We start from the raw sequence: 72089 nt of genomic DNA, 5'->3' as shown, positions 1-72089 counted from the left end.
CTCAGAATTGCCTGAAATAAACTCACAGTTGCAAGTTATAAAGTCAGAATTGCAAGATAAAAACTCACCATTCTGACTTTTTTCTTAGAATTGAGTGATATAAACTCACAATTGCAAGTTATAAAGTCAGAATTGCGAAATGTAAACTAACTATTCTGACCTTTTTAGCTAGAATTGCATAATATAAAGTAACATTTTTGACTTTTTCTCAGAATTGCATGAAATAAATTCACAGGTTCAAGTTCTAAAGTCAGAATTGCAACATAAAAACTCACAATTCTGACTTTTTCTCAGAATTGCGTGATATAAACTCAGTTGCGAGTTATAAAGTCAGAATTGCGATACGCAAACTAACCATTCTGACCTTTTTAGCTAGAATTTCATGATATAAAGTAACATTTCTGACTTTTTTTCTCAGAATTGCATGATATAATTTCAGTTGTGAGTTATAAAGTCAGAATAGTGAGATATAAACTAACAATTCTGACTTTTTTTCTCAATTGCGTGATATAAACTCAATTGTGAGTTATAAAGATAAAGATAAAAACTCTGTCTTTCGCAGTACTGACTTTTTTTGCAGAACTGTGGGATATAATCTCACAATTGCAAGTTACAAAGTCAAATTTTGAGAAGGGGGGGAAAATTTATCTCACAATCAGTAACCGCAAATTGCGTGTTAGAAACAAACTCGCAAGTCTGACTTTTTTCTTAGGACTGTGAGATAAACACGCTATTGCATTTTATAAAGTCAAAATTGTGTGATATAAACTCACAATTTTGATTTTTTTCCCCCAGAATTGCAAGTTTAAAAAGTCAGAATTTTGAGTTTATATCTTGCAATCCTGACTTTATTTCTCAGAATTGTGTGTTTATATCTCACAATTCTGAGAAAGATAATCTATAATCAGATCATATTTTAGCATTTTTCTGGAAGTTCATTTCAGTATGACTGCTCTGTCATTGACTCTCATTTTCTCATGACACTTCCAATGTAAACATGTCAGGTGTTGTTGTATGAAACAAGCTGAAAGTCTTTGCAGAAACAAGTTGTAATATTGTGAAATTTAGGTCAAGTGGAAAAATAATATAAACTGCTAGCTGGCCTGGTCTACATATCTCTCTGAATTCTGAGACTGGTGCAGTATGAAATAAAGCCACATATGACTGCCAACTATGTTTCCGCCACTACCAATTAAAATTATTATTATTCCAGCGCTACCTATTGTCATATAATACAACATCTGTGTTGCAAACCGCTTCATGTTTCTGCCATACCCAATACTAATGCAATGCCATTGCCATAAAACAGAAGAAGAAAGTGTGGACACTCAGTCATTTAGATCCAACTGAATACACAAATAGTCATATTTTGACTGACAGCATAAACAAGATAATTTGTAAGATCTTCTGTTCTTAGGCACTATGCCTGCTAATTAGTTCAGTAAATCAGAAATGACAATGGCATTTAAGGCAGCACACAAACATGTCTTTTTTGAAAGGGCTGCTGTTAAATTAATGTTCATTGTGGAATTTGTATTGTGGAGGCTGCTTTAAAACTGTATGGGCTTCCCCTAGAAATTGATCAGAATGCAGCAGTGTCATTTATCTGAAAGGATTCTGTAGTTCGTGTCATCATGTTGAGCAATGGTTATACAAGAGTTTATTACCATGGTGATCAAGGCAAATTTCAAAGCAGTGCATCTGTTTTAAATAAGTTTCATGTGGTTCAGCATGGAAGAGCTTGAGATGGCTTGTGGTCTTATTCCACACTGAAAACGAAGCTAATACAAGGCCGTATTAGATATTAGAATGCATACAGATTTGCAGAAGGAACAGTGTTGTTATGAAATGTGTTTATTGGCTCACAGCTTTGCAACAGGAGACCCTTGAGACATGAGGGAAGGGTTTGGCGTCCACGTCCAGCAGGGAACTCCGACACTGCCAACCCTGCTTCCAAACACAATGAGCTTGATTGTGGTTTTGTTATGCCCTGAACTTCTTGACGCTGATTTTCACCATTTATTGTAAGCATAATCTTATAGCATTTCATTTTCAAGTGTTGACAGTTTTATTCATGTTATGATGTTCGGCATCCTTGCAGCTCCATTAGTAAAGAGTAGCTTGCAGCAATTCTAAAGTAGTGGTCTTGAGCATATGATCTCTTCAAATATTTACTGTGGATGTACTTTAAGGCACTTCAGACAAAGGCACAGACAGTTATGTTGCATCATGACAACACTTAGTTGCTACAATCATATATTTTGCACTTACATACTGTATACGTAAGAGAATTCGCACATGTGTCTACATGCGTATGTGTTGGCGCTAGTTATTCTCTTGAGAAGCAATGTTAGTTCAGTGCATCCTCCCAGGCCAGCCTTGTTTGAGGAGAGTAGGCAGGGAGTCATAAACACATCTCACTCTGTTTAAACACAGATGACTTAGAATCTCCTATTACTCGAATGAGTGTTCTCTCTCTCTCTCTCTCTCTCTCCCCTCTCTCTATGTTGCAGAACAAAGAATGATTCAGGAATAGAGTGCAGCTTTGAAACTATAATTTGGAAAAAGTTAAGCAGAATATAATTGATAACAATGTCCGTCACAGTCTAGGGGGTGTGTGAGTTATCCAAAAACTTGTCCTGCAGGAAATGTACCCTGTAAAAGAGCATTAGTTCCTCTGACGTTCTGTCGTGGATCACTTAGTGACATCTTAATACATCCTCTTTTATGAGGGTCTGCATGTGTTATTAAGGGAACAACTGAGAACAGGGTCCTGGGCTGAATTGACACTTATTTGTATAGCTGGGTGGTCTGCCCTTCCAGGAGAGGATTGTTAAAATAGTGGTTTATCGCGCCATGATGTATTTGTAATGAGCACACTGTAGTGCTTGTGTTTTTATTCCATTGCTCACAAGTAGTGGGTGTCGCTCGCAAATTTCATTGTCTAATGGAGTCTCTGTTTATTTCTCTGACTCTGTTTACTGGGAGGATTTTAGCACGAGTTGCTTACACTATCTTTCAAATTTGGGGTCAGTAATATTTTTAAAATGTTTTTGAAAGATGTTTCTTATGTTGACCAAAGCTGCATTTACAGTTGAGGTCTTACATACACCTTGTTTACATACACCTTGCAGAATCTGCAAAATGCTAATTATTTTACCAATAAAAAGAGGTATCATACAAAATGCATGTTATTTTTTACTTAGTCCTCACTTAAATAAGATATTTTACTTAAAAGACATTTACATACAGTCCACAAGATAAAATAATAGTTGAATTTATAAAAATGACCCCATTCAAATGTTTACATACACTTGATTCTTAATACTGTGTTGTTACCTGAATGATCTACAGCTGTGTGTTTTTTTTTTGTTTAGTGATAGTTGTTAATGAGTCCCTTGTTTGTCCTGAACAGTTAAACTGCCTGCTGTTCTTCAGAAAAATCCTTCAGGTCCCACAAATTCTTCGGTTTTTCTGCATTTTTGTGTATTTGAACCCTTTCCAACAATGATTGTATGATTTTGAGATTCATCTTTTCACACTGAGGACAACTGAGGGACTCATATGCAACTATCACAGAAGGTTCAAACGCTCACTGATGCTTCAGAAGGAAAAATCATGCATTAAGAGTTGGGGAGTGAAAACTTTTTGAATTTTAAGATCAGGGTACATTTAACTTATTTTGTCTTCTGAGAAACATGTACGTATCTTCTGTAGCTTCTGAAGGGCAGTACTAAATGAAAAAAATATGATATTTAGGCAAAATAAGAAAAATTTACACATCTTCATTTTGTTCAAAAGTTTACACCCCTGGCTTTTAACATTTTAAATATAAATCTTTTTTAACATCACAATTGTCTTTACTGTAACTTTTCATCTATTTAATGCAACTTTGCTGAATTAATTTTTAATTTTTTTAATTTCTTAAAAAAAAAACAAAAAAAAAACAACCCCAGTCTGTTGAACGGTAGTGTATATGTTGTGCCATAATAAATCACTTTAAAACAGCCTTTTCCAAACATCACTGAGCTCTCACTCTTTTATTCGGCTGTACCTTACCTGCTAATGTACTGCAGTCAGTATATCAGGCTTATGTCATAGCACATGATCGTCACACAGCTGTGGATGAGAGGAGCGCAGAGGAAAAATCAGATGTCAAGTCTGTTTGGCCATTGAGAACGTGGGCCAAAAATGAGAGGTATTTAATGATGATGTGAAGCACTGAAGTGTTTATAATAATTATAATGGACCTACACACTGTACATGTAGACAATTTATCTTTTTAAATTTAAAAGTGTTCTAGAGGAATATTGAATTGGCATTCCATTGTAAAAGTTTAAATGGTTTGGTCCACTTGTTTCGTTTCCTACTTCATTTTCCTTTTTATCATTATTTGTAGGTCATTAGTTCTAGTCTTGGAATTTGATTTGCTGAGTGGCATGAATATGTTACAGTTTCTTATGTTTTTTTTAATGTCTTTTCAATTTTTGTAAATTATTCATTTGAAAGTTATGCTTACAGAATAATATTGGCTAATACTAGCATATGTAGTACATATGTAACAGCAACAGATCTTTAGCATTATGGGACACCATTTTAGCCAATTTTCTCTAAATAAGTGGTCCTCAACCAGGGGGCCAGGGCCCACTATAAGGGGCCTCAGCAAACTTCCAGGGGAGGCCCAAGTCTTAAAAGGATAGTTCACCTAAAATTGAAAATAACCTCATGATTTACTCACCCTCAAGCCATCCTATTTGTATATAATGTTCTTCTTTCAGATAAATACAATTGGAGTTATATTAAAAATGTCCAAGGTTTATAATGGCAGTGATGGCTATTAAGATTCAATAGTTCAAAAGAAGTCCAATAAAGTGCATCCATCCATCATATACAGTACTCCACATGGCTCTGGGGGGTGAATCGAAGCATTTGTGTTAGAAAAATATCCATATTTATAACTTTATAAACCGTAATCTCTAGCTTCCGCTAACAGTCATACATGCATTCATGAGGGAGTTGTTTCGCGAGAACTAAGTTGGCTTATATTGAAATCCTCTGTGAGGGAAATTTTATTATTATAGGTATTATTTGTTTTACTTTACCAAAACGTGTTCTTTAGACTGTCTAAATGCATTTTGATGTACTAAAAACCCAACAGGAAATGTGACTGTGTGTGTGCAGTCAAATGTGAGACAGAAAATGTTATTTTAGCCTCTTAGACATCTAAACCTCTTAGAAATTCATTTGCATTAAATACTTAGAAACACATTCAGGATACAGTAAGATAGTTAGATACCTTAAATGGACACACATGTTGAACGTGCCTTATGACTGGATAAAATAGGCGCATTCCTGATTTGATTAGGGTATAAATGCTGAGTCAATGTATTTCCTAGTCATCACACTCTGCAGGGCAACATGAATGACTGTATGACTGTAGACTATTTCTTGCAAGAAAATAATTCTTCAAAAGACTTTTGTCTCATACTGAAATTAAAAACTGCCACAAAATCCTCCAACAAGCTTTGTTTTACTATCTCCTGTGTGCTTCCGTGTTCAACACTTCCACGTTTCGACTACGTCCTACATCATCCACTGGAACGCCACTCTCTCGTGAACGTGTATGACAGTTACAAAAAGCTAAAGATTATGGTTTATAAAGTTTTAAATATGGATATTTTTCTTAGACAAACACATTGATTCACTTCAGAAGGCCTTAATTAACCCCCTGGAGCCATGTGGAATACTTTTATGATAGATACTTTGATGATAGGCTTTTCTTTTGGACTATTAAATCTCATCACCCATTCATTTCCATTATAAAGCTTGGAAGAGCCAGGAGATTTTTCAGTAATTTTCATTTTTTTAGTAAACTATCCCTTTAACGTTATTAACATTTAGTTAAAATAAAAAAGCTTAAAGGGGTCATCGGATGCTAAGTTCACTTTTTCATGTTGTTTGAACATTAATGTGTGTTGGCAGTGTATGTACAAATCTACCCTATAATGATAAAAATCCATGCAGCGGTTTTTAATTAATCTGTAAAAATAATATTCCCTTTTTCAAATGGAGCCATTCTCAGATGCCTGTCGGTGTGCCGTCACACCCACAGAGGCCACTCCCACGATAGTTGATTGACATGAGCGTTTTACCTCGGATCAGCTGTAACAGTCCGCCCTCTTTGTTTCAATGCCGGAGCAGGGATGTAAGTTGGACAAGAATATCTCAGATTGAGCGATTGAGGTGTTGTGTTGCTGGATGTAATAATGAACATAGTGGTCGTCATTTACTCCCGACATTTGAGCCGCTGAAGATGCGGTGGATTACGTTTGTTTGTGAAGGGAATGCACCTCCCGATCTACATATATCCGTCTATGTTCGCGCAAATTATTCATGATCCAGCTTCACTTACAGCAGAAGTGAGTATAAGGGGTTTTTGCGATCGCCTTTCCTTATAACGTGGTAGTTAAGAAGTTTAGCGGCTAAACACGGCTAAATGCGGCTAAAGTAAACAAGAATGTCATTCCACAGAGAGAAGAGAGGGGCGGGGTGAGCAGAGCTCATTTGCATTTAAAGGAACAACCCCTTAGAATGAGATGATTTTTGCAGAGCTCATTTTGACAAGGTAAAAAGGGTGTTGTTTTACAAAACCATTGAGAATTTTTAATCAAAGTATATTAGAGACTTTTCATTAAGACCCTAAAGAATCATATCAACTTGTGGAAAATGGGCATCCGATGACCCCTTTAAAACGCCAAATATATACTGTATAATAACTTGTATAGTAAGCAGTCACATTTTCATTGTAAATCTTTAGAGTCTCAGTATGTCTTCAGTTAACTTTAGCTCTTACTTTAGTGAACCTTTTCTGCATGTGCAGAAATGAGGCAGTGAAGTGACTAAGAAACGTCTCCCGCCCTGTGCTTACAAGCTGACTTCATTTCCCTATAAGCAGCTTTAGACCATGAGGTATTTTTGAGAGGTCCTAGTCCTGCCTAATGTCACTTCCCCAACACCCATGACATGACAGGTTGGTCAGTATGGCCACCAACTGTCTTGTAACACAAATTTCAAAGTTTAACATTGCGTACTAAACCTTCTTAAAATCTGGCTTGAGTATGGTGTTTGTATACGTGTCTGAGGCCGCATGGGGTCTTCTGTTTACATGGCAAGGGAATGGAAATATGTTTCTAAGCTGTCAAAGTTTAAAGGACAGGATTGCATGGATCAGCGAGAGAGAGACACAAACAAACAGATAAAAATAAGCTTAATTTAATTGAGTCAATCATCTCAGAACAAGCTTTATTTGTCACTTTAGGGTGTATGAGGGAGGGAGGAATAAGGCATGATATTAGCTTATTTTCCCACAACTTTTGCCACTGAATTATGATGAACTTAGTAAATGTCTTCATTTTATGGCATGTCTGAGTTTTAAAACACTAAAGCTTTTATTTGAAGCTGAGCTGGTAACTGAGACCACAGACGATGGGAATAACGACGTCATTTTTCAGTAGCGAGTAATCAAACAAATTACTTTTACCTTTGTTACAACGCCGTTACCGTTACTGCCTAGGGCACATCTGATTGACAAATAAACCTTGAGCTCTTATATCAGTGTTGTTCTTAATGTTCTGGTTATTTTGTTTGTATACAGTTTGTTAATTTTGTGCAAAGCATACTGTTGAAATTAACATCATTGAGCTGAACCTAGTTCAATTCATGCAATAAAGGCATGTCCACTGCTGGGCTGTGACTAATTTCATGGGCAATGCAGCAAAATTACAATTTAAAAGCAGAAATTTATCATAATTTTTAAAAAATAAAGCTTCATATTATGATAAGGCTACTTTCTAAGACATGTATATCCTACAGTCATGGTGGACAGGTTAGGTTCCTCCAATCTAAAAAAACAAGAATCGAAAAAGAATCGAAACCAAAAGTGAGGAATCGATTCCTGTAATTGATTCCAGAACCAGGATCTGGAATCGCACAGCCCTATTACTGACAATAAAATGTGGCGTTACTATAATTTATTATAATATTTTTATAATTTTATTTTTCAGTTAATCTGAATGGAATGCACAGAACCGTAAACTCTAGTGTGACTCTAGCCGTTGCTTTGTCTCACACGCACGCAAAGAAAGATACAGAGCGAAAGAGTCTTATACAGTAGTCAACATTTGAAGTGGATCAAAACCTTTCATCAAAATTGTCCTAAGACAAGAATGGGTATTGTTTTGGTTTTAGGACAGCTTTGATGGAAGGTTTTGATCCACTTCAAATGCTGACTACTGTATACCATGCAGAGTTGACGCGCCACATGCAAACGATATATGCTGTATTTTCCTGTCAAAATAACAAAGTTCCTTTGGAATTCTTCAGCAACTGCCGGTTTCTCCTGTAGTAGGAACTAATGGGCATACGGTAATCTCATTGGCTGGCGATCACCTAATATCACCCGTTTTGATTTCAGCAAATCAGCTTGAGTGAACGCAGACAACGTGATTAATATTCATGAACCCAGCAGCTCATTAATCCTTAGTGCGTTTTATATTGTTATTAGTAGTAGAGTTCATAGTAGTTTTGTTACCTTTTCAGTATTTTTTTTATAGAAACACTAAATTACAAACAATATCTTAAGTACCACCACCGCTCCTAAGTTCAATCAATATGACAAATATGCATTCATACGTGATTATTCTAACTACTAAAATTGTAATTACTAAAATTTAATGCTAAATTATCATAATGTCATATTATAATGTGTGTACATTCAGATATTTAAAAAACTGTGCCATTAAGCTTTACATATCTGGTGAGTGAACTAAAAATGTCATTCATTTCATTTATATTTCATTAATTTAACATATGTAATATTGGGGGCATCCAAGTTATTTGACACATTTTAACTTTTTTTTTTTTTAAATGACACAATAGTTACTTTCCCTGGTAATTAGTTACTTTTGTAATCATGTAACTTAGTTACCAACTCAGTTACTATTTGTGAGAAGTACCTAGTAACTATAACTAATTACTTTTTTAAAGTAACATGCCCAACACTGAAAAGAATAAAATTTAAACTGTTACAATCTACCTTCCAACGCCTGATTCATTCGTTGCATATTTTAAGGTAATGTTTCCAATGAAATTCTTCTTGCTCTAGTAACTTTTATAAAAATATATAGTATTTATTCCACTCTGAGTCATCTAAATAAGACCAGACCGTGAGTCTGTTGACAAGTTAATATATGCAGAGCATGTTTAGACCATCAAAGGACTCACAAATAAGAGTTTGTGATGGTCGTTCAAATGTTAATCAGACCAGAGCCCACACTAGGAAAGCCACTCTAATGAGTAGATCAACACAAACCTTTCATGGTAGCATTAAAGATGACGCGCCTAGTGCTGTTGCTAAGGACTTCTTGGAAATAGCGCAGTAAATAGACCACTGAGTCTTCAATAAATCAGCAATGAGGGCAAATTACATCCACAAGGCAACTTACAAACATTTCTTATTTTGGGAGGGGTGTTACTGATGAATTGTCTTTCTTATACGCACAATGGTGGTTGCTTTAAGACCGCATGGGCTTCCCCTGAAATTTCAAAATATCAAAAAATACGTCAGTGTCATTTATGAATATATAGTGTCACTGCGAACTTCTTGAGTGTTTTATGCATTGTTGACAGAACTTCATGTAATTTAAAAGCACCACTATACATGGAATGCTTTAGTAATAGACGAACAATCAATGGTCATCTGTGGTGGTTATTAAGGCATTTAAGTCATGTTATAAAAATATGCTTTACTGGTCAGTTTGAGAAGCCACTTTTAGGTGCAATACTGCAGATTTACATAGAAAAAATAAAATTGATCTTAATACCTATTTTACCATGATAACATCTGTGCTTCCCAACTCTTGAAAATCAATGTTTTTCTATATTCATTTCTTTTTTCTTTATTTTTACTTTAAGATTTTTTATGTTAGTTATATATTAGATTTTTTTCCCTAAAATGTTTTAGTTCAGAGAGAGATGAAGTGATGAACTAAATAAGACAACATATTTGGTATTAGTCATATTTGCGAGGGAATGTGAAGCTATTTCTGAGTCATTTTAGGTATCAGGGAGGAACTTTGTTTCTGTACTGGATTTCAGTGTCCTAGAAATTAGCTCCATGAGCTCAGTGAAACATCTTCATGTGAAATACTTGATGTAATGCTCAAAGTACATACACACAGCCCTGACAAAATACAACAATCTGATCTTTGTGCAGGTTAGGAAAAGAAAATGTGTTTATCATGTACTCACACCTTCAAAATAATTCATGCACACAGATGACTTTCGGAAAGATTCTCCTACAGTCTCATCACTTAAACTGTGTTTTAACCGTAATTGTCTGAATGGCGTGGTTCCCATAGACACCCTTGCATACAGTGGCTCCAAAACCAGTGAGTAATTGTTTTCCTCAGCCAAATTTCAATGAATGTAATTGGTTGTTACCCCTGCTTTTGTGGAATGTTAGATATACTGCTGCTCTGGAAGGGTGTCAAAGCCTGAATTGGAGGTCAAAGAAGCAGGCAGGATGGTGTCAGTGGAGTCACTTGGGTTATCTTTGGTCACCCTCCCCCTAAATCACAAAACGATATCCCTCACAGTACAAGCTGTTGTAATTTAGCTGAGGACACTAATTTGGCTAACCTTTGCTTCACCCCTTAGTTCTTGAATACTTCAAAGACTTTGAGTTGAAGTCTTTCAAAAATATATTTTGAAAATATATGCTTCTGCAAAATGTTTTTTATTAGTACTATGTGAAAATTATTTAACAATTTGTGGATTTAGAGATCATTTGAGAAAAAGATTACAAAAACATGGAATGAGTAATACATTATTTATTTAAATTACACATTTATTATATACACTAAACTTAATGTTTATTTTGGGCTAGAATACAAATTTATGTCTTGCCAGTGGGTTTAATCATTTCTATAGCTCTAGGCCTTGTTCACCCTTATTCTAGTCCACCCTTAAGAAAACCTCTTAATTACCCTTAATTGCTTTACAGCCACATTGACAGACGCAAACAGGACATTCCTGCAAGTGTGAGATGTGTGACAGACACGACCAGACAGAGACAATGAACACAGCTTCACAAGTACTTGTCAATGTAAGGACAAAGTTACTGTAGAAACACCCTATGTACTGTTGATTTGTAAAGGTCACTGTGGACTAATAGTGTTAAAAGTTTAGTTTACGCAAAAATGAAAATTCTGTCGTGAATTACTCTTCCTCATGTTGTTCCAAACTCGTAAGACCTTTGTTTATCTTCGGAACACAAAGAAAGATATTTTTGCTGAAAACATCGCGGGACTCTTGTGAACATGCATCAAAGACTGACACTGAAAAGCAGAAATTGTTGAATAAAGTCGTTGTTTTTTTTCTTTGTGCAGAAAAAGCTTCATAAAATTATGGTTTAACCACTGGTGTCACATGGACTGTTTTAACAATGTCCTTTCTTTCTTGAACGTGTCAGTTGCATTGCTGTCTATGCAGGGCCAGAAAGCTCTTGGAATTCATCAGAAATATCTTAATTTGTGTTCTGAAGGTGAACAAAGGTCTTACAGGTTTGGAATGACATGAGGGTGAGTAATTAATGACAGAATTTTCTATTTAGGGTGAACTATTCCTTTAATGTTGTTATTACTGTTTATAATGTTACAGCAGCTTTGATTATTCTCAGTACAAATATAATAAAACTTCATGTATGAGATTTAATAATTACCTCCAAGAGGTAAAGGATTGGTTGGTGTAACTTGCATTTGCATGTGTGGTTTTCAGTGTTTGCCTTTCCCTTTCTTTTAAATAATGTAATAGACTTTATGACCACTTTTTTTTTTCTTTCTTTCCACTAGCAAAACTCAGCATGTGAGCTTTCTTTGGTGTGAGTCCAACAAAAGCTTTCTTTGGTGTTGATCCAAAATAGCACTATACTGTATATAATTAAAGTATTATTCTAATTTTGACATTTTAAAATACATAAATGTATTAAACTATATATGTGATCCACATGTCAAATGGAGTGGTACATAAGCATTTTTAATCTGAACCAGGCTCAATGAAACTCCAGCTTAGCTGGCTTTCTGTTCAAGATCTCCGTTTTTTAACAACCCTGACCTATAGTGAAAGTATATTATTGTGAATTTTAAAGTTTGGTACGGGGGCTTTTGGCAAATTGAGGCCTTCCACACCAAGAATAGAAACTGTAATGATAAGTATAATCAAAACATTTAAAAAATCACTCTAACTGTAACAGAATAGCAAAATCCACACTGCGGCTATAACGTAATATTGACGGAATCAAAATGCTTTTTGTTTTCCAGCCGATGAATAATAAAAACATTGACAGCCAATCAAAACACTTCAGACTTCAACATATCGTCATCATTCTGTTGGTGTGGATGATAATATGGTTATCATTATAGTTAGATTTCCTTCTTGGTGTGAACGGGCCTTGGCTCCTAAAGATTCTATCACTTAGGGCCCAGTATATGCTCTTAAAATTGAATATGTGTTTGTATATATACAATAAAAGTCAAAGGTCACTCTTTAATATATACTGTATTTACAAAAGGAAATTCATTTGTTTTTGTATTTACGGTTTTGTCTCTTTAATGTTTAATGGGATTATGCAAGAGAAGCTGTTTGGTCATTAAAGAGACTGGTCACCCAAAAATGAAAAATCTGTCATTATTTTTGTTAACTCTCATGTTGCTCAAAACCCATAAGACTTTAGTTCATCTTCAAAATGCAAATTAAGATATTTTTAATGAAACCTGAGAGGTTTTACTGTGATTTTGCCAAGTAAGACCGACGTCTTTTGTTGATCCTGGAAAAAGGTTACTGTCCAAAAACATAGACCTGACCCTATCCCTACCCCTAAACCTCACCCTGCCCATAGTTTATCCATAAAATCAGAGGGAAACGATAGCTGAATAACAACAGTGTAGATTAGAGTGTTGGTTGATTGGAGTGTTGTTCCAGGTTCAACAAGGATGTTGATCCAGGAACGCGATTGGTAAAAAGATTACTTAAAAGATCCAAAAACGTTATAAAGGCATTGTAAAAGAATCCAAATTTAGGGATTACATATGATAACAACTAACACTTGATATAACTGCTTCAGTGATTTTTATCTGTTGTGGCTGCATGTGCTCATTGTGATGTAGTTCCTGCTTTCCACAGACGGGACGGTACAAATTAACTCCTCTGAATTAGTCCTCGCTTTCTATTGCTTTTAATGTGCTTGGAAAATGGTGAATGGAGCTAACAGAGCATTACTGACAGACCTGTTCAGAATATAGAGTCAAAGCTGACACAACGGCCACACTCTGTGAACCTTGAGCAGAATATTTAATAGTTAGACAGTATCAACATAGCCATAGCGTGTAATTAGAGTTGCATTATTGTGTTTGTATTGTATTGTGTTTGTATTTATGTCTTGAATTTATGTTTTTTCCAAAGACCATGTTTTCCCAACATAAGTCATGTGATTATGCAGCATGTCTGGACAAACACTGGTGAGGGTTATCGGGGAAAGTGACAAAACACTTGTTGCTTGCTGTAACATGCATACTGTGTCTTGTTATACATATAACTGTTCTACATAATCACAGCTGTGGATTTGTAAGAGGGTCTGTGGAAGTTTGCGAAGGTTCATTTAAAAGACAATTTCTAGCAGTAGCCCTTGGTTATCATCTGGTTTGAGATAATATTCAGTGCGTTTATGATTCACTGGTTGACTGAGTCACTGACTGAGAATTAATTGTATGGGTGATATGACATAAAGAGACTATGGTCCTTTGTGTCTTGAAATAATGACAAACCTGGAAGTTGCCATTTCAGTTTTTGCACAGTGTAATCAACAACTTACTATTCTGATCCAATGTAGCTCTTCTGGCTCTTCTTGTAGATATAGTTTCTTTGTATGTCTGTAATATTCAGTGAGTCTGGTACTTGGAAAATCCATAATATTTTTTACTTACTGTAGCAAGTGCTTTAGGGAAACATGCTCAAAAATAGACATTAAATGATTGACCAGTTTTAGGTGATGGGTAAACATCCAGTTTGATCTGTCAGAGAAGAGTGTAGAGATTCTTTCTGAGTTGCAACTGGATGACCATGTCCAATCATTTTGGTGTAAATGGAGGTGAGTTATGGTCAAAGCACTGACCTATGTGGTAAAAGGGTTTGGGTGAGGAGTGTGAGCTTTTCCAGCTGAACTTACAATTTGTTATCTTGGAAGGAAATAAGCCAGTAAAGCACTGACCTGGAAATGGACATCTTGGCCAGTTTAGATATTAACTGTCTGTGGTAAGGACTCATGCATTGCTGTCTGTAAAAACAGTGATTAGTATCTACACTCTCGTAAAAAAGCTTTCACTGTTGAGGTACCCTTTCAAACTATACACCTATGTATGTTATTTACTCCTGAAGGGTACATATTAATACTTAAAATATACATATTATTACCCAAATGGTACATATTAGCAACTTTTGAAAAGTCATCGCTACAGTCAACGTATTTTCATGTCTTCCTTTTTTTTTTTCCTCTGAAAGTGCATCTGCAATAAGTTATGCTGAATCTTCCATATTCTGTCTGTTGATGTATTGAATTTTTGTGTATAAAATTTTAAGTTCAGTTGCTGCCTTAAATGTAAGTACAAACAAACTGGCTGTCCAAACCATTTTTTAATTGTAATTTTTTTAATTAAATTTAAAATAACTTAAAAAATAAATTAACATGAAGTTTATTAATTTTTATGTTTCTAACACAATCTTATCATATTAAATTAGAATTAATTAGAACCATCTGTTGAACAGAATATAAACATGTCAGAATATATTCAGACAAGTAATGAAGTTGGATTTTTAGCTGCTTATTTCTTTCTTTGTTTGTTTTCATTTTTTGAAATTCATTATTTATAAATTCACTACTTACATTTAATTAGACTTAGTTAAATAATAAATAATAAATAAAAAAATAAAATAAAAAAAATAATACATATCAAAGTGATTTATGCATTGCAGCGTGAACTTGTTTTAAAGTTCACCCCGTCACTTTATAACCTTTTGAACATCCGGTTGCTCTTTCTTATCAGCTAGTGCTGTAAGCAGTGCGGTCTCTCCCCCGTGTGGAGGTGCAACTGTCTGGTGCATGTGAATAACTGTTTGAGATTAAAGTGTTGCAGGAATAATTCGCAACTTGAAATAAAGTGTTAACATGGAAATTGATGACTTTGAGAAACTGTCACGTGGATTTTTTTTTTGTTTCACTTGCCAGATTTAAGACTTTATCCTTTTATTCGACTCTAGTAAATTTGCTGTTTATGATCACGTGATCTATGCTAATTCGTCATTCATTATAAAACATGTCATTTGAGTTATTACCTGAGATTTAAAACAAATCTCGTTTGTTTGGAACCACAGTAATAGACCATTTAAAGGTTTAACTTGATCCAAAATAAATTAATATTTAATTACGCTATATTTGAGGATAAAGTATTATTGGCTACGACAGCATTACATAGCAGTTTGACTGCTATATAATCAAGGTTAACATTCACTTAAGTGCTCTGCACTTAAACATGTTTAGGGCAAAGTGACGCTCTTCTAAATGTAATTCGTTCCTATTTAGATGTAAATGCTGTGCGCTTGCATCGGACTCGTGTGTGTGTCCTTGTCTAGTCGGGGCACCTGTGACGTGTGTCCCAGTCACTTTCCCCGCGCCTCCCTTTTCCTTGGTGTCCACTCACTTTTTCGGGTGGGCAGTGAGCCCCTCCTCTAAATCCCTGACGAAGTTATTTAGGGTGTAAAATGGATTTGAATTTGCTGTTAGCGTTCACATTTTGTGTCCGGACCAGAGCAAGCAACATACGGTCTAGGAAGACCAAACTGAGGAGAAGGAGAAAACACGTTTTTTTCCTGATACAGGGAGACACGTATGAAGATTTCATGTGGACTCACTGTAAACTGGGATTAAGTAACAGTTATTTTCGTTTGGAATTATAACTTTCAGGAAAGGTACAGTATTTCATTCATTCATTATTTTGTACATTTCTGTGTACGTTATGACGCTGTCGTCAGTCAAAGTTATTCAGTAATTAATTGCTTAATGTATAAATGCATAATATCACGACATATTAAATTTATATAAATCAGAAAAGAATTTAAAATACTGTTGTTCTTAGCGACTGCTTTTCAGCCTTCCTCTTCAGTCATCTTATTGTTGTTGGCATTATTATTATTATAATTTGTTTTCTGTTGTCCGGTTATTATTTAATAGTATTTTTACAATATGGAATAGCACAAATACTTTACAGTACAATATTTTAACATGAGTCACACTAAAGTATTGAAAATTCCCATGACCTCACTCAATACACAAGTAGAAATATCCAAAGAGATCCACTGAATTAATAAAGCACTGCTAAAGACTCGTTAACAATCTTTCACATCTCTGATGCTGACCGTACACATCATGGGGCGTGACTAGTAATGTGTTCCAGCTCCGTTTAGGGCATCTTGCCTGGGGCAAGACACTTCTGAATCTGTTCACAGATAATAATTGACTATGAAACCTTAACTGTAGACTGGGGAATCTAATTATTACAGAGTGAGGAACTTCCAACAGCAATAGTAACAGGAGCAAAATAGTAGAGCGCGCACACATGCGTGAATGAAAAGTGATGATGTCGACTTCTTGAATGACAATGACAATTTTAATGCATGAATGTGTTCGATTTTTTTGTAAACGTTTGTAAGTAGATACAGTAAGTAGATATTCGTGCACTGTAACATCTGCTTCCATCTGTTTTTGTCACAAAGATTTCTGTCATTTCTACTTTTTTTTAATGAGATTTCAGTAATGAAATGAGTGGTCAAAAGTGATGTGACCTCATCACTGCACGTTTGCATCACTTAATTTTCCTTAAATGTTAAGGCGGCAATTAAACTTAAAATGGCACTTTTAAAGAGCTGACTTTGTCATACTGCATGAGGCAAGGAATAAACAATGGAAAATGTACAACTGCATGAAATAACATAAAGAAATCATTTTCGTGTACGTGTCACGTAGTTTCACAGTAGTGAAAGACCGCACATAAGTTTTGGGTTGTTTTACGTCACTTTTCATTCTCATATGGTCAGTGGGTTGTCTTCTAAACCCCACTTTTGTAGTGTGGCGGTGGCAAAAGTTTGTGCCTCACCCCCCGCAGGGGATTATAGCAACTGAATACTCAATTCCGCCACCCACCCTCTGAGAGGAAACACTTTGCACGACCACCACATCGCCTCAGATGAGCCGTGCTGCATACGAGTCTTAATAGATAGCAAATGTTATTCATCTCAGTATACAGCTAGATTTAAGTGACTTGTCATATCAATGATTCAATGATTTTTCTCTTTACCTTATATACAGGAAGATGTTGCTAAATATAAAACACATTTTGTGGTTGGTCTTCATATACCAAACAACGACTGAACCTGGTAAGCTTTTTATACTTTTCTTTTATTTAACATGTTTGTCAAAGTGTTTATACATCTCTACATGTTCAAGAGTTTCTAAATGTAGGGTAAAAATTTGATTAATTCATGTGAATACATACATGCTTTTTTTGGAGTCTGTATGATTTCATTTCATACAACAAAACTCAACTTGTAAAATTATTGTCAATGCTTCTCCTAAACTAGTTAAACTGTAGTGCAGCATATCTTAAACTCTCATTCCCACAAGCTATTGTCCCCCAGCTGCCTCTAATGGTTTACTTCCAGGCACCTATACCTTTTAATTAGGATCTTCTTGTAGTCTGGTGCAAACAGATGGCTTGACTTCATCACTCCGAGAGGCCATGCTCTCACACGGTGGTGTGCTACCCTGAGGGGTAATCCCACCTGTCCAAAACATTTCTCACATTGTTGGTCCGAGTATATGGTGATTTTCTGTCAGTTATGATCCTTTGAACGTCCTCCCTTCAAGGTTATCCGTCCTTCCACAGGAAAATAGTTTCTGGTGTGCTCACCCGTAGGCTTCACAGAGGCAGTAAAATAATTGTCAGCTCAATTATCATAAACACAGTAAGGCATGATTTCCTGTGCTTTGCAGTGGATGCAGCTGTGTGTATAACATCTCATGCCTTTCGTTCTCTCAGTCTCTAGCACGTTAATGGTGATGCGTCCTGTCAGCGGCTTGCTGTCCGGGAAAGTGACCCTGCCGTGTTACTTCTCCATCATCCCGACTGTTGGACCTAGAAACAGAAATGCCTCGGGAGCAGATTACCTGCGCATCAAATGGACCAAAATGGAGGGGGGTGTCGAGTCGACTGTACTTGTCACCCAAAAAGGTGTCATTAAGATTGGTTCGGGGTATAGAAGCCGTGTATCTGTGCAGAGCCATCCGGAAGACATCGGGGATGCTTCTCTGACTATGGTGAAGCTTCGGGCCAGCGATGCTGGGACATACCGCTGTGAAGTGATGTATGGGATTGAAGACACACAAGACACAGTCAGTTTGGATGTTGAGGGTGAGATTTTTTTCTGAACTTGTCTTTTAGAAACAGCATTGTTGCATCTAAAGCACATATGCTGCCAATATGCTAAATTCCATAAAGCTAATTGATCACTGACAGTCATAACCCAAGCAAATTATAGATAAATGTACATTCAGTCTGTTAAGTGGAACTGTTTATGGGAGAAAACCCACAAGCACAGATTATCTAAATTGTTGAGGGATTTTAAGGTTGTTTTGGACTCTCTTAGATTACAGTTACAGTGTAAAAAGTCAAATGCACTCCAATAAACTTTGCCTTTCCTAATGTCTTCCCTCTGCTTGGATATACTGTGATGCCGGGACACATCTTGTATGGGCTGATTTATGTGCAGGCCATGTGAAAGGATGGGATGGGTCAACCCTGAACTGCTTTGGCTCTGGAAATTGAGCACCACCCTGCTCTCAGCAAAGACACACTACCATTTTAATTAGACCCATTACTCATTTAATTTGAATTTGTTTCAAAGCGACAATTATGGGGGTGGATGGAATGTCCCCTCATTCAAATGAATGTCCCAACACTGCTTGCTTCATTAATTTGTTTATAAGCAACTTGCAGACATCATCAGGAATAAAGCAGTTTCTATTAGGCTTCATATTTATTGCGGTCACTGACAACAACGATAGTAATACAATATGCCCCCATTTAATGAAAATGTTAATGGATGGTCTTTGTTAGGACATGTTCATTTTTGTTTGTTTTATTTGTTCTTTTGAACAGGCGTGGTGTTTCACTACAGGTCAAAGGTCAGCAGATACGTTCTGAACTATGCACAAGCTGTGCAGACCTGCAGAGACGTTGGAGCCTCCATTGCTACAGCGGAGCAGCTGAGAGCTGCTTATGAGGATGGATTTGACCAGTGTGATGCTGGTTGGATAGCAGATCAAACAGTGAGGTTAGAAGCAACACGCACACAAACTGTTTGTACTTCTATATCCTCTACTGGCAACCTCAGTTTTAAACAATATGTCAACATGTTGATATAAAAAGGAAATTGCAAAGGCTGTACTAATCATGAGAAACTTTTCTCTCTGTGTGGATTGTTTCTATCTGTAGATATCCAATCACTAGACCAAGGCCTGGCTGCTTTGGAAATCTGCCTGGAAAACCTGGTGTCAGGTCATATGGCAAACGCAGGCCCACAGAGACCTACGATGTGTTCTGCTATGTTGATAAACTTGAGGGTACGGATTTTAGTATTCACGATGTTTCTTACATCTTCACTCATTTAAAAAAAAAAACCTTGTTGACAAGGCCAACAGTTCTGTGGTAATGTGAAAGAGCAGTAGTTTATCTATTATATTTGCTCGATGCTGACATATTTAATGTGGTTTTAAACTGTGGTTATGGCCAAAAATGAATATCAACCATTTTGGCAATGAACAGCTGTGGTATTAAACATTGAAGTGGAAGCTTTCAATATTTTATCTGCCACAAAAGAGAAGTTTTTTTAATACAACAAATCTGTGTCTCTTTTCAGTTCCTGTTTCAATGTGAACTAAAACACGTTTTGATGTAGATACGTTGGCTTATCAGAGCATAACAAAAATCACAAAAGTGTTGCATTTTGCATTTTCAGTCACTAGTTAGAATGAGAAAATGTTGATTGTGGCATATTCTAGTTCTTACAAAAGCATGGATCTTGTCAGGAGACTTGGTATTCTTAATATATGGTAAGCCTAGCTCAATGTTGTAACAAAGGCGTGAAAAACAACTAACATCAGAAACAAATGGAAAATGGATTCGTGAAATTAACACCCTTTTGTTTGTTGTGGTGTTTAATGTGTCTCATTCCCTCACGAAAGAAGATCTGGGTATGTCTTTACTGTTCTGCTGTAAATTACTTAGACGTCATAAAAACCTCAGTTCAAGCTTTTGACAGCAACACCCAAAGCTGGGCGAAAACAACTCCCCCTCATTTTTATTTTCATTTAATTCACCACAGTGTTTGCTAATGGAAAACAATTCTTTCTTTTTAAAAAACTGTTTAATGAATTTGCATTTGTCATTTTATTAGGGTATTCCTCATCCACCCAGAGCCAGTATCTGGGTTTTGATTCATTGACTGGCAGTTTGAAAATACACTACCAGTCCAAAGTATTTGAACAGTAAGATTTTTAATGTTTTTTCTTCTGCTCACCAAGCCTGTATTTTTTTTTGTCCAAAATACAGCAAAAGCAGTAATATTGTGAAATATTTTTACTGTTTAAAACAACTATCTATTTGAATATATTTTAAAATGTAATTTATTCCTGTGATCGAAGCTAAATTTTCAGCTAAATCATTACTTCAGTCTTCAGTGTCAAATGATCCTTCTGAAATGATTCTAATATGCTGATTTGCTGTTCAAGAAACATTTATTAGTAGTATTATTATCAGTATTCAAAACAGTTGAGTACATTTTTTTCAGCATCCTTTGATAAATAGAAAGATCCAAAGATCAGCATTTATCTGAAATAAAAAGCTTTTGTAACATTATCCACTAGAACACTCAAAAGCTTGGAAAAAAAATTATAGAAATTAATACTTTTATTTAGCAAGGATGCTTAAATTGATCAAAAGTGATGATAAAGGCATTTATAATGTTACAGAAGATGTATATTCATACAAATGCTGTTCTTCTGAAATTTCTATTCATCAAATAAACCTGAAAAAATACTCTGCTGTTTTCAACATAATAAATGCAAATCAGAATATTAGAATGATTTCTGAAGGATCACGTGACTGGGGTAATGATGCTAAACTTCAGCTTTGAATAAATTACATTTTAAAATATATTCAAACAGAAAATCTGTTTATTTTAAATAGTAAAAATATTTCAGAATTTTACTGTTTTTGCTGTACTTTGGATCAATTAAATGCAGGATTGATGAGCAGAAGAGACTTCTTTATGATAACATTAAAAATCTTATTGTTCAAAAACTTTTAATTGGTAGTGTACTTGTTAGCAAAACTTCAATAATTAAGCATATACTTATTATGTAGCTGTTTTTATGACAAACTCAAAATGCAGCTAATTTCAGATATTTCAGTTTTACAAAATGTTTCTTGTATGTGTTTTTTGTTCATTACTTCAGGTAGTGTTGACTTTGCGCCCACAATGCGTAAGATGACCTTCGATGAGGCCAAGGCTGAATGTGAAAGGATGAATGCAGCGCTGGCCTCACCTGGTCAGCTCCACGCTGCCTGGAGACGGGGCCTGGACCGCTGTGATTATGGATGGCTGTCTGATGGCAGCGCTCGCCACCCTGTCGCCATACCCCGAAGTCAGTGCGGAGGTGGTCTGCTGGGTGTCCGCACCATGTACCGCTACCAAAACCAAACAGGCTTCCCAGATCCCAATATGAGGCTAGGAGCATTCTGTTTCAAAGGTAAAAACTTTACCCTGAGCTCATGAATTGTTTACGGCATAATAAACGAACACCTGAGTGGCTGCGAGACCAGCCGCTTTACTAGCTGCTTTGACGTCAGTTCTCTCAGTATGCGTCTCATGGAGCCCTCACCCCATTACACACATAAACATGAGCTCCAGACTTACTGTGTAAGTAATGCCTCTTAGGGGGAATAAATCAAAGCAGAATATTAGTTAAGGCACACCACTTTTTGTTAATTGAGGTTCTTTTAAGTTGAGACGCCTGGTATGGAAAAGTTTACATGAGAGTTGCTCATTCTCCAGTGATTCACTGACCTCACTCTGCTGCGTTCTGGGTTGCCGCCCGTTTCTAAGGAAACCAAACTGGGCTTGGTTAACAAGAGGGTTTAAACATCCAGAGGTCCGTTCTGCCACTGTAGTGCTTTGTGGCTAAAATGACAGATGCTTGTCAGACTTTGCCTTGTGGTGTTGTAGGTACTCAGACTTCAGAACGACTTGATGTTCCCATTAGCTTGGATGACCTCATTAGAACAATATTGTGCAACCAGGGGGATTAGTCTCAAAAGATAAACACCACTGAGACACGTCCCTTTAAGGGAAAGTTAGTCTATGGCCGTTTTGGTAACGCCTTTGAGCAGATGTTTTCTATGCTAGTAATAGGCATATCAGTTAGGGATGCATATTGCTTATCAATATCAGAATGATAATGGCTGATATTAAAGTTTTTTAGCAGCCAATGTTAGGTATTTAAAGGGTTAGTTTACTCAAAAATGAAAATTCTGTCATTGATTACTCACTGTCATGTTGTTCAAAACCTGTAAGACTTTCATTCATCTTCGGAACATAGATTAAGATATTTTTGAAGAAATCCAAGAAAAGATAGTAAGAACATCGATAAAATAGTCCATATGACATCAGTGGTTCAAGTGTAATTTTATAAAGCTATGAGAAAACAAATGTAACAATTTCAGCTCTTCTGTGTCAGACACATTCACGATAGTACCGTAAAAATTTCGGCAATGCTTGATGTCACTCCATTCACTGATGCCCCATGTGAATGCACCGTTATGTGTGGAGAAAGATCCAAAGACACATAGTGAAATTTGACCTTTTTTAGGTTTTGATACCATATGAAAGCTGGGTTCAAGCCCTTTCCAAAACTGTTTTTGTCTATAGCTTGAATGTAACTAAAGTTATGGCTATCTTAAGCTGGCTGATAGCTAGAATTTTCAGCAATGGAATTTTGAGAAAAACGGGTTTAAAGTGAGACAACTTTCACTTTTAGCTCACGGGTTTAACGAGAGCTGTCTGTCAAATCAGGAGCGCTATACTGCATCTTTAAACAAACAAACTAACGTCTGTTTTCCGTTTATTATCATGAGCATAGTCTCCAAACTTTTTATCACCCCTCGTATGTTTAGATAGCACGAATAATGCAGCCTACCTTGTAGTTTACATTTAGAAAAGCGAGCGCAGCACAACTGTTTGTGCACTGTGCATAAAACAGACTGTCATCCGACTCCTCTTTAGTAACTAAATCATTCGATTCTTCATCTCTGGATGTGAAATAGTCCATTATAACATTGTTTAGGGCACTGACATCACCAAGACTAAGCAGATTGAAATGAGTAAGATTAAGTGAGCAGATACAGTACTTCAGACTGCATTGTTGCGATCCGCCATCTCACGATATTAAAAAATAAATAAATAAAAAACTTTGCGTGCCATAGTCTACACAGGACTGACAGAGAATGTGCATTAATACACCTTTATTAAATATATCTTGTGGTTTTTTGATAGGTTTAACACCACTTTTTGTGGTGTTAAGGGAAAGCACCTCAGCAGAGCGTTCTTAACATAAGAGAAATAAATGGCTATTTGTCTGCACTAAACAAGTGAATTTCGCCAAGATTTTTTCACAGTTAATAGACCGAGATGTTATAGAATAAAAATGTAATGAAAACCCAATTTTGACCAAAAAATTGACATTCGACCTATTTTATGAATTTCCTGAAAATGTTCCAGCGTGACATCCGACGGGTTTTCCCAGATCACATCACGTCTTGTCTCCCTTATGTTTCTGGATACGGCTTTTGCTGCTTAACACGCCTTTTTTTTATAACAAAGCACAGGCCTACAGCTAGCAACAAAGATGGAAAAGTGCTTAAGTGCTTAGGTGTTACCTGCTACTTTTCTTTTCCTGCCTCTTTCCCCTGTCAGTCTCTGTCCTTCCTGTCATTTGCACTAGCGCTTATCTGAACAGACATGTGAATAAAGGAGAACGCTACTACTAGAGCGCTAAAATCAGTGGGTCTCGCTAACCCCTGACCTGGGGGGTTTATCTTTTCAACTGAGGCTAATTTAGACAACCTACCCCATGCTAGGCAGGGCACTCGCCCAGAATGACAGCCACTGACTGCTGTGATAAGTAATGGACCTGGGGTTAACCCTAAACCTCGACTTTATGACCTGGTGTTTGTTTTGTCTGTTTCAGCTCTGTCATGCCTCTCTGATCCATGTTTTCTCATGTTTGTCTGCCCTGTGATGACTGTCAATGTTTGACATAGTGGCAGAGCAGCATAAAATCACATGCAACAAATATTGTGTTTTTGCCACACCTTTCTACATTAAAATATCCCATAAACCAGCAGACAATGCATCACGTGGATGACTGACATTTTTCTTAAGGGAAAAAAGTACCTCATGGCTGACATCAGACTGAATAGAAAGAGCCTGTATAATGGAGAACAGCTGGAGCCTTGGCTGCCGGCCTGTTTTATTTGAAGATGACGCCTTTTTTTGTGAACTCTGGGTAATTAAAAGCCATTAAGAGCTTGTAAGCTGTTTGTGTGAATGAAATTCAATTTGCAAAACAATTGTTAGGTTGTTGGAACCATTCTGACAGTATTCAGATAAAAGAAATCCACTGAATAGTTTAAACCCAAGTTAATCTGAGTTAATCTGATGTGCTGTTCACGCCAACCTTTGCATATTTAAAATCAAGCACTGCATACAATGAAATGTTTGAAGAGCTGTCTGTATCTAGAATGTTGTATAAAAATGACAATGCCCTTATTTTCCTTTTTATGGAGTTAAAGTGACAATCACTATCAGATTGCATAAATTGTAAAAGCTTTAACATCTAAACTCCCATTCAAAAGTTTGGGATCAGTAAGATTTTTAATTTTTATTTAAAGAAGTTTCTTATGCTCATTAAGGCTACATTTACTTGATCAAATATCCAGAAAAAAACAATAATATTGTGAAATATTATTTCAATGTAAGATAATTTTTTATGTGAATATATTTTAAAATGTAATTTATTCCTGTGATGCAATGCTGATTTTTCAGCATCATTACTCCAGTCTTCAGTATCACATGATTCTTTAGAAATGATTTTAATATGCTGTTCTTCTTATTTATCAAAGAATCCTGAAAAAAGAAACACAGGTTCCAAAAAAATATTAAGCAGCACAACTGTTTCCAACATTGATAATAAAAGTAATAAATCAGCATATTAGAATGATTTCTGAAGGATCGTGTAACACTGAAGACTGGAGTAATGGCTGATGAAAATTCAGTTTGGAATCACAGAAATAAGTTATATTTTAAAATATATTAAAATAAAAAATAAAAAAACATTATTTTATACTGTAATAGTATTTCACAGTATTACTGGTTTTTCTGTATATTTAATCAAGTAAATGCAGCTTTGGTGAGCATAAGAGAATTCCTTGAAAAAAACATTAACACTTTTGAACGGCAGTGTAAGTGTTTTTCAGCAATTGTTATTAATATAGGCCGCTCGGGGACTTGCCTTGTTTGAGCAATGCTGGGATGATGTTTCGTAATAATTTAATTATAATAATCATACAATCAAGCATAATGTCCCAAGGGATGGACTGACAGTTGTAAGCTGCTTTGAAAATTGAAATATTCCCATAGCAGAGATTTATTTAGAGTTTATGTTAATATTTTAGACACAGCAGCCTCAAAAACTGTTTGTCCAAATTTGTAAATGCAGTTCTGGATATCAAACCAAGACAACCATGTGACAAAAAGAAAATGTCATAATATCTGAATACCTCTATTATTCTTAAATAAAAGTAAATGAGATCTATATTTACACTACTGTTCAAAAGTTTGGTGGTAAGAGTTTTTATGTTTTTAGGGCTGTATTAATTTGATCAGAAATACAGTAAAAACAGAAATATTGTGCAATATTTTTGCAACTTAAAATATCTTACTGACCCCAGACTTTGGAACAGTAGTGTACATTTGTTTAACAAATAAATGTTTTTGCTTATATGTGTTATTTAAATATATAATAAATATAGGATGTAATGTGTTTTGCTTTTAAATTATAACTGAAGTGGTAATACTAGTAAAAGTGCTTTTTATGGTTCTATAGCCAAAAAGTTGCAATTTGATTACTTATTTATTTATTTATTTATTTTAGGGCTGGCAAATGATTAACGATTATTATGTATATATGAATACAAGCATATTCATGTATATATTTAAGAGAAATATGTTATTTATGTACAAAATATTTGTATTTATATATAATATAAATTCTGTAAAAATTATAATAAATACATATACTTGTAAATATTTCTTAAGTGTATACATGAATGTGCTTGTATTTATATATACATAATAATTACACACAGTACAAACACATATATTAGGCAAACTCAAACTTTTATTTTGTATGCGATTAATTGATTGCCAGCTCTTATTTATTTTATTTTATTTTATTTTGTGCTGTTCTATTTATCAGTATGGATAAAATGCACTCTATTATCTACCCTGTTGAAAAATCCAGCATATGCTGGTTAGGTATGTTTTGAAGCATGGCTACTGGTTTGAGCTGGTTTAAGCTGGTCCTTAGCTAGTCATGAGCTGGTTTGAGCTGGTTTAAGTTGGTCATGTGCTGGTCCTAAGCAGGAGCTAGTTGCTTAGGACCAGCTTAGGACCAGCATATGACCAGCTAAGAACCATCTTAAACCGGCTCAAAAAAAGCAGCCATGCTTCAAAACATACCTAACCAGCACCTGTTTTTTTCAACAGGGTATAATACAAAATACTGGGTAAACATCGCAATTTTTTTTTTTTTTTTAACTCTAGGTACTAAGCTTTTATTCAACCAGTCCTCCTGGGTGGACGTCACAGTTCAGAATGGTACAACTATGGAGCCCAGCACTGAATTCTTTACCACAGAGACCACCACAAGCCAGACTCTCTCTCCTGAGGCCAGTCCCTCTCATGCATCACAGGCCACCTTTGGTGATGGCCTGTCTCCAACAGACGCCCCTTCTATGTTTTCTACAAGCATGGCACCACCAAAGACAAGCCGTGTCCCTGAGAGACTAGAATCTGTCATCGCACCTTTAGCAGCAGCAGTCAGTGTGAAATCTGAGGAAGGCTTTCCCACAACAAAACTTCCAGATTTTGATATTAGTGATTTTGGCACTGAGAAGGCTGGTGAAGAAGCAAATGTTCGTGGAGATGTGATCCATGGAGAACTTAGTACTGCAGTTTCCAGAGCCATAGTGGAACCAATGGAGGAGACAGAGGACAAGAGTATCATTGAAGTGAGGACTGTTCTACCTGATATTTTACTCTCAGACTCTCTAAGCACAAAACCGATGTACGCAGTCGGAAAAACAGAGGAATCTTTCCTGGTTGGGGTTACGACAGATGGTGTTTTAGAATCAGAGGGCACTGTAGTGACATTAGTAAACACTGAAGAATCTGGACACAGAACTGAATTGTCCTCACTTAGTGAATCCGGCACAAAATTTCGAGCAGAGATTTTGACACAGACAGCTACTGAGACCAGTGCGGGTAAAGGCGAATCTGAATCACATGGTTCAACACAGTCGTCTTTTACACTGGCAACAGAGGCCACTTTTCTTGAGAGTGCCAAGTCTACTGTGTTCTCTGAGTATGAAGATACTGGCATTGATGTTGTTATGGCAGATCCCCCACCTCTGTCTACACAAAGATCCACCAGCTCAGAACCTGAACCTTCAGAGACCTCTAGTGGAGTTACCATCACTGATTCTAAAGTTACACCCGCTGTTTTTATGCAAAGCTCACAAACCGGAGAATCTACAGGAACCTCCATATCAACACAAAAGACATTCACCAGCTATTCAGAAAATGCAACTGTTGAACTGACTGATGGTGTTACGAAGTCACTGGGTTTGACTACACCTAGTTCAGCCACAGTAGCTGCAGAAGCAGCAACAACACCTTCACTTACTGACCACGAAACATCACATGAAGAAGCTACTTCAGGCCCTTCAGAATCCACGGACACGACCACTGATTCTGATCACTCACCAGGTACGATTTATCTGCTTTTCTTTCTTTGACGTTTCAACAAGAGATGTGTAAGGCAGGGCTACATCATATTTTGTTTAAACATTTTATGTAAATATGAACATGTAACATGAAAAGGAATAGTATATGTTCTCACCCTCTGTGGTTTTCATTCAATATCAATAACAGATTCTATATATAACTTGAAGTATGTATTATAGAAGCCCGTTTTTGCCTCTGAATAAAAAATGAAAAAGGTAATTTTGACTTTTCATCTCACAATTCTGTTTACATCTCACAATTTGACTTTTTTTTATACAAACTCACAATTCTGACTTTTTTCTCAAAATTGTGAGATATAAACTAGCAATTGTGAGTTAGAAAGTCAGAACTACAAGATATAAACATGCAATTCTGACTTTTATTAGAATTGCATGATATAAGCTTGCAATTGCAATTATAAAGTCAGAGCTGCAAAACATAAACTTGCATTAAACTCACAATTTAGTTTTTTTTTTCTAGCAATTGCAAAAGTCAGAATTGCGAGTTTTATATAATTTAATTGGTGAAAACAGGCTTCCATAGTTTGTTTTGTTTTTTATATTATTGAAACATTAAGATAACTAACAAAGGTTCTGTTTGGCTAACCTTGTGTTCGGAGAATTCAAGCTGCTAAATTCATGGTAAATTGTGCTTCATTGTCCACAAAATTATAATGTATTTTTTGGAATGAATAATTAGAATTAATAATGGTCATCATTTAGCATTATACAGTATACACATATCATATTATACATTATTTTTAAATGCAGCAACTGCTAAAAGTCTGTTCATACCAAGAACAACAACTGTAAAGATAGCAATAACTTTATTAGTGTCCACGCCACTGGAAGAGCATTCTGTTTATTATAATTAAATGCTCAAGCTCTATGAAGTCAGGTGGATTCTGAATGGTTGTTAATCTTTTAGTCATCTGTCAGTTGGAAGAAATAATTATGAAAGTATATTCCAATGATATTGTTACTTTGTGTTGTGTGGACTTCCTTATTCCCATTGAAGTAGAATGATTATTAATACTTTATCATTGTAGTTATTGTTATAATTATCATTCTAGGTATGAACATCCCTTAACAGTGCTGTCCAGGGTCCTGAAAAGTATTGTTCTATACATTTAAAAATGTACTTAGAAAGGCATTTGGCAGTACCCATGATCCCTATTTCTGTCAATCTCTAAAATGTCACTTTCTTGGCACTTTCAAAAACTTTTGTGTTCCAGCTTTCACATCCTGAAACAAAACTGCCTGCCCTATTTGCTGATTGTACAGAGCATATTGAAAGCCTTGTCAAATTTTGGATGGATACTACAGTACCATACAGCAGAGATTTAGCTTTGTGTTCTTTGTATTGCCTTTAGCAATCCTTTTTAATGGTGACAGGGGAACGCTGATTTTCAGCACTGCATTTCTTTGAGAAAGAAAGATTTACTTGATGGTTCAAACTGGTCGAAACTGTGTTCAGTAGGACTTCACTATTGAGAAATTTTGAAGCTCCAGGCCAGGGGTCTCCAATCTTGGTCCTGGAGCTCCAGTGTCCTGCAGAGTTTAGCTCCAACTTGCGTCAACACACCTTCCTGGAAGTCTCTATTATGCCTTGTAAGACCTTGATTAGCTGGTTCATGTGTGTTTAATTAAGGTTTGAGCTGTACTCGGCTGGACACCAGTCCTCCAGGACAAAGTTTGGAGACCACTGCTCCAGACAGTAACAATTACCTACACTACACCACAGGTGCAGCATAAGCTGGCAGGTCTGATCTGTTAATGAATGTTTTTTTGCCTCTATCTGGCAGAGATGGTGTCAACACAGATGATATGGATCCATTTAGTTTAGGGAGCTGTTTATTAGGGGATGCCCTAACAAATCTGTTCTTTCAAGGATTTCTGTCAGTGACTGCAGGCTTGCCAAAATAAGGCTTTGGACACATCACCAGTGTAAACACAGAGATCTGTTAATGCATTGATGTCTGGACGCTACAGCATGGCTGATGTCATCTCTACAGCAGAGTCTCCTCTGTATAGAGGCAGTTGAGAAAGTGGTAGGGGAGAGTGTTGCATTTCTATATTGGCCTGCTTGGTTGGTTGTAAGAGGAAAGTAAGGATGTAAAAATGTAATATTACGTATTTCATGTCAAAATGTTGTGACACAAAGATTAAACTAATGAGTTCAGGACATTACCCAGGTTGCTTAGGCCAGTGAGGTAATGATTTACAGACAAAAGCACATTTGTGCCTGCCGTCTGCCCTCTGCACTGCTCTCCATTTTGAGTTCGCTCCAACTTGTCTTTACCAGATGCATAAAATGACGCTGGGAACTTTGGGTTTGGCCATTCCCCTGTGTCTGAAAGTTGGACTATAGTCAAATGACTGAGAACGAGAGTTTTTTTTTTTTTTTTTTTTTTTTTTCTGTTTTGTCTGCCCAGACTTCTATTGGCTTAACCAGGTGTCTGCAGATGTTAACCTTTGTCCCTGCAGGTGTTCCCAACATCAGCTACTAATCTGGACAAGTTCAGCTTGTGGGAAATTTTGGTCTTCATATGACTTTGAAATGCATATCAATAGCTGTGTGGGATGTTTGCCTGATATGACTAATGCTGCTTTAAGATAAAATGGTAGATCTGGTAGATATGTAGTGCTTTAGTTTATGGCAGCTGGTCATGAGTCATGAGAAACAAGGACATTTAGTGGACAGGATCAGTTGTTGTGAGGTCTGTAAATATGTATGCAGTGAAAGGCCCAGTTGTGTAGTTGGTTGTAATAATGCAGTATAAAACTTGAGTTATTTTACTTAAAACAATTGCCATTTGTTTTTGTCTTCATTGACTAAAGACTTTTTTTAGCCTTTTTGTGCTTCATGTTTCAAATTAAGGAAGTAGAATTGAAATGAATGGAAATTCACAGAAATTCATGTCTATATAATGAAAAGTGAATGTTGGTTTAAGAAAGCTTTGACTGAAATATAAAAGATTATAACAGAAAAAAGTTTAGGATTGAAGATAATAGATTACCTGTGTTCAATTCAAATTCAATTCAGATTCACTTTAAATAAGTTTGACAGTTTATTCTAGGGGTCAATATGTGTTTTTCAGGGCTGATGCCAATAACGATTACAGATGAAGTAGACCGATAACTGATATTTTACACCGATATATATTTTTGGTGTAAAAAATAAAATTAATGTCAAAATTAAGATTAACATGCGCTCTGACAAAAGCTTTAAATGCTTTTAAATAATTTTATCTGCAAATTGTTTTTGAAAATGAACGATACTGTTATAAATAAAAATGCTTAATATTGGCGCCGATAATCGTACAACACCTAATTCATTTGATATCCATTAACTGACAGAAACAGGATTTTTCATTTATAATTTTTGGATGACTCTGCTACAAATGCATCCAGACAAAAAAAAGGGTAATTGAATTCAATTTCTTTGCTTTTTTCCATTTTTCAACAGTTAATCAAAGTCTGATGACTTTTGAAGAGCCACATTCTCACATTCCCCAGGTGGACAAGCCTGAGACACCTGATGATCTTCTTCCTGTGGATGGGGACACTGTTGTGGCAAGTGGAGATTTCTTGTCTTCACTACCTGTTATCATGACCCCAACGGTCAGCTTCATAAATGGCAAGATTGAGGTGACACTTCAGCCTAAAGATGTGGCAGAAGAAGTTAAAGGAGATACGTTTGGAAGTGATTCTCTTGGAGTACACGACTTAAGTGAACATGAAGACACAACATTTAAATTTGATAGTTCATTAGTGGAGGCTGGCAAAACACCATATGAATCACTGGTGTCAGGATCCTCAATAGTGTCCCCATTGTTTTCCACAACCCTTGATCCAGATATTAATTTTGGCCCAGGAGGAATAGTAGTAGAGTCCACTCCGCCATCACCTCCCATAACTACTAGCAAAGAGGAGGCACTCATATCTGAGGGAACTGTCATGTCAAGCATTTTAACCTCCACCACTGAAAAACAGTCTTCTGTAAAACCAGCAGTCCCAGTGGGATCAACAGATATTCCTTTGGATCATGATGACACTACTGTATCTTCTTCAGTGCACAGTACTAGCTTAGTAACAGAGGATAAAGTCAAAGATACAGCCGTTACAACACAGGTCATAGGAATGACAACTGAGACACATAGTAAAGAACCTGTTTCTACTCTTGACTCTATTGAAACTAGCACAGAACGTACATTTATATCATCGAGCACTGCAGCTCTAGATCTCACCGAAAGCACAGAAACAATCTCAGGGTCGAGCTCAACACATGTTGAGGCTACAGGAGAACAGATAACTGAGGCACATAGTGCAGAAACTGTTTCCTCCCTTGACACCACTGTAACTAGTACCGTCAACACTGGGGACTCAACAGAACAAATGGTCACAGGTCAAGATATATCACATACAGCTACTCTGATGGAGGACAAAGATCTGTCAGCGAGACCATCTGAATCCACCATCATTAATCTTACAGAGACTCTGTTCACCTCTGCTCAGACTGGACATTTAGATGAGACATTATCTGAAAACACTGTAACAAGCACAGTGACTATAGAGAAGACAACTGCCAAAGATGTGCTGTCATCATCACATTTTACGTTTGTTTTGGCATCTTCTGAGCCTGAAGCTTCAGGAGATGAGACCTCTGACATGTTTAGCAAGACATTCACAACAGGTCCTTTGTTGTACAAGACAACTGAATCAGAACTAGATGACACCAAAACCACAGCGACAATTTCAGTGTCTAGTTTAACAGATGTTGATGCTACAACTGGAAAAACTGATCGCTCAACAGTAAGAACAGACACAAGTCAAGACATTACATCCCACACAGCAACAACCACAGCCATGACCATTGATGTATCAGAGACTCTGTCCTTCTCCACTCAGACTGAACATTTAGAAGAGAAATTATCTGGAAGCACTGCCACAATGACTTCAGAGAAGACACCTGCCAAAGACATGCTGTCACCAAGCTCCTCATTGTACACCACAAGCAAATCAGACCAAGAACCCACCAAAACACCTTCTGACACAACAGAAACCATATCAATATACAGCTCAGCAGATGCTGATATCACAAGAGATCAGAAAACTGAGACACACCGTAGAGAACCTGTTTCCTCTCTTGGTTCCACTTCATTTAGCACAGTACATGCATTTTCATCACTGAGCACTGGTGACTCAACAGAGGAAACAGTTACAAGTAAAGATGTTACATCTTATACAGCAGCAACCACAGCTACTGTGATTGAGGACAAAGATCTGTCAGCAAAACCATCTGAATCCACCATCATTAATGTTTCAGAGACTCTGTTCTCCTCTGCTCAGACTGGACATTTAGATGAGATATTATCTGAAAGCACCGTTACAATGATCTCAGAGAAGACAACTACCAAAGATCAACTGTCACCATCAAGTTTTTCATCAAGTTTGCCACCTACAGAGTCTGAAGCTTCAGGAGATGAGACATCTGATATGTTTAGTAAAGAGTTCACAGTGACAAGTTCTTCAATTTATACTCCAACCAAATCAGATCATGAACTTACCAAAACATTGTCTGATATGACAGAAACAATCTCAGTGTCCAGCTCAACAGATGCTGAAGCTACAAGAGATCAGAAAACTGAGACACATAGTAGAGAACCTGTTTCCTCTCTGGACTCTACTTTAACTAGTGCTGTACATACATTTACATCGAGCACTAAAGACTCAACAGGGGAAACAGTTACAAGTAAAGGTGTTGCATCTCATACAGAAGCAACCACAGCTACTATTATGGAGGACAAAGATCTGTCAGCAAAACCATCTGAATCCACCATCATTAGTGTTTCAGAGACTCTATTCTCATCGACTCAGACTCGACATTTAGATGAGACATTTTCTGAAAGTGCTGTTACAATGATCTCAGAGAAGACAACAACCGAAGAGCTTCCACCTTTAAGTTTTTCTTCAATGTTGCCATTTGAAGAGCCTGAAGCTTCAGGAGATGACACCTCTGATATGTTTAGTAAAGAGTTCACAGTGACAAGTTCTTCAATTTATACTCCAACCAAATCAGACCATGAACTTACCAAAACATCATCTGATATGACAGAAATACTGTCAGTGTCCAGGTCAACAGATGTTGAAGCTACCAGAGATCAGACAACTGAGACACATAGTAGAGAACCTGTATCCTTTATTGCCTCTACTATAGGTAGTGTTTTACGTACGTTTACATATTTGAGTACTGGGGACTCAACAGGAGAAACAGTTACAAGTAAAGGCACATCACATACAGCAGCAACCACAGCTACTATGATGGAGGACAAAGACCTGTCAGCAAAACCATCTGAATCCACCATCATTAATGTTTCAGAGACTCTGTTCTCCTCTGCTCAGACTGGACATTTAGATGAGAAATTATCTAAAAGCACTGTTACAGTGATCTCAGAGAAGACAACTGCCAAAGATCAACTGTCATCATCTAGTTTTTCTTCAAGCTTGACGTCCATGGATTCTGAAGCTTCGGGAGATGAAACCACTGATATGTTCAGCAAAGAGTTCAGAGCAAGAAGTTCTTCTCTTTATACTTCAACTAAATCAGACCTAGAACTTACCAAAACGTCATCTGACACAACAGAAACAGTATCAGTGTCCAGCTCAACAGATGCTGAAGCTACAAGAGATCAGACAACTGAGACACATAGTAGAGAAACTATAACTAGTGCTGTACATACATTTTTATCACTGAGCACTGAGGACTCAACAGAAGAAACAGTTACAAGTAAATATGTAACATCTCATATAGCAACAACAATAGCTACTATGATGGAGGACAAAGATCTGTCAGCAAAACCATCTGAATCCACCATCATTGATGTTTCAGAGACTCTGTTCTCCTCTGCTCAGACTGGACATTTAGACAAGACATTATCTGAAAGCACTGTTACAATGATTTTGGACAAGACAACTTCCAAAGATATACTTTCACCATCAAGTGTTTCTTTAAGTTTTCCATCTACAGAGTCGGAGGCTTCAGGAGATGAAACCTCTGATATGTTTAGCAAAGAGTTCACAACAACAAGTTTTTCACTTTATGCTCCAACCAAATCAGACCATGAACTTACCAAAACATCATCTGACACAACAGAAACAATCTCAGTGTCCAGCTCAACGGATGCTGAAACTACAAGAGATCAGACAACTGGGACACATACTAGAGAAACTGTTTTCTCTCTTGACTCTACTGTAACTAGTGCTGTACATACATTTTCATCACTGAGCACTGGGGACTCAATAAGAGAAACATTCACAATTAAAGATGTTACATCACATACAGCAGCAACCACAGCTACTATGGTGGATGACAAAGATCTGTCAGCAAAACAATCTGAATCGACTATCATTAATGTTTCGGATACTCTGCCTTCAACTGCTCAGACTGGACATTTAGACAAGACATTATCTGAAAGCACTGTTACAACAATCTCAGAAAAGACAACTGCTAACGATGTGCCGTCACCGTTAAGTATTTCTTCAAGTTTGCCATCTACGGAGTTTGAAGCTTCAGGAGATGAGACCTCTGATTTGTTTAGCAAAGAGTTCACAACAAGTTCTTCACTTTATACTCCAACCAAATCAGATGAAAAAATTACCAAAACATCATCTGACACGACAGAAAAAATCTCAGTGTCCAGCTCCACAGATGCCGAAGCTACAAGGGATCAGACAACTGAGACACATACTAGAGAACTTACCTACTTAACTAGTGCTGAACATACATTTTCATCACTGAGCACTGGGGACTCAACAGGACAAACAGTTACAAGTAAAGATGCAACATCACATATAGCAGTAACCACAGTTACTGTGATGGAGGACAAAGTTCTGTCAGCAAAACCATCTGAATCCACCATCATTAACGTCTCAGAGACTCTGTTCTCCTCTGTTCAGACTGGACATTTAGGTGAGACATTATCTGAAAGCACTGTTACACTAATCTCAGAGAAGACAACTACCAAAGATGTGCTGTCACCTTCAAGTTTTTCATCAAGTTTGACATCCGTGGAGTCTGAAGCTTCAGGAGATGAGACCTCTGATACGTTTAGCAAAGAGTTCACAACAACAAGTTCTTCACTTTATACACCAACTAAATCAGATCATGAACTTACCAAAACACCATCTGACACAACAGAAACAATTCCAGTGTCCAGCTCAATGGATGCTGAAGCTACAAGGGATCGGACAACTGAGCCACATAGTAGAGAACCTGTTTCCTTTATTGACTCTACTGTAGATATGTTTTCATCTCTGACCACTGGTGATTCAACAGAGGAAACAGTTACAAGTAACAGTGTTACATCTCACACAGTAGCAACCACAGCTACTATGATGGAGGACAAAGATCTGTCAGTAAAACCATCTGAATCCACCTTTATTAATGTTTCAGAGACTCTGTTCTCCTCTGCTCAGACTGGACATTTAGATGAGACATTACCTGAAAGCACCGTTACAGTGATTTTGGACAAGACAACTGCCGAAGATGGGCTGTCACCATCAAGTTTTACTTCAAGCTTGACGTCCATGGATTCTGAAGCTTCAGGAGATGAAACCGCTGATATGTTCAGCAAAGAGTTCACAACAAGAAGTTTTTCCTCTGCTCACACTGGACATTTAGATGAGAAATTATCTGAAAGCACTGTTACAATGATCTCAGAGAAGACAACTGTCAAAGATCAACGGTCACCATCAAGCTTTTCTTCAAGTTTGCCATCTACAGAGTTCGAAGCTTCAGGAGATGAGACCTCTGATATGTTTAGCAAAGTGTTCACAACAAGTTCTTCAATTTATACTCCAACCAAATCAGACCATGAATTTACCAAAACATCATCTGACACAACAGAAACAACCTCACAACAAACTGTAACTAGTGCTGTACATACATTTTCATCATTGAGCACTAAAGACTCAACAGGAGAAACTGTTACAAGTAAAGATGTAACACCTCATACAGCAATGACCACAGCTACTATAATGGAGGAGAAGACAACTGCCAAAGATCTACAGTCACCAACAAATATTTCTTCAAGTTTGCCATCTACAGAGTCTGAGGGTTCAGGAGATGAGACCTCTGATATGTTTAGCAAAGAGTTCACAACAACAAGTTCTTCACTTTATACTCCAACGAAATCAGACCAAGAACTTGCCAAAACATCATCTTACACAACAGAAGCAACTTCAGTTTCCAGGTCAACAGACGTTGAAGCTACAAGAGATCAGACAACTGTTTCTCATAGTACAGAAACAATAACTAGTGATGTACATACATTTTTATCACTGAGCACTGGGGAGTCAACCGGAGAAACTGTTACAAGTAAAAATGTAACACCTCATACAGCAATGACCCCAGCTACTATGATTGAGGACAAAGATCTGTCAGCAAAACCATCTGAGTCTACCATCATTAATGTTTCAGAGACTCTGTTATCCTCTGCTCAGACTGGACATTTAGATGAGACATTTTCTGAAAGCACTGCTACAATGATCTCAGAAAAGACAACTACCAAAGATCAACGGTCACCATCAAGTTTTTCTTTACATTTTCCATTTGCAGAATCTGAAGCTTCAGGAGATGAAACCTCTGATATGTTTAGCAAAGGGTTCACAACAACAAGTTCTCTAGTTTATACTACAACTAAGTCAGACCATGAACTTTCCAAAACATCATCTGACACAACAGAAACAATCTCAGTGTCCAGCGCAACAGATGCTGAAGCTACAAGTGATCAGACAACTGAGACACACAGTAGAGAACCTGTTTCTTCTTTTGACTCTACTGTAACTAGTGCTGTACATACATTTTCATCCACGGTCACTGGGGGCTCTACAGCAGAAACAGTTACAAGTAAAGATGTTACATCACATACTGTAGCAACCACAGCTACTATGGTGGAGGTCAAAGATCTGTCAGCAAAACCATCTGAATCCACCATCATTAACGTTTCAGAAGCTCTGTTCTCCTCTGCTCAGACTAGAGACTTAGATGAGACATTATCTGAAAGCACTGTTACAATGATCTCGGAGAAGACAACTGCCAAAGATGTGCTGTCACCTTCAAGTTTTTCTTCAAGCTTAATGTCATTGGTCTCTGAAGCTTCAGGAGATGACACCTCTGATATGTTTAGCAAAGAGTTCACAACAACAAGTTCTCCAGTTTCTACTACAACTAAATCAGACCATGAACTTTCCAAAACATCATCTGACACAACAGAAACAGTCTCAGCGTCTAGCGCAACAGATGCTAAGGCTACAACAGATCAGACCACTGAGACACACAGTAGAGAACCAGTTTCTTCTTTTGACTCTACTGTAACTAGTGATGTGCATACATTTTCATCCATGAGCACTGGGGACTCCAAAAGAGAAACAGCTACAAGTGAAAATGTTACGTCACATATAGCAACAATTACAGCTACACTAATGGAGGACAAAGATCTGTTAGCAAAACCATCTGAATCCACCATCATGAATGTTTCAGAGACTCTGTTCTCCTCTGCTCAGACTGGACGTTTAGATGAGATGTTATCTGAAAGCACTGTTACAATGATCTCAGAAAAGACAACTACTAAAGATCATCTGTCACCTTCAAGTTTTTCTTCAAGTTTGCCATATACAGAGGCTGAAGCTTCAGGAGATGAGACCTCTGATATGTTTAGCAAAGGGTTCACAACAGGTTCTTCACTTTATACTCCAACCAAATCAGACCATGAACTTACCAAAACACCATCTGAGACAACAGAAATAATCCCAGTGTCCAGTTCAACAGATGCCGAAGCTACAAGAGATCAGACAACTGAGACACGTAGTAATGAAACTTTAACTAGTGCTGTACATACATTTTCATCACAGAGCACTGGGGACTCAACACGGCAACAAGGTGTTACATCACATACAGCAGCAACCACAGTTACAATAATGGAAGAGAAAGATCTGTCAGCAAAACCATCTGAATCCACCATCATTAATGTTTCAGAGACTTTGTTTTCCTCTGCTCACACTGGATATTTAGATGAGAAATTATCTGAAAGCATTGTTGCAATGATCTCAGAGAAGACAACTACCAAAGATGTGCTGTCACCTTCAAGTTTTTCTTCAAGTTTGACATTCATGGAGTCTGAAGCTTCAGGAGATGAGACTACTGATGTGTTTAGCAAAGAGTTTACAACAAGTTCTTCACTTAATACTTCAGCCAGATCAGACAAAGAACTTACCAAAACATCATCTGACACAATAGATACCATCTCCGTGTCCAAATCAACAGTTGCTGAAGGTACAAGTGATCAGACAACTGAGACACATAGTAGAGGAACTGTCTCCTCTCTTGACTCTACTGTACATACATTTTCATCACTGAGCACTGGGTACTCCACAAGAGAAACGGTTACAAGTAAAGGTATTACATCTCATACAGCAGCAACCACAGCTACTATGATTGATGACAAAGATCTGTCAGCTAAACCATCTGAATCCACAATCATTAATGTTTCAGAGACTCTGTTCTCCTCTGCTCAGACTGGACATTTAGACGAGACATTATCTGAAAGCACTGTTACAATGGCATCTTTGGCTGTTACAACTGCCAAAGATGTACCATCATCAAGTTTTCCTTTAAGTTTGCCATCTACAGAGTCTGAAGCTTCAGGAGATGAGACCTCTGATATCTTTAGCAAAGAGTTCACAACAACAATTTCTTTATTTTATACTCCAACCAAATCTGACCATGAACTTACCAAAACATCATCTGACTCAACAGAAACCATCTCAATGTCCAGGTCAACAGATGCTAAAGCTACAAGAGATCAGACAACTGAGACACATACTAGAGAAACTATTTCCTCTCTTGACTCTACTGTACATACATTTTCATCACTGAGCACAGTGGACTTCTCAGGAGAAACAGTTTCAAGTAAAGATGCAACATCTCATACAGCAGCAACCACGGCTACTGTGATTGAGGACAAAGATCTGTCAGCAAAACCATCTGAATCCACCATCATTAATATTTCAGAGACTCTGTTCTCCTCTGCTCAGACTGGACATTTAGATGAGACATTATCTGAAAGCACTGTTACACTGATCTCAGAGAAGACAACTACCAAAGATGTGCTGTCACCTTCAAGCTTTTCTTCAAGTTTGACGTCCGTGGAGTCTGAAGCTTCAGGAGATGAGATTACTGAAATATTTAGCAGAGAGTTCACAACAACAAGTTCTTCACTTTATACTTCAGCCAAATCAGACCAAGAACTTACCAAAACATCATCTGACACAATAGATACCATCTCCGCGTCAAAGTCAACAGATGCTGAAGCTACAAGTGGTCAGACAACTGAGACACATAGTAGTGAAACTGTCTCCTCTCTTGACTCTACTGTACATACATTTTCATCACTGAGCACTGTGGACTCCACAGGACAAACAGTTACAAGTAAAGTTGTTACATCATATACAGCAGCAGCCACAGATACTATGATGGAGGACAAAGATCTGTCAGCAAAACCATCTGAACCCACCCTCATTAACGCTTCGGAGACTCAGTTCTCCTCTGCCCAAACAGTACATTTAGACAAGACATTATCTGAAAGCACTGTTACAATGGTCTCAGAGAAGACAACTGCCAAAGATGTGCTGTCACCTTCAAGTTTTACTTCAATCTTGACGTCCATGGATTCTGAAGCTTCAGGAGATGAGACCACTCCTATGTTTAGCAAAGAGTTCACAACAAGTTCTTCACTGTATACTCCAACAAAATCAGACGAAGAACTTACCAAAACATCATTTGACTCAACAGAAACCATCTCAGTGTCCAGGTCAACAGATGCTGAAGCAACAAGAGATCAGACAACTGAGACGCATAGTACAGAAACTGTTTCCTCTCTCGACTCTACTGTACATATGTTTTCATCACTGAGCACAGGGGACTCCACAGGACAAACAGTTACAAGTAAAGGTGTTGCATCACAAACTGCCACACAAACCCTTTCTACAGTACCTGCTGAAGATCTGACCAATGCAAGCTCAGTGTGGACCTCCACTGATGCAGATATCCCAAGAATTAAGCCAACAGAGAGACATCAAACAGTAACTGTTTCCACTTTTGTCTCTAAGATCTCAGATGAAGCAGTTCAGCAAGAAGTTTCCAGTGATAAAGATAGAGACACACTGACAACTAAAACATATGATCATTACATTGTAGCCACTGATGAGGCAGAAATTCATGAGACTGACCACACATCAGAGCCTGTGAGACCTGCAAGTTCTTCACATTCCGCTTCATCAATAAATGAGTTGTTTTCAAGCACAGTCCAAACAGTAGTTACAGACTCAACTTCTGATCAAGGAAGTGGAGACATTACAGAAAATGAAGTGGCGGAAGATGACGGCTCTGGTGAAATATCCTCTTCTGTTGTAGTATCAGTACCTCACCATGTTACACCATCAGATGACAAGACAACTGCTGCTGGCATTGAGTCAACTCCTGCTTTTGGAGTGCAGCCGTCAGAGAACATGACAGCAACAATAGACGTTACAACAACTGTGAGTGAAGGAGCTATACCAAGCTCATTTTTTACTCTCACAGAGGTAGAAGTCTCTGGTCAGCAGACACCAAAGATGTTCACCACAGGTCCCTCATCTATGATCAGAACAGTCACAAGTCAAGAGGTCATAACATCTCAAAAAGAGATTGTCTCTTCAATAACTGAATTTTCCATGATTAGAACTTCTCATGCTATTACCGAATCAGAGTTGACTAAACACACCACAGAAACAATGCCTACATTTTCTAGCAAAATCCATAGCAAGCATACAACAGTTTTATCTGATGCAGAGGATGACACAACAGATGATGAAGGATCAGGGGTGTCCCCTGTCACGCATGTTTCATCAGCAGCCAACAAAACTCAAACTGGTTCTCCTACAGTTCATATAACTGGCACTGCCTTCACAGAACGTGACAGAGACATCACTGTAACACAAAATCCAAGCCGTATCACATCTGTCTTTGTAGAGAGGGAAGGCTCAGGTATTGTAGAAGATGACCAAGAAACTACTCAACCAGAAGGATCTGGTGAAGAGGACACAGTGAGTCCAACAGAGGAAATGAATGACAATTATACTGTGGCCACTGATGAGGCAGAACTCAGTGAGGCTAACCGCACATCAGAGCCAGCAAGTTCTTCCCATTCCACGTCCTTCACAACTAAATCAACATTGTTGCCTAGCACGGCCCAAACAGCACTGAGATCTTTATCTACTGAAGGTAGTGACAAGACAGCTGAAAGTAAAGTGGATGAAGATGATGACTCTAGAGGTGAAATATCCCCAGCAGCTCTTGAGTCAGTTTCTCCTCAAGAAACATCCTCTGAGGACAAATCAACTTCTACTACAATCACACAACCACAGAGAACTGAAGCTACAACACCTGCTACAGTACTGTCAAGCACATCTAAGGCTTTATCAGTTTTAGAAACACAAAAGAGTACCTTACAGCCAAGCACTCCAGAAACTGACCTAAATGGGTTTGCATTATCAACCACAGAGGATTACAAGGACTTTACTTCACCAGGAGATCCTACTGATGAGATATCCAAAACACCAACAACTGAGGCATATGAGGATCTCACTGTAAGAACTGATGAGGCAGAAGTTGATGAGACTGAGGAGAAAACAGGTTTCTCAAGTGTTACATCTGTCACTGGCAGTACAGATTTCATATATCAGTCAACTTCATTCCCTCAGTTTCTGAGTTCCACCCAGTCAACTGCAACATTTACAACTTCACTTTCAGAGGATGGCAGTGGGGAAGACTCAACCGAGGGGGATGGAGCAGAAGATGATGGATCAGGTGATGATACAACTCCTGTGACATCTTCACCTTTGCTATCAAGCTCAAAGATAACAGAAACAACCATTAGCATGACACCCTTTAGCTCAGTCAACAGTGGACAGTACAGTACAGCCAGAGTTGTTTCACAGGGTGCTGAAAGTTTCTCTCTGGTCTCAGTGACGGCACCAACAGAGCAGGAACATACTGGTGTTTCTGTCTCAGATATAGCAGCCACTAGCTTTACAGCTCCTGGAACACCATCTGGTGTGATAACCAGCCACACTAAATTGCCTTCTTTCGTGACACCTCAAGATCCTGTGTCCACCTCTACTCCATTCGTCTTCTCGAAGGGAAGTGCTGATCAGCAAGTCACTCCAACAAGCACAGTCTTAATATTCACAGAAGAGGAGGAAGACGAAGATAAGCTGTTTTCAACTGTAACTGAGAGTATGACAGATCATAGCATCAAACAAGAAGATTTCACTAAGGATGACATGATTATTGATGCAGATACTATGTCTGTTTTAGAGCAGTCTTCAGCCTTCGCCCCTACAATTGCTACAGAAGAAGCAGCTGGGGTAACCCCAATTGTCATGACTGCACAACCCTCAAGCTTTATGACGAAGGAACCAGAGGGATCTGGAATGGATGGCTCTGAGTTACCTCAGTTACATGTGTCATTTGAAACCACAACAGACAGGTTAATAGTTACACAAACCCAGTCAACCCCAGACATTCTGCAGAGCAGTTCAACATATTTAGAAGAGGAAACACAAGAGGCTACTGATGCTGATGTACCTGAACACACACAAGATGTTCAAACCGCCACAGTATCTACAATGGAGACACTGACTGATGACTTCTCAGGAGACACTTTGTCTACTGATGATGATATTCTGGAAGCATCCACTTTAACTCCCATGACATCTCAAGTTTCCACAGAAGAAATTGTCTCAACCGAAGAGGACCTATCTGAAGATGTATCAACACAAGCTTCTTTGCCGTTGCATACAATATCTTCTAAGGTGGAAGCTTCAAGTGAATCATCTGACCAATATGAACCTAGTCAAACAACTATGTCCAGTCACCTTTTCAGTTCATCCATTGCTGTTACAAGTAGTTCTCTTTATGTTGATACTGTTTCACCTGAAGAGGAAATTAACTCTACTCAAGATGAGGTAACAGATTCTGGAGAAACTGTTTCTTCACAACATTCAGATGAGATCACAGACTCTGAACAGTCAGTTTCTCCAGTATCGGATTTAACAAGCACTGCATCTTTCCATACTGCATCAAGTGCTAGCATGACTAAAACTGCCAAAGCCACTACAAGTACATACACCAAAACAGCAGCAACAGATGATAATGACCTAACAGCTGACACAGAGGAAACATACATGACAAGTGTTGATGGCACTGAGGAAACCACAAGTCCATTATTTTTTTCAACAGATGATGGCTCAGGTGATCAAACAATTGAAATGGTTACAAGACTGTCTGATTCAACAGACTCTCCTTTAATAACTAAAGATGATTCAGTGTTATCATCTAGAGAGAGTGATATTAAGTTTCACTTTGGAACAATGCCTTTGCCTGAAGCAATTACAGTAACTGATGAGGAACTACATCACCAAGCTTTGTCTGAGATGACAGTGACACATAAGCCCAGTACAGACATCGGGATTGATGAAGGCCTGCCATTGCCATCAACAGTCATTCCCACACTTCTTATATCTGCATCAAAGTTTAATATGACTACGAACGTAGTAACATTAGTAGGATCTCCTTCATCTACAAACATGCCAGGGCTGAGTGACAAAACAGAAGCTCCACTTTCCTCTGAGGCAGAGACAGATGACGTGATGGATTATGATACAAAAACGGAACCCTACAATGTATATTCCATGCCAGATTTCATGAACAGCACAAACATCGAAGATGAGACTGGCTTAGACATTAGCTCAGGAATTGTAACTAGCATTGATGACATCACCCAACCTGAAGGTGAAAAGAGCTTCACCACCTCACCACCTGATGTTGAGACAAGCTTTGAGATCACCTCACAGCTTGATGTGGAGACTGATTTTGAGACCACCTCACAGCCTGATGTTGAGACTACCTTTGAGACCACCTCAGAATCAAAAATTGACACTGTCACGGAGACATCAAAACCTGAAGAGGACAGTGCAACAAATGCTGATGAAATCACACATGCAGAAGTTTTGAATACTGAGACCACATCACAGCCTGATGTTGAGACTGATTTTGAGACCACCTCACAGCTTGATGTGGAGACAGATTTTGAGACCACTTCAGAATCAAAAATTGACGCTGGCACTGAGACATCAAAACCTGAGGAGGACAGTGCAACAAATGCTGATGAAATCACACAAGTAGAAGTTTTGAATACTGAGACCACCTCACAGCCTGATGTCGAGACTGGTTTTGACACCACCTCAGAGCTTGATGTGTCGACTGGTTTTGAGACCACCTCACAGTCTGATGTTGAGACTAGTTTTGAGACCACCTCACAGCTTGAAGCTGAAACCAGCTATGAGACCATTGACACTGGCTTTGAAACCTCAAAACCTGAGGAGGACAGTGTAACAGGTGCTGATGAAAACACACAAGCAGAAGTTTTAAATAGTGAGACCACCACTCAGCTTGACACTGAAAGTTTTGAGACAACCATGCAACCAGACATTGAAAATAAAACTACTTTTGAGAGTAATGCTTCAGTCACCAGCTCACTAAGCAGTGGAACAAGTAATACAGAGAGCAGCACATCTGGAGAGGTACATCACAACACCACATCATCCAGTAAGCCTCACATCACAACAAGACTTTCTGATGTCACAGATAAACCAAGTTCCACTGCTATAAGTGAAGAAAAACTGTTGGAAGAAAGAGTTGAGCTTACAGCCCAATCTGAACAAACTGACACAGGATTCAGGACCATCACGCAACCTCAATATGATGGTTCTGTAACTTCCAGTAGTTTGAAGAGCAGCTTAGAGGAAGATTCAGTTATCATCCCATCATCTGCTGAGGTTCAGGCAGTAATTCTGTCTACTGCAACAACTTCACCTTTACTTCTGACACCTGAGTCTGATATAAAGATTGTCAGTAAGGAAACTTCCTCAAGGAAACAAGAGGCAGCTGGTCAGATTGAGGAAGCTGTAACTCTTCCAACTGAGACTCCAATTCAGGAAGATCAGGTGACATCATCAGTACCTACAACCACAACCCAGAGTGAGACTGCAACACCATTTTCCTCTCATGAACACATTTCTGAGGCCACTTTGGTTAAAAGCTCATCTTCAAGTGCACAAAATGAAAGCACAACACAGAGTACAGCAGACCTTCCATACACAATGATCGGGCAGACATTTGATATTCCAGGTAGGATGTAAACACTGTTTTAAAGACCAGTTTAACAAAATGCATATACTATTTCTATACCTATACCAGTATTCTTGTGCACAATATCATGCCTATATCCTCCCTTTCTTACTGCAGACGTTCACTCCTGTTCTGATGATGTTTGCTTGAATGGCGGTACTTGTGTAAAAATAGGCGGTACTCGGACCTGCAGCTGTCTGCCTGGATACGGTGGTGAACAGTGTGAAATAGGTATGTTGTGTCAGTGTTTCTTTATTTTATTAAAGGTGCAGAACTTTGGGCGTCTGTAGTGAAACATAAAATTACAAGTTTCTTTACATATTTTACATCAGCTATGCTTTGCACTGCTGTTCAGTGTGGATGAATGTGATAGCAGTTTACCAGTAAAGTGGCATATCAGTCACTATAGTACAAAAACTTCTTTGTTCATAGAAATGATGTAACTACACCAAGGCAAATGAACCAAACCAGAATTTCTCTCCAAATTCAACATGACTGCTCAAAATAGAAATTATTATTGTATACTTAACTGCTTATGTCTTACCAAGTTAGTTATGTTAGTTATCAAACACTTATTTTTATTTCTTGCTCAATAATGGGATTTTGCTATTTTTTACACCCAAAAAAAATCACCTTTAAATTCTCATTAAGTCCAAATTGTAATGCACTTAGGTACATTCTTTACTCACCTTATTTATTTGTTTTATAGACATTGATGAATGTCACACAAACCCTTGTCGTAATGGAGGAACATGTATTGACGGGCTGAACTCATTCACCTGTGTATGTCTTCCAAGTTATGCAGGAGCACTGTGTGAGCAAGGTAAGATTATATTTAACATATAATCACTTGTTCAGTTTCTTTAGGTGTAAGTCGTGAAGCAACTGTAGCCACAGATGTACCATGTGAACCTCTAAACTTTTAAATGAGGTCATCGTTAATAAAAAACACTTAGACATGCTTGGCAGATAAAAGTTTGGTAAGTGTGACTCATGGTTTGGTAGATCCTGATAGATAGTAGATTTTTGCTTGATGTAAGAAACTGGGTTTGCTCCAAAACCGTTGTATGCTAGTGGACAGACATAATTATGCTGTACTTTCCACTATTTAAGATGGTAGTTTTTTCATTTGAGCACAGCTGGTAAGACTATCACTTTTTCACTTTTTCTAAAGATGTTAATTTACACTTTACATGAGTGAGATTACTTTATTGGGAATTTTATTCCCTTTAAAGTATTGTAAGGGCTTGTACACATTAAAATGCTATCAGCAAAATCTTCAGTTCAGCTTACATCTGGCTTTTGTCAGAATTAAAACAAATGAAAGCTGACGTCATGTGGGCATTACCATCTTGAGTACTCAGAACATGATTTTCATTTCAAACTTGAGATAGTATCAACATTAGAGACACAAAGAAGTGTCTCCTGCACAGAAACTGCCTCAGTGATTCAGCAGTGACTCACATTATAAGTGCAAGTAGTTCAGAGTGTAAGTGTTCAGACATAGCTGCTCACAGAGAAAGCAGAAATGCAGATAATGCTGCTAAATGCAATGTATGCTAAATTAAGTAATATGCAGTTTTAAAAACCATAAGCCAAAACTGCTACATGCATTGTCACATGTACACAGTCAAAAGTTTTTGAGCATAAGATTTTTAATGTTTTTTAAAGTCTCTTCTGCTCACCAAGCTCGCATTTTTTTTAATCCAAAGTACAGCAAAATCAGTAAAATTTTGAAATATTTCTACGGTTTCAAATAACTAAAGTTTAAAGTTTTCTATTTGAATATATTTTACAGTGTAATTTATTCCTGTGATCAAAGCTAATTTTTCAGCATCATTACTGCAGTCTTGTGTCACATGATCCTGCAGAAATCATGTAATATGCTGATTTGCTATTCAAGAAACATTATTATTATTATTATTATTATTATTATTATTATTATTATTATTATTATTATTATTATTATCAATATTTAAAACAGTTGAATATATATATATTTTTGTAAAGAAATTATAGAAATTAATATATTTTTTAGTAAGGATGCTTCAAACGCTGTTCTTCTAAACTTAATTTCATCAAAGAACTGAAAAAAAATATACTCTTGTTTTCAACATAATAATAATAATAATAATAATAATAATAATAAATAATAACAGTAATTTTAAATTTTCAAAATTTTACTGTTTTTGCTGTACTTCAGATCAAATAAATGCAGGCTTGGTGATAAGAAGAGACTTATTAAAAATGTTACAAATCAAAAATCATCAAAACTTTTGACTGGTAGTATACTTGTACTGATACTGTATGTTATGGATGATTTAAAGCTTAATGATGTTAATGAGAGTTTAGTAGATTTGTCCTTGATATCCTGACATTTTCCCTCAGGCATGTTAATTTACAGAAGGTTTAAAGACCCCCCGCCCCCAATTAGTGGTTCTGTCAGGGCAAGTCTGCCATAATCACAGTGATTTCAAATAAAGAATCAAAGCTTTCAGCTTGACGTAGAACAGCCCTGGGTTGGTCCACAAACAGTCTGTAAGTGCGTTTACAAGCACTTTAAAAGTTTGCTTTCAGTTAGACTCAAACAATAATTTGTCTTTTTAAAATATCATGCGAGTCTGACTGAAATTGTACCAGCAGACTGTAGCTCAAAAACCAGCTTTAGCCTGATTGTAACGGCACATAAACATACTAACGCAGACTGATTAGACTTTATTTGCAATTCAAAGTGATCATAGTATCAAATGCTGCTCTAGGTACTTTAAAATATTTGTCAACAAGACTAATAAATTGCTGGGCCTAATAATATGCTTTAGAGTTTCCTAAATGGTTACAGCCATGTAAGTGGCTGTTTGTTTTACAGGTCTGGTTTGCTCAAATACCTCTTTCTTGAACAATGCCTCAGAGCATTCACCATGGCACTGTAGACATTCTTATGCAGAAATGAATTGGCTTCCTGATATGATAGACACATAGGTATAGCTCTTGCTCTAAGTGATCTCGTTCAACTGACATGTAATTTAAAATAAGGATGAAAGGGAGTTATACCATTCCCTCAGGTCTAGTGTGAGTGGGAAATCATTCTCACTTGAAATGAGTGCCACTGAACAGAAAAAGCTTTGATTTATTGTACTGATAACAGCCTCACAGTTTAAGCCCAAAGGTAAAGGACTAATAAAAAGAAATTGACGCTAGACACTATCAAGCACCTTTTTTACCTTCCAACAGTTTCACTGTTTACATGTTAAGTTTATGTGTAGTGCATTAACAATAACTCGCACGTGATTTTCTGCAGACACTGAAACATGCAGCTACGGATGGCACAAGTTCCAAGGCCACTGCTACAAATTCTTTCCTCATCGGCGTAACTGGGACACAGCGGAGCGTGAATGTCGTCTCCAGGGAGCACACCTTGCTAGTGTCCTGTCCCACGAGGAGCAGCAGTACATCAACCGTGAGTATACATAAACCAAGTTCTGGTCAGTCTGTCTAATATCATCAGCTCTAACTTGTGCCATCAGATACATTTGCATGCAAACTAACAGCTGTTGATACTTTTTTGTTTTACTTCTCACTACAAAAGTGATCAGAGTTCTGAAATATTTCACTGGTTCAGGAATTTTTAGCCAACAAGGACTTTAGAGTTTAAAGGAAGGTTGGTTTATCACCAATAAAAAGGGGCCAAATGCTGCTCCAGCCCTAGATGCAGGAAGTGTGATGTATAAGAACAAAAATGCTCTTTATTTTTAACCACTGACAAAGAGCTCCTAATATGGCTGGTGAATTGACCTTTGTTTCTGTCTCCTCTTGTAGGCCTTGGCCATGACTACCAGTGGATCGGCCTGAATGATAAAATGTTTGAGAATGATTTCCGGTGGACGGATGGTAGTGTTGTGGTAAGAACATTCTTCAAAACTTGCTTATTAGTTTGTCAGAGTATGTTTTGGAAAGATGGTATTGATAGTGGACAAAGATGTAATCGTGGACAAAGATGTAATCTTAATAATGTTTATTTATAAAGTTTCCTTGTTTTATCCATGATAAAAAAGCTATTCTTTTAAATAACATTGATAACACTTTACTTAAAGCCTTTAATGCATTGTAAATGGTTATGAAAGGGTATATGGCATTATATCTTGTCGTAAATAATTGTAACCGAATTTAAAATGCATAGCATAACAATTAATTGATAAGTGTTAGAATGTATTCACTTATTCACAATGCATTATAAGATGCATTACAAGGCATAATTAATGTTTTAAAACTACTTTTATAATGCATTATACAGGCTTTAAGTAAAGTGTAACTAGCAAGATTTTGTAGATGTGAAAAAAGACATATGCAACCATCACCTTGGTTCTAGAGGTGTTCCTCCATTGAACAGGAAAGTGGCTAATTACAGTCGTTTAGTCCTGACTGGGTTCTCACTTCAAAGATAACAGAGGCATTTTGTGGGCCAGAAAGCCAGAAAGCCCTGGAGGGCAGGAGATAGGAGTTTTCATCTGTGGAAGTCCTCTCAGGACTGGAGGATCAAAATAAAATTAGGGTAGAGGAAGCTTACAGGTGTGGACAGGTAATGGAGGTGTGAAGGATGAACAGCACCTGGAACAGGCTGCACTAGATATAATCCAGACCTAGAATGTGAGTGTGTGACAGTTCAGTCCAGTTGGCACCAGTGAGGGGCTATAAACATGTCCAATAGAGTTCACGAGCACTCTTATTGTATTCTATATACGGAAATAGTTACTATATTGAGAGTTTATGTTTGGTAATGTATTTAACTTTGTGCCAGTGGAGTTATCCAGAGAGTCAAAAATTGCATTACATCAATTTTCAAGCAGGAAGCACACATTCCTTTTGTAAGAGGATAATAACAGGCCGATTTGTGTTTGAAGACTAGGTAATATTCAAAGAGCTGTTGAAAGACCAGAGCTCCAGTCTGTCTCGATTGGGTTTAATTACGTAATGTTTCATAAATGTGCAAACTTCACAGTTTTAATTTAAGATAAATGTTAGATATAGAAAAGTGCCAATATACATTGGACAGTGAAAGCAGTGAATAAACTGTCCATGATAGTTAAATATAGATGTATCACTATAACTATATTTACACTATACACTATGTAACTACTACCACCAAATGCATAACACCACTCCCTACTGCTCAATACAGTTTAGTATTGATGTATGTACTTAGCGCCCCCTACTGGAGTGTGTCTCTATCATTATTTTATTGGCTTTCTATGTGCTAATTACATAAAAAGTCATACTCTGCTTGAAAGCTTTTGATTGCTTTCACACTGTATATCACAAATGTTAAATTCTTTATCTTAACCCTTTATGTTGTAGATCTGTCATTTTGACCCAGAAAGGATTTTCTTTTCTCCCAAAAATTCTAGTATGTTACGTCCCAGGACTTCCTTTTTTTTTTTAATAACAATAATAATTTTAGTACCTCCCTTTTGCCTCCCACCTTGTTACACTTGTGGTGTTCCAGATCGAAAATGACTGGCCTACAAAATATTGCTTATAATTTTCTTTTCTTTTTTTTTCAGTTAGCATAGGTTCTGTATTTCTTTTTGGAACTGATTGACTGAATGATTGTAGGCCTCACTGATCTGAGCTTATGCACAGTTTTTGAGTAAACATTGCCAAAATTCTGCACAAATAATGTTTTTTTTACTCAGAAACTGAGCTGCAAGGTCCACGAAGAATTTCAAATCCTGTGCGAACTGAAAGAAAACAAATTGCCAAAAAAACAAAACAAAAAACAGGAAAAATTAAGGAAAAAATTGATCATTATAAACATCATTAAGAACAACAAATTAGGTAAAGGATTTTTAGGAAAAATGTGGAATACACTGCTTTCATAAATGTAGATGAGCTATAATAGTGCAACTGTCATAAATACAGAATTCAGTATGATTTTTCAGCCGTCATGTTTACAAGAACCACAGATGTATGTAGGCATGCTGTTGCTTACTGAACAAATGAGAATCCATACATATGGATGTAAAATGAAGAATATATATAGCACAAGCAGTATATTGCTGTTTTGAGCCAGGTTGTCTATTCTAAGTAGTGCAGGTGTGTTGAGTACAGTTTCTTTTAAACACTCCAAAAATAGACTGTCATAACAAAGTGTATCGTTATCATATAATTATTCGAATATATCTAAAACGTATTTCTTATAGGATTATTGTCTCCCTTATTGTCATCCTCCCTCATCTCTATGCATATTCTTCCCCTGCAGCAATATGAAAACTGGAGACCGAACCAGCCGGACAGTTTCTTTTCCTCTGGGGAGGATTGTGTGGTAATGATCTGGCATGAGGACGGCCAGTGGAATGATGTTCCCTGCAATTACCACCTCACCTTTACCTGCAAGAAAGGCACAGGTGAGCTTTTAACACCTGGATGAGGGACATTTATAGAATAATAGGGCATGCGTAGGTAGTCAGTTTATTATCAGTGATTTAAACAAAAATGTTGTATAGTAGGGAATCTGGTTGTTTATAGACAGGAATCTAAGAAGATAGCGTTTTTTGTCTGGAGTGGTTTGAAGCTGTTTCTATTTTAAAATCACATCTTACATTCAGTCCTCCATTACTGATGGTTACTCTATTATGTACCGTAGTGTCCTGCAGTCAGCCTCCTCTTGTCCATAACGCCCGCACATTTGGCCAGCTGCGCCCACGCTATGAGATCAACTCCTTGATCAGGTACCAGTGCATGGACGGCTTCATCCAAAGACATGTTCCCACCATTCGCTGCAGAGGAGACGGCTCATGGGATTTGCCAAAGATTTCCTGCATGAATCGTAAGTATTCTGTATGACCTTTTCACAACAACCATCCCTATAGAGCCTGAATGATCATTGTGACCTAGATACTATAAACAATACTCTAGTTTGAGCTTGTATATATGGAGTTTATATATGGGCCATTCTACAGAACTGGTGCAGTTTTTGTAGGTACACAAATTTTGTATGTATGCAAATTATATAATATTATATAATATTATATAATATCCAAGGTACACATTGTTAGCAGTTAATTCTTATATTGTATTTCAGGAACATTTTGGAGTATTTTTCCTCTCCCCAAATTTGTCACTACAGAAATATAATAATATATAATTTAATAAGAATGTTATATTGACCTATTTAGAATTTGCTTACATCTTTCTTGTAAATATATATTTTTCTATTTTATTAAAAAAGTTTTCAGAGGTAAATCAGTAACAATTACAATTTTAACAATATTTCAAGTGTGATTTGAGATTTTGAGATTTTTCTTTAAAAGGAAAAAATTGATTTCAAACTTAAGGATTCATTAGTTTAAATATACATTGAACCAAACACTATCATAACATCTTAGCTGATATTTCAGTGTACTTTATTTTTGACAAAACATCCCATATCCCAGCACATTTTTGGTAGTGACAGTACTATTTTGGTAGTGACTGCATCACATTACAGAATTTTAACCCACATACTAAAACACTGCTAAAAACTAACTAAAAATTTGCATAACTGTACAAAAAGTTTATTTCAAATAAAGGATTATGTATTCGCTTTTGTCACAACCGTAACAATGATGACATGTTTTGGTCGTGATTGTTACAGTGACAATTTTAGATACTTTTGAGCCTAGCTAAAGATGCTAATCAGCACGTGGTTAGCTAGCACAGATCTGACCAGTTGTACACACATAAAACCAACATTTTATGAAATAACAAAAAACAATGATGTCACTACTGAAATTTCACCAAATGTTTCGGTCGTGACTGTTACGGGTAGGACAATCTTAGATGTTTTTGAAGCTAGCTCAAAGATACTAATCAGCACATGGTTAGCTAGCACAGTTCTGAATGGTTGTACACACAGAAAAACTAAATGTTATGGAATAACTCCCAAAAAGGGTTTAATTACAGGAAAAGGTGTTCGGTAATGACGTTCTTTAAAGTTACACACAGATTTTTCAGACTTTTGAACACTTTTACCTCAAAATGATGAGGCCACTACAGTCACTCTAATCTCATTTGATTAGAAAACAGTAAAATTGTGAAAAAGGTTTTCTGTTTTAATATTTTGAAATTTATTTCTGTGATGGCCAAGCTGAATAACTCCAGTTTTCAGTGGCACATAATCCTTAAGAAATCATTCTAAAATGCTGATTTAGTGCTCAAGAAACTTATTTTTATCAGTGTTGAAAACTGTTGTGCTGCTAAATATTTTTTTAGAGGGGAAAAAAAAAAAAACGTTCTGATCCCAAACTTTAAAACAGTAGTGTACATATATATTTTTATATATTAAAATGTATCTATAGTTCTAATTTAATGTACTTGTGTTTTCTTTCCAGCCTCCAACTACCAAAGGTCATATGCAAGGTATCAGACATACAGAGTGTTTCGCAGTCATCGGAAGAGATCAGCTGAAAATTCTGTTGATGTACCCCGACGACACTACCGCCATGGTGTAAAACACAATCGGACACAACAATAGTTGCAATGGCAACACAACCCTATCGCGAGGGGCCTTTTAATGTATTTTGATAGCATATGACGGATCTGCCTGCTGGCTGAAAGAAAAGATTAAAAAAGAAAAGATTATTAAAAGGACCAGAAAGGGGTCAACACAGAGTGCGAATCACTGGAATAAAACAGTGGATTTTTATCTTTTGAGAGCGATGGCTTTTAGGAACTACATAAAGGACACATATTCAGCTGGCCTCTGAAAACACAAAGAGATGATCTGACCTGCCCTCCATCTGTTCTGCTTTGTTTCGGGAATACACAGTGCCTTCATAAATTATAACTCACAATCCAGATGTAAGTGAGTTATAATAGTGCAACCTACATAAGAAGTATAGTTCATGGAAGTTTAGCCTGTAAACATAATGGTACATTTTGATAAACACTTTGCCGTATGATTCTTTCAATCTTTCTTCAAGTTTACAAGAACCACAGGTGTATGCAGACATCCTGCTGCTTACTGAACAAATGAGAAATCATACATAAGAATGTGAAAGAATTTATATTTATGTATAGAAAGTGAGCAATGGCTCACATGGAGTCAGTGTTTTTTTGTGGTACAAAAAGGCCAAAACTATCATAAAAAAACTGCATCCAATGCAGTGGATGATTTTGTTATCTTAAAGTCAACACAATATGTTTTAATACTTTTAATACTTTGACTTTAAGCTATGTACTATTGAAAAGCCATGTAGGTTTTAGATTATTTATATTCCTCTGATGTCTCTTTCAAGTGTTTACAATGCAAATCCTGTTTCACATACATTTAATTCCGCCGTCACTCATCTATAAACCAAAGAAACTCACAGTATGTACTTCACATCATTTTTCATGCCAACTTACACGTCAGCTTTCATGTTTTTTCTCAGACAGTTTAAAACTACTTTAAAGAGAATGTACTTTGTGAGATGCTTAAAAGACTTGAACGAATGAGTTTTTAACAAATGCCTATAATTTATTTCCTGAGCTGCTCCTTGTTTTCTTGTTGTTGTAACGAAATACAACACACTGAGGATTTCACGTGGCCAAACTGCACGTTGACAGAATTCAGTATGTTAGTGTAGAGGACAGTGTGTCAATGACGAATAGACGACATTTGGAGCTTACAGAATTTAGATGGATTTCATGATGACATTTGGGGTGTATCAATGGACCAAAAGAAGAGGATTCATAACAACAGTAATTTTTGTTGATCTGGCCATCCATTTGTTTATTCCCAAGCATTTTTTTTCTTTAAAATCTTTTCTTTTGTGTGTTTACTTCTTGTGTCTGTTTTTATTTTTGAGTTAATTTTTTTTTTTTTTTTTAATCCCGAAAGTGCACATATCTTTTTTATATTTATAGTATAACTTGTTCATTGTCAAATGTGATTGTCTGGAATGTTGTGAAATGAAAAAATTGTAAGGAACGTTTTTTTTATGCCTTTTATGTAAACAAAGTTTATTATATTCTACTTGCATTCCTGGTCTTTTTCTGTTCTGATATAAAGTGAATTTTTGCCATTTGGAAGAGTTTATAGTAGACATAGTTAATAATATGGGACGTAATTTGATTCAGTTTTAAAATTGAGAAGTCTAATATTTAATATGGCATTAATTTAGGTAACATCATATTAAAATACACTGACAGGAGTAAGTGAACTTTTCAGTGTTTAGTGCAACTGAAATATGTGGTCCATCAGCAGTGCCTAATTTTGACCACCAGATGGTATCGGTTCAACATAAGAACACTTCAACATTGAAGAATTCTACCAGATGGGTTAATGTAAATCATGTTTTGAGAAACTGAATTTCACTTAAACATTGATGATACCATGTCAGTTTTAAAACAAAAACATAAAATTGTATTTAGACTATTTTTGGTTGCTTTTATTTAGTTATAGATGAAAAAAAAAAAAAAAAAAAAAAAAAAACTGAAAAGGGCACTTGTTCTCTCTATGTTTAATGGTTTCATTGGTCAAGTTAAACTTTGAACATAAATTTGGGACATAATTCTAAATAAAGATAAATATTTTCTAGGCTCACGCTTCACACACACACAAAGTATAAAATAACGGTAAAAATATGTTTAAAAATGAAATGAGTTTAAAATGAAAACTAAGACTAACAGCCAGAAACTAATATGAAGGCCTACAATCAGAATTTATTCTGCAAATTGACCACATCCACCATGACCTTGAGATTAGCTGCTTAAAATGTATTGGAAAATGTCCATTAGTTCTGAAGAAAATAAGCAGCACAAATTGTTGGAAGATACCATTTGATTTAATTGTTTGTTTTTTTTTATTGTAATTGACATTCAGATATTGCACTACGTGTACAACGTGGGATTTCTTGTCAAGTTATACCTTCGTGGAGTGCAGTTTTGTAAATACACCCCTGGTGAAAAAAACAGCATATGCCGGTTAGGTAGGTTTTGATGCTGGTTTAAGATGGTCCTTTGCTGGTTTATGCTGGTCCTTAGCTGGTTTATGCTGGTCCTTTGCTGGTTCATGCTGGTCCTTGACCAGCAACATGACCAGCAAAAACCAGCAAAAACCAGCAAAGGACCAGCTTAAACCAGCATAAACCAGCAAAGGACCATCTTAAACCAGCATCAAAACCTACCTAACTGGCATTCCAGCATCAAAACATATCTACCAGCATATGCTGTTTTTTCACCAGGGACTACGCAACGTAATGTAGAAGGACAAGCAGAGACACTTTTGATGTGCCTTTTGTTTTTGAAGTCCTAGCCAAATTTGGAATTTGACATGAAAGTATTTCCCCGCTAGTACCGCTGTGTTATTGTTAGTTAATGCTCATGGTTTTCTTATTTAAGACTTGGAAGACACGTTGCCATTTTCCATTGCAAAAAGCACTTATTTATTTTTTTTACACAACTGGAATTAATTTACGTTTTAAATAACAAAGTCTGAATTAGTCACAGAACATTGTATAATTGTAGCAAGCTCTCTCTGCAAATGCTTCTCATAGATCTAACGTTGAGATAGCGCTATTCTAAATAATTTCATAAATAGCCTCCCACATAAACAGGTAGGCAGGGATATAAGGGAATTATCATTTATTCATCATATAGTACAGATATGTGTAATAGCTTAGATAGATGGAGAGCAAAAAATACCTGTAACATGATAATAACTCGTCTCAAAACCATCAGAATATTACATACTACGCAATCTATTTTTTTCAAGTTTTTAAAACAAAAAATTGTTAGGAAATGTAGGCCATGTCTAAACATTGTGTTCTCAGCATCTGGGCCTTCAAAATCCATTGTTATAGGAACTGTAGAATTATCTCAGTTTGGAGAATAAAACAAAAGCCATTCATTTTTGTTATGGGTTTTATTGTTTCATTTAAAATTTGATTTGATTCATAAACCGTACAATGCATTTTGATTGTTCAAAAAAGAAAAGATATTTTGTGCATGAAGACAAAATCAACAAAATGTCACTTATGTGCACTGTGGCTTCTGCAGTTCAAAGCTGAGTTATAGATGGAGAATATTTTCCCCCTCACATAAACAATATATCAATACAAAGTGGCAAGTAACAGATGTTACATACATCACAGATCTCATCATCTGAAGTCGTCCACACTATGCCTGTCAGATCATTTCAATGTTACTGTTCAACCTTAGACATGATTTTGTACATGGCTTTTGGTGCTGGTCCTCTTTTCTTAGAGAACAGTGGCATTGCAATATTCTTCATTTGAGACTTATTCATATCTACACTCAAGCAGCTAGGCTCAAGCTAGTCTTGAAACGTTAAAAAATCTAAGTGTAAATTCTGTTTACAGACATCTGTCGCTGTCTGTGATGAAATACTTGTCAAAATCTATGCAGGGAAAACATTTAAACAGGTTTTTAATTTGAATAAAAATAAGAAAATACATATTTAAAATGAGGAATGAGTGTTACAATGAAACACAGGATGAATATAAAGTATATCCATAAACTACAGACCAAACACATACATTTGATATTTCAAACACATAAAAGATCACAGTTCAGAGCATTGGATAATACACCAACACATGAAATACAAAAAAATACATAGTTTTAAAGAAATTAGCATTCGAGTAAGATCACAAAAGTATTTTAGGAAAAAAAAGGTCCATTTTGCATTTCTGTTTGGGCAAGTTTCAAAAACTTTTTGTCAGGTTTATACTGTTCAATAATATTTAAATATTTTATTGCAATATCACAATGGAGATTCTTGACAAACTCACACTTTAAATGGGGTTTTTGATCAAAAATGTTGTGACTTCATCTTTCCTACCAGCTGAATATCCTTCTTGTATGCAATTTGCGTTATTATTGTTGCTCATACATATGGTGTACAAATCTATATAAATTGTAAATGATAGATAAAATAACTGTTACATTAATATTGAACATGTTGCAGTATGAAAATGGTCTTGACAGTATCCTTTCTATAATTGTCACAGTTGTGGCTAGTTCATGCAAAAAGTCCTTCATAAGTTTGGATGTGGAAACCTGTGTATTGCAGCTCTTTGGTTGGTGACGTGACGTGAAACGCTTCACGGCTGAGGCTTGTAGCAGTAGACTCCGTACAGCTTCTGCTTTTTGTCGGGGAAGCCAACAAAGCGAACCGCAGGCTCGTTGGGACTGCAGTTCTTCCTGGGCCTGGAGATAGGGTAGCGAACGCTACCGTCGGCCAGCCAACCGGCATCACAACGGTCGTATCCCTGCAACTTCCAAGCAGCGTATATATGGCCCACCTTTGCGATCTCAGCTCCGTCTCTCTTACATGCGTCAACAGCCTCATCAAAGTTCAGCTTCTTGGGCTGGATCAGGTAGTAAAAGCGTCCTGTGATGTAAAACAAAGAGTTTCAGGGTTTTGAAAACAATCAATTCAATTTGAGTACTTGATTTTAAGAAACCCTCAATTTCGAGTGTCGAGTAACTGGCAAAATACCGGAAGTGGCACGTTCCACCGACGAGAATCAATGAAACACATTATTAAACCATTTTCCAAGGCTGCATGATATATTAAAACAATTTACAAATCATAATAAAGCATAATGTTATTGTGAATTCACAAACGCTATCAGAGTGTGTGTCAGAGTGGCTCCTTTCAGAGTAAATAATGCTCCACACAAACTGTTATCATTTACATGCCTCTCAAACTCCATTTCTGCATTTTGTTGTGAGCTTGGGTTTATTATAATGTTCATCTGGGAACGCAGAAGAATACATCAATATCTTTCTCAATATACTGACTGCTCATTGCGATTTCAAAATAAAAGCTCAAACCCTCACTCTGAGTTTACACATTTTTATGTCCACATAGAAATTACAGTGGCTGTAGCATTTCTGTTATAAAAAATGCCAAATATTAAAGGTTAAGTGACATTTGAATTAAATGTTGTTTAGTCAATATTAAACAAGGATTATATTGCACGGTAAAGTGTAAAAAAAACAACAACAACAACAACAACAACAACAACCGTCAGACCACTGGCGCCCTTTGCAGGCATTTGACATAACGTGCAATGTATATTAGCTCTTTTGTTTATAATACGTTATGTATTTTAACCATTTTGTTCAATAAAACCATATGATTATTTGCTTTTGACACTTTATTTTAAGTATTTTTTATAGTCCCATTGCTATTATATATGTATTTTAAATAATTTTAAAAGCTATTGTTCGCTTAAGTCTATTTTTATTACCACAATAAATTAACAATTAACCAATTACTGGATTACCAAAAAAATCATTAGTGACAGCCCTAAATGTTATGCTCCATTTTATACTAGAATTCCAAGCTATTGTTAGCTTAGGTCTATTTTTATCCCCCTCCCCCAAAGAACAATTATCCAATTACTCGATTAATCGTCAGAATAATTGACAGATTACTCAATTACCACAATAATAGTTTGTGACAGCCCTAAATGTTATGCTCCATTTTATACTAGAATTCTAGGCTATTGTTAGGTTAAGTCTATTTTTATTAACAAAAAAAAAAGGAAAAAAGAAAAAAGAACAATTATCCAATTACTTGATTAATTATCAGAATAATCGACCGAGTACTCTATTACCAAAATAATCGTTATTGACAGCCCTATGTTATGCTTCATTTTATACTAGAATTCTAGGCTATTGTAAGCTTAAGTATATTTTTATTACCACAAAAAAAGAGAACATTTATCTAATTACTCAATTAATCATCAGAATAATTGACCAATTACTCGATTACCCCAATAATTGTTAGTGAAAGCTCTAAATGTTATGCTCCATTTTATCCTAGAATTATAGGCTATTGTTAGCTTAAGTCTATTTTTATTACCACAAAAAAGAAAAAGAAAAAAAAGGAACAATTATCCAATTACTCGATTAATCGTCAGAATAATCGACCGATTACTCGATTACCTAAATAATCGTTAGTGACAGCCCTAAATGTTATACTCCATTTTATCCTAGAATTATAGGCTATTGTTAGCTTAACTCTATTTTTATTACCACAAAAAAAGAAAAAAAAAAGGAACACTTATCCAATTAATCGATTACCAAAATAATCGTTATTGACAGCCCTAAACGTTATGCTCCATTTTATACTAGAATTCTAGGCTATTGTTAGTTTAAATCTATTTTATTACCACAAAAAAAGAGAACATTTATCCAATTACTCGATTAATCATCAGAATAATTGACCATTACTCAATTACCACAATAATCGTTAGTGACAGCCCTAAATGTTATGCTCCATTTTGTACTGGAATTGAATTGTTTAGCTCACCTGTAAGGCTGGCTGTGAAGCAGAATACGTCATAGCGGCTGTTAGACTTGTCCCGTCTGCCATAGTTTCTCAGTCCGGCTGTTGTCCTCGCACCTCCGCAGGGCTCCCTGGGTTTGGTGATGGGATACTGCACGGTTCCATCATTGAGCCAGCCGGCGTTGCACCAATCCATACCATTTCTCCATTCGCTATAGAGCTGCTCAAACGAGGCGACCACAGAGTCCTGCTCCAGACATGCAGTCTCTGCATCTTGGAAGTTGAAGTTGTAGCGCCCCAGTCGAGGAGAGTATGGAAAAACAACCCCTGTGAAAGAAAGTGAATTTTCCCCTGAGGAAAAGTTCAACTGAGTTTAACATTAGGCTGTTTACATGAGAATATTTATGGCCACCCCAATAAACGAATAAGAGCGATATTAGTAAAAGCCTTAGTATTGGTGTTCTAAGAGCGTCCCTGCTTAGTTGAAACAATTTATGTGATACCTTGTTAGAAAAAAACTATTCAAAGAGAGAGAAAATTACTTGCAGGGTTTAGGCTTTTCATTCTTAGACTCCATTGTTCCAAGGTCAACAGTGGCTAGTTGTGCCAGCCTGTTTCATTATGCTCATGCACCTCACTTCTCTGTGTAAAGATCCCCATTGTTTCACTGGAGCCAAGTTTGCAATGGTGGTCTTGGCCAAGAGCAAGAACTACAAGATATTACTGGAGAATGGGCAAAAGATAAGTGGCAAAAACAAGTGTTGAAAGAAGAGTAAGAGAGTGTCTTCCCTGTTGATAAAACCAGCATATGGACCAGCTTAGGACCAGCTTAGGACCAGCACACGGCCACCTTAAACCAGCTCATGACCAGCACATGACCAGATTAACCTAGCTCAAACTAGCAGCCATGCTTCAAACCATACCTCGTTTTTTCAACAGGGTTCTTATTTAAGTGTTAAGGTTGAATACTATTGAAATGAACAGCTCAAATGCGACTTATGAACTGTAGAGCATGAATCAAATGGCAATGTGTTGCAGATTACATCTATGGAAAATCACTACGTTTAATTTTCATTAGTAAATAACTTTGGATGAGAACAGCCTGCTAAATGAAAAAATATTATATACTAATATGAAATAATAAAGTTACCTTGCAATTCAAGGTCCACTTCAACAACCTTGTCATTCATGCCGTTGATGATCTCACACTTGTATGTGCCATAGTCTTTCAGATCTAGGTCTGTAATAACTAAGGTAGCATCACTGTCATCTGTCTCCAAAAGGTAAACACGGTCCTGGTAATTTCCGTAGGTCTTCTTGTGGAACCCCATGGACATGAGCACATCGGTTTCTGTAGAGTCATCCTCAATTTTGGTCCACTTGATTCTGTTTCCAAACATCGAGGACAGACGTTCCAGTCCGCAGGGCAGAGTAATATTGTCACCTCTGTTGGCGTAGACCTTGATCCTTGATTCACTATCTGAAATATAACAAAAGGAGATTTCTATAACAATGGTTTCTTTGCATTAAAACTGAAGTATAGGTCTACTTTTAGATTTACAAGGACAGGATACAAGACTTTAGAGTTTAGTGGGTTTTTTTTTTTTTTTTTTTTTTATTACTTAGGATGTAATTTCACTGAATTATATTAAACTAATTTTCCTACCATTCTTCTGTTGGTTTGATTTAATGGCTATCCATATATTTTGTTTTAAGGTTTTGAAAAAGCATGCCGCCTTTGCAAAAGAAAGAAATACAGTGCACACAAATCTTAGCTGAAGACATAATCGAATTATGATTCACTGAAATCAGATGGTGTGCTTGCACTCACACTGTGGAACCACAGACATCATTCTTCCATTTTATGTCAATGAATGAAGACAAATGTTCCCCCCATAAAGCTTTTCCCCCCAACTTTTTGCTCGAAGATGCTGTGTCTCTATCTCTGGTAGTAGTTGCTATGTCTGCTTGTGGTTAGGGGCATAATTGTCTCATTCAGCTCCTTAAGATGTTTCCTGATCTCTGTTTGAGTCTTGGAGGCCCCAATCCATCACAGCTCTAGATGGAACAAGTAAACTAAAACCGACCCAAGACTTCTCCTGGGTGGCTATACTCCACCATCAAAGTGTTGATTGCACAGCTGATTAGATTTAACTTAAGGCACCATTCAGTCTCTCATTTTCCTGATGGTTTAAACTGTCTACAAATGCACATTTCTGCATAGTAATTAGTAAAAAAAAAAGTTGTTTTGGAAAAGATATTAATGGCAAGTTCTGTCATGAAACTCTAGATGGCACAGGGTGATGGGTCCTTACCAAAAACTGATTCTATTCACAGCGTTAAACTACTTGCCACAAGCCGATTGGTTCATGTTGCATACACAGCCAATGAGCTTGCTGCTTTACATTTAAATGGTGGTTAGCATTCACTAGAACATTTCGCAGCATGCTTTCAGAGTTCCTCTGAAACCCTCCACCTCCCCAGCTCCACCTGTTTATATCTGCTATGGGTTATTATATAGTAGTTAATATTTGAAGTGGATCAAAAAAGTTAATCAAAGTTGTCCTATAAGACAAGAATAGTTATTGTTTTGGTTTTAGGACAACTTAAAAAAAATTAATTTAGCTTTGCCATCCCATTAATAAATTGCATTTTAAATATATTTAAAATAGACAACACTTATTTTGAACTGCAACAATATTTCACAATATTACTGTTTTTATTGCATTTTTGATGAAAAATGCAGCCTTGGTCAGCATGATATCTAATGGTTCATGATATCTAATGCATTAATGTTTATGTATTGAACCTTTATTTAAAAAGAAAAAAAAAAAAAAAAAAAAACATTACAACCTCCAAAGAATCCCATCATTCTGATTCACAATTTCTTTAGAAAATCTTTAATTTATGTTAAAGTGTTTGTATCTTCAACCACATCATTGTCTTCCAGGCTGTGACTTTTTAGTTCTGACAGCCTCAGGGTTTTGTACTTCTGACCCGCATGTTCTAGCATTCAACTAACATTAACATTCAGATGCAGTGTATCCGCAGGAAAACCTTCCCCACAAATATGGGACTCATTAGCAGGCACTAAAGACTTTCTGCCCTCTGCTTCAAACCACTTACTTACCTTAGTCTGCTATTACTCCTCACTCAGCTGAGCTGGAGCCTTTCCAGATATAGTAACGTGCCTGTGCTCAAAATGAACATTTGCTTAACATCTGATTGTTTTATGGATCAGAAGCTATGTTAAACTCTACAGTATCCACTTTTAATTATACAGCACATCATTCACATTATGACCAACTGATGAGAGATTCTCCTCTTTTTCTAGAAGTAATTAAAACTGAGCCCTAAAGTCCTTACACTCATTAACACCACACATCTGATCCCTTTTTACACTTCACTGTGAGTCACACACTCTCTCTCTCACTTTCTTTCTAATAAACTCTCACTTTCGAGACAGTGTGCCAGAGTTACAAGCTGGAACCAGAAAGAACAGATGAAAAATCTCTCATTAAATGATAAAGTACACCTTTCAGTGACAGCAGCTACCAATTTTGCAAATTTATAACTAGGCTTCTCGGATTTGGGCTTTTTGGCAGAATACATGTGCAGCATTGCTGGTGAGATTTTGTACCAATTTTGCACAATGCTCAAATATCATTCCAAACCCACTAATCGATAATGTTCTCCATATACCCGACTCCCACCAGTCCCCATGACACCCCCATCCCCCATCTCCACCCACCCTGCTCATGTAAGCAAACACAAGAAAAGCGTTTACTCTTGAACGTCAGAATAAATGTGCTGTGGTGGTTTAAATATTTAAACGTACCTTTTTCCCACCCAAGAAGTGAGCAATTTGGTTTAAGAGAGGATAGATAATTAAACTTTAATAGACTTTAATTACATTTTAATTACATTTTAAAAAAACAAAAACTGAAAAAAAAAAAAAATAAAAATAGAAATAAAAATATTAGGCTGATGATATATATATATATAAAAATTGGAAATTGCTAGAAATTTACATTAAACATTCATCCAACATGGCCATTTAATACGCATGTTTAGTCTCCACTTGCATCTTGAACACATCTGCTGCATAAACTGTGGGGTTGAAGCCTTTATAGTAGAAAATGATGCTCTGTATGAGGTACAAAACTCTAAATGCATGAAAACACACTGATTAGGGCTCCACATCTGTGTATACAAGTGTCATATGGAATCGTTCCCTCACAGTCAGTCTTGATGGCTAAACATCACTTCCTTCACTATGCTGAGCAAGCAAAGGTCAGTACGGACATGAATTATTGCACACAGCTGGATGGGGCTCCCTCTGTCATAACCATCCTACTTGTGCATTGACAGTGTGGAGACACTTAGTGTGTCTCTTTCTTCCTCTCCCTCTTTGTATGTATTATAGTCCGTTTATTTGAATGTCTCTCCTTCACTATCTCCCCTTTTCTCTCAGCCGTCACACACAAAGCCATCCTCTTTCTTTTACACACACCCCCCTACTCATCCATGCCTGACTAATGGCTGCATTATGTCTTGAACAGAGCCTCTGTGAATCAGGCCCATCTTGAGCAGTCTGTAAGAACCCAAAACCACCCTCACTCTTTTCTCCAGTCCCCACCTCTTCTCCATCAGCTCCAGCCCAGCCCAATCCATGCAAACCCATCACTTTACAGACCATTACCTCAGGAGAAAAAGAACAGCATTCAGCAAGGGGCTCTTTACATTTTCAGGGGCAGTTAATCTTACTGCAGCTCCTGTCAGATGCACACATCCAGTAGCATCTGTGTAAATTCAGAGGACTTGGCAACGCCCATACAGCAACGTACCGGGAATATAAAGGTCCACTGTGTGGCCATCAGAAGCCAATCTTGCATTTACCCTCAAGGAAAGGTATTAGATCTGCACTCAGATGTGATCAGCTGAGCTACTTTTCACATTCAGCTCGGTGACGGCTCACATTCCCCACTATCTGTCAACAATTGTTAAACAACTGCTAAATTACCTGCAGCAGATGGTTTAGAGCTTATGAAAGACTGTGGTGAGCTGAATCCTTCTGGGTGTGTGTGTGCATGTCTATGGTGGGAGGAGTCTTTTAGAGATGAATGGTGAAATATTACAATTCAGTTCTGGTTTATTGTGTCTGCATCAAGTGATAGCATTGAAGAAATTATGTACATTATCCATTTTTCTGTCTGTTTTATTAGCATCTGCTGATTTAATAAATAACCTACTTTTTACAATTCACGCTGTGCAGTTTTTCAGTATTACATTAATATACCACACTCTTACATGCACACAGAAACGTGCATGCTTTATCATAATTTCATTCATGCACAAAGGGATCAGAAGTGGGTCTTACCTTGTGCTTCGACATGTAGACTGCTTGCAAAAAGCACCAGTACCAAGGTAAAAAAAGCAATCATTTTGTCTTTTTTGTTCTTTGTCTAAAGGCCTAGAAAAGCAAATGAACAAAAAAACAGGGGAAAAGGGAAAAAAATGCAATCGGGTAATAAATCTGGAACAAGTGTAGAAAAATACTTTCTTCCCGTTGTTGTCGATGAAGAGGTATAGGTGTTGGTAGTTGTGCCACAAGAAAGATTGGGCTTCTCATAGGTTCATACAAAAGGCTTATATTGAAACCTTGGCCAATTGTGGCCACTCCCCCTCCCCTTAGAGAGAGATGAAGCCCATCACCCTACGTTTTTTGTGTGTTTGTGTGTGTGTGTGTGCCTCCCTCATTTAAGAACAGCTTCCCTTTCTGTCATGCATGGCTTTCCGTTTAGATTTAAGGGGAGACGTGTGGTCTACAATGTGTTGTTTGTGCTAGCTGCATTATGGTTAGCAGTTACTATATAAAGGCCTTCACGATGCCTTTAAAAAATGCAAATATTATTTGTTAACCACAATAAAGGTCTGTGTGACACACATTGGTTTAAAAACAGTATAGGTTCTCCAAATGAAAGAATCTGGATTACCTTTGTATAGTTATTTAAACAAATTATCTAATAGTGAAGTTGAACCAAAAAGCCACTTGAAATATTTCTTTATTGACATTGATGGCTCCATGAAGAACTTTGGAACCTTTTAAATGCAGAAAAGCTTCTTTATAGTCAAAGTAGGTTCTTTCGTTTATTAAAACGTTCTTCAAAATGGTTCATTTAAGAGCAGTTCACTGAAAGGTTGTTTGGGGAACCAAAAATGGTTCTTCTATAGCGTCACTGCAAAAACACCCTTTTGGAACCTTTATTTTTAAGAGTGTAGGCTCTTCAAAGCAAATCTGTCCAACGGGGACCACGTCCCACTGGTAACAATGGACTCCCCACTAAGAATATATTAATTCAAAACATTAAACACCATTCTCCAAATGTTGAATTGCACAATCTCTCCACCTGCTTGTAATACATGTCTAGTGCCATGTGACTTAGCTAATTGATCACTGAATCATTTGCTTGGACCTGCTGTGTTGTGATGTTTTACATCAAACCCTGCCAGAAACCAAGAAATCCAACAAACATCTGCCCCTCACATTGGTTCCTCTTGAAACCTCTTCTTCTCCTAGCATAACCCTCTTTTCAGATTACTTAATGGACGCTTGTATTGATAAGGCAGGGACGTGGTGAAGATACAACCCACTTCACCTAAACAAAAGTGTGTCTGGACCCTAAAAAGACCTTATTATCATAAGAGAGATAGGGTGAGGATGTGTGGTCTTTCAGGATGTTTTCTTAGTGGTCCCAATGGAGTGATGGCAAAAGGGAGTAACCTGTTCAACGCAGATGATGTTTTAAGCCCCATTGCAGTTATTTCAGCTGTGATTTACAGACTGTAGGTGAGAAAGGCACCCTCCATCCCCTCAGAGCCTGGAGACTAAAGCTCCATCAAGTCATATGTTCCCCACCCTGAAAAAAAAGCACACAGAAGACAGGGGCCGTTATGCCAAAACCATCACAGTGACTGATTTATACAAAAACTATGGAAAATGAGGAAGGGTCTCTGGATTGGTGCATGACTGACTGGAAATATCACCTCAGCAAGAATGACTCATTTTCATTTACACTTCATGGGTTTGTACTTACGTACTGGATAATACTGTGGGTCTTAAACACTTACTAATGTTTGATTGCCCCAGATGATGTCATGAGTTGCTTATTATTTTGTTCCAAATGCTTAAAAACAAAAGAACCAATTTGCTGATTCTGAAATAATCACTGCGGTTATAAAAGCTGGTGCGCGCAATTTGATTGCTTGCTCTTTACTGGTTAATTCAGGAAATTGAGGCCATTTTAATTTTGGCTAAAAGTGTAACAAGGTATAGTTTTGAGCTGTTAAGTTAAAGAAAACAAGTTTTTGTTGGTAAAATTCACTGCTGAAATTTATAGATACTGTAGAGATCTTTCTTTAAAGGCCCTGTTAAAGCCAGTGAACAAAGGAATTCAGGATATATAACCAATAAAAGATTTTGTTATCTCTATTAAAGACAAAATGTGTAGCACTTAAGACTGGCCTAAAACTTTCTGCTTTATTTCATTATAAAAGTCAGGCTAGGGAGTTGAAACCATGTCTGGTTTTACTGTACAGTCTGTAGCTATAAGCCATAATGCACATCTGGGACATTGATGGTACATGTAACCATACAGTTCAGTCGGGTTTATTCAGTCTTCATCAAGAACTCATTTTTACTCCTGAAACGCCCCTAATTCTTGCCTAGTGATGGCAACATCATAAAAACACAAGCTTTTACAGCAACACCTAACAAACAAGCTTCCCAGTGTTTAATAGATGACGCATACTTCTCACCTCATGGTGAAGAAAAAGTCCACCCCAAAATCAATTACTCACCCTCATATCACCCTCATTTTTTCAGTAAATACTTAAAACACAAATTTCAGTAATTTTATCACACAGAGCTAGGCTTCAGAAGATTGAATATGTGAGTTGTAGGAACCATTTTGACAGTACTTTTATGATCAAGAGCTTGGTAAAAATATTAACAATGAAAATATATACAAAGAACACGAACATTTAAAATGAGCAATTTTAAAGGATACTTTTTGGGTTACTTACCCAAAAATAAACATTCTGTCATAAATGACTATTTATGTGCCTTCATCAAAGCCTAAACTAAATCCGTTCATCATACATTAATCATCGAGGGGTGAGAACCAGAAGGACGTAAGTGACATTTTGGGTGAAATGGAGAAACATATATCAAATGAAAGCTCTTGATGAGCTCTTTCTGCTGGCAAAAAGTATAACGTCATCCATGGGTGTACAATTTTTTTATTATAAACGATTGAAATCAGTACACAAAGTCATATCAAACCATGATCAATTTTTGTTTTGGCCCTCCTGTGAAGTTGGTGAAGTGTTGCGTATGCCTTTCTGGTTCTCTCCCCTTGTCAAGTATTTTCAGAAAACTTGGATTTAACTGCTCTATTCATATGGATTTTATTCCTTTAGAATCTCTTCATTAACCTTTTTTAAGCAGGTTTTGGTGAAACAGACTTTCAATGGAGGGACAGAAATCTTTTGGTTTTTAAAAAAATATCTTCTTTCATCTTATAGGTTTGGAATGACATGAAGAAAGTGTTGAAAATCCAATAAGTAGTGCAGCTATTTCAATGACTTTATTAAAGTAATGTAACTGATTACAACTTTTTTTCTAACAAAAGTTTTCAAAACATTTAGAGCACAATGTAAAAAAAAAAATCTGTAAAATTTACAGTAAAAAAAATGGCAGCTGTGGTTGACGGAATTGTACTATAAAAAATACGGTAGCAGCTATATACGGTTTTCACTTAAATTTACAGACAAATACCGTAATTTCATTAACTGATATAATGTTAATGTATTCTGGGAATGTCAATTATGGTTATTCACTGTGAATTTTACAATGTTTTACTGTTAATCATTTAACAGGTTTGTACTGTAGCATTTTTACAATTTTACCATTAAATTCATGGTCATTTTTTACAGTGAAGGCAGGGTTAACCTTAGGACTCACTGATGACTGTCAGACTTTCAAAATCCTTATAATAACTGAATTTTAAAGCTCAACCTCTACAAAATCAGATTTTGTTGCCTTATTTTACTTTAAAATCGTTCTGAGGTTAAATACTAATTTAAAATCATTAGATATAGTTTAATAGCTATGATACTGTTTTCGAACAGCTATGACAGGAAACCACTGTAAAAAAAATCATAAAAATTTACACTAAAAAACTGGCAACTGTGGTTGCCAGAATTTAGCTGTAAAAATACAAACACTAAACACCATCATGATAACACACATGAAACTGAAATAATACAATAAACATTCATTTAACATCTTTAGATGTAACATACAATCCTAATTCACACAACTGATAAGAAAAAGAACTAATAGTTATTTCAACAACAACAACAACAACAACAACAACATAAAATGTGAAATGTAATGCAGGGAATTCTGGGAATGTCATTTTACAGTTATTCACTGTAAATTGTACATTCCTTTTCACTTCCAAAAATGGTATACTATCCTAAAATTAGATGTAATGTCCAATAGAGTTTTTACTGTATTTAGTAGGGGAACTTCCCATTAACCAAGTAATAGGTTATGACTGTAGCATTTTTACAGTCTTTTACCATTAAATTCACTTTTTTCCAGTGTGGCATCTAATAATGTCTTGGTAAAAACAATTAATCTTCAAAAATAGAGCATTTACATAAACCCAAACAGAAAAAAAAAAAAAAAAAAAAACATTACTGAATAAGTATGTGTCCTATTCTGTATTCTGAACTTCTGAACATTGGAGACACAACGAAATCAAGCAAATCTGTACATGTGTATGAAACTGTTCAGATGTAACCCCCTTTGTAATTTTTTAGAATTTCATAAGTAACTATAATTTAACTACACATTTTTTCTCAGTGATTGTAACAGATGACAGTTACATTTATTTTGAAAATTAAATTATTTAATTCTGTTACATGTATCTAGTTACTCCCCAACACTGCATGAGGGTGTAAATGATGACAGAATTTCAAGTTTTGGGTGAACTAGGCCTTTAGATCAGTAACATAGGACACAGAAGGTTCAAGCAAATGTAGAACCATTACACTGAATGAGAAACACGTCTTGAAAATAAAATCTGAAAGCTTACAATTA

General features: G+C 36.8%; 2 protein-coding genes across 4 annotated transcripts; one reads left to right on the top strand and one right to left on the bottom strand.

Moving 5' to 3' along the window:
- The first annotated feature begins 15905 nt into the window (after positions 1-15905).
- On the top strand, positions 15906-56629 carry vcana (versican a). Of its 2 annotated transcripts, XM_051110052.1 has the most exons (16): positions 15906-16077; positions 17474-17541; positions 18204-18575; positions 19323-19497; positions 19659-19786; positions 21680-21973; positions 27106-28329; positions 31816-40728; positions 41245-46638; positions 46756-46869; positions 47348-47461; positions 49937-50095; positions 50455-50537; positions 52895-53039; positions 53279-53461; positions 55005-56629. In XM_051110052.1, exons 2-16 carry the CDS (start codon positions 17478-17480, stop codon positions 55145-55147), a joined length of 17505 nt encoding a protein of 5834 aa, XP_050966009.1. In that variant the 5' UTR covers positions 15906-16077; positions 17474-17477; the 3' UTR covers positions 55148-56629. The 2 variants fall into 2 exon arrangements, with proteins under 2 accessions (XP_050966009.1, XP_050966008.1); XM_051110051.1 differs by having other exon boundaries at positions 31816-46638.
- Positions 56630-58495: 1866 nt separating this feature from the next.
- Positions 58496-67569, bottom strand: hapln1a (hyaluronan and proteoglycan link protein 1a). 2 transcript variants are annotated; one of them, XM_051111312.1, is made up of 4 exons: positions 67299-67569; positions 63069-63398; positions 61943-62269; positions 58496-60010 (listed from the first exon to the last, which is right to left on the bottom strand). In XM_051111312.1, exons 1-4 carry the CDS (start codon positions 67360-67362, stop codon positions 59721-59723), a joined length of 1011 nt encoding a protein of 336 aa, XP_050967269.1. In that variant the 5' UTR covers positions 67363-67569; the 3' UTR covers positions 58496-59720. The 2 variants fall into 2 exon arrangements, with proteins under 2 accessions (XP_050967269.1, XP_050967270.1); XM_051111313.1 differs by having other exon boundaries at positions 58497-60010; positions 61943-62245; positions 67299-67567.
- Between the last annotated feature and the right edge of the window lie 4520 nt (positions 67570-72089).

This window comes from Labeo rohita, chromosome 5 (genome assembly GCF_022985175.1).
Source record: "Labeo rohita strain BAU-BD-2019 chromosome 5, IGBB_LRoh.1.0, whole genome shotgun sequence".
Lineage (NCBI taxonomy): Eukaryota > Metazoa > Chordata > Actinopteri > Cypriniformes > Cyprinidae > Labeo > Labeo rohita.
Note: the sequence above shows the minus strand (reverse complement) of the source record. Positions and strands in the feature narration are given on the sequence as shown.

What these genes read in the sequence shown, in the direction of transcription:
- vcana (XM_051110051.1), top strand. Translation starts at nt 17,478, where the DNA reads ATGTTGCTAAATATAAAACACATTTTGTGGTTGGTCTTCATATACCAA. An exon ending in CTATGTTGATAAACTTGAGG is followed by an intron (nt 19,787 to 21,679) that starts GTACGGATTTTA and finishes TCATTACTTCAG; the next exon opens with GTAGTGTTGACTTTGCGCCC. An exon ending in TGATTCTGATCACTCACCAG is followed by an intron (nt 28,330 to 31,815) that starts GTACGATTTATC and finishes ATTTTTCAACAG; the next exon opens with TTAATCAAAGTCTGATGACT.
- hapln1a (XM_051111312.1), bottom strand. Translation starts at nt 67,362, where the DNA reads ATGATTGCTTTTTTTACCTTGGTACTGGTGCTTTTTGCAAGCAGTCTA. An exon ending in AGTGGACCTTGAATTGCAAG is followed by an intron (nt 62,270 to 63,068) that starts GTAACTTTATTA and finishes ACTTTTCCTCAG; the next exon opens with GGGAAAATTCACTTTCTTTC. An exon ending in CTTCACAGCCAGCCTTACAG is followed by an intron (nt 60,011 to 61,942) that starts GTGAGCTAAACA and finishes TTTACATCACAG; the next exon opens with GACGCTTTTACTACCTGATC.